Source organism: Lonchura striata, chromosome 12 (genome assembly GCF_050655825.1).
Source record: "Lonchura striata isolate lonStrDom1 chromosome 12, ASM5065582v1, whole genome shotgun sequence".
NCBI lineage: Eukaryota > Metazoa > Chordata > Aves > Passeriformes > Estrildidae > Lonchura > Lonchura striata.
In genome coordinates, this window is record NC_140714.1 from 81,237 (window position 1) to 152,207 (window position 70,971).

At 46.5% G+C, this 70,971-nt stretch overlaps 1 long non-coding RNA gene across 2 annotated transcripts; it reads right to left on the minus strand.

Moving 5' to 3' along the window:
• Window positions 1-45,037: 45,037 nt before the first annotated feature.
• LOC144247004 (uncharacterized) lies at window positions 45,038-59,614 on the minus strand. Of its 2 annotated transcripts, none has more exons than XR_014958083.1 (7): window positions 59,532-59,614; window positions 57,128-57,192; window positions 50,657-56,623; window positions 49,773-49,936; window positions 47,989-48,159; window positions 46,741-47,043; window positions 45,038-46,307 (listed from the first exon to the last, which is right to left on the minus strand). It is a non-coding gene; the product is annotated as an uncharacterized LOC144247004 (long non-coding RNA). The 2 variants fall into 2 exon arrangements; XR_014958082.1 differs by having other exon boundaries at window positions 50,589-56,623.
• Window positions 59,615-70,971: the final 11,357 nt, after the last annotated feature.

Sequence of the window (70,971 nt, forward strand, 5' to 3'; positions counted from 1 at the left end):
GGGGACCTCTGGGAGTTTGTGGGGGGTCCCAGGAGGAATTTCAGGGGTCCTAAAGAGAAATTTGGAGGTCCCAGAAGGTGTTTTGGGGTGACGAATAGAATTTTGGGGGTCCCAGTGGGGTTTTGGGGGTCCTGAAGGGAATTTTGGGCGTCCCAGGGGGGGTTTTGGAGTCCTGGGGAGAATTTTGGGTATCTCAAGAGGTTTTTGGGAGGAATTTTGGGGTCCCAAAGAGAATTTTGTGGGTCCTGGGGAGGGTTTGGGTCCTGAAGTAGAATTTTGGGGGTCTCAGGGGGTTTTGGGGGGTCCCAGGAGGAATTTCAGGGACCCTGATAGGAATTTTGGGGGTCCCAGCGGGGGTTTTGGAGTCCCAAAGGGAATTTTGGGCGTCCCAGGGGGGGTTTTGGAGTCCTGGGGAGAATTTTGAGGGTCTCAGGGGGTTTTTGGGTGGAATTTTGTGGGTCCCGAGTGGAATTTTGTGGGTCCTGGGGAGGGTTTGGGGTTCTGAAGGGAATTTTGGGGGTTTCTGGGAGTTTTTGGGGGGTTCCAGTAGGAATTTTGGGGTCCTGAAGGGAAATTTGGGGGTCCCAGGGGGGGTTTTGGGGTCCCAAAGGGAATTTCTGCATTTCAATAGAGTTTATTTTTACATTTTTCACATTTATATTCACATTCGGATTTATAATGTATATTGATATATAATTGTATTTTCATAATTCCTTACATTTATTCCATTTATTATATTTTATTATATTTTATATTTTTATACATATCTTAATAGATTGCTTACATATTTCTATAGTTAGATTTAGAGTTCTAAAAGGTTTATATTGCTTAAAATAAAACCCTGCCTCTATCCAAGTAAAAATCTTAAAAAAAAAATCTTTATTTAAACTCCGTTTAAATTTATTTCTATTTTTCGCATTTATAGTCAAATTTACATTTTAAATGTAGATTGATGTATGGTGTTATTCATAGTCTATCTCTGCCTAATACTATTTTTATTTCTATTTTATATTTTTATATATATATGTATACACTGAATTTATATTTCCGTATTTAGAATGATATCAAAATAAAATGTATATTCATACTTTTTCCACTAAAGTCCTCCGTCTAACCAAATAAAAACAATAAAAAAGCCGTTTCTATAAACTATATAAATAATATTGTGGGTTCTTTGGTAATTTTGTTTTTTTGTTTGTTTGGGGTTTTTTTGCGAATTTTTGGGAAAATTTGGGGATTTCTGGGGAGGGGATTTTTCAGATTTTTTTTTTTTTTTTTTTTTTAACATTCGGGCAGGTTTAGGGGATTTTAGGGATTATTTGGGATTTTGAGGGTGTTTTTAGTCTGTCCTGAGAATTTTTTTTAATTTTGGGGGATTTTTAATTGAGATTTCAGGAATTTGGGATGGATTCTTTGGGAGATTCGGAAAATTCTTGGGAAGTAATTTTATTTTTATGGGATTTGGGGAGGTTTGGGGCGATTTTTGGTTGATTTTTAGGGCATTTTTTAGGGACTTTGGGGTGGATTTTTGGGAGGATTTTTTTTTAGTGGGATTTTTGGGACGAATTTTGGGGGATTTGGGGTGCGGAGGGGACTTGGGGGGACTTGGGACTTTTGGGGTCCCCTAAATAGCCGAAAAGGTGGTCCCCCGTAAATCTGCCTAGAAACCCCTGACGTCACGCGCACTGCGAGCTGTGATTTGTCAGTGTGCCTCGCCCTCGTCCAATGAGTGCTCTCCCCTTCTTCGTCCACGCGTAAGTGGCCATTTCCCCTCCGCGTGTCCCTCCAGGCCTGCGTGTCTCTTTTTGTCCCCTCATTTCCCCCTTTTTGTCCCCTCTTTGTCACCTCCGCGCGCATTTTTAGCCCCTTAAAACCAACCCCGGCGGCCTTTGAGGCGGATTCCCGTAACCAACATGGCGGCTGCGCCGTAACATCGCCACGGCGCATGCGCCACACACGCACCGAGGGTGGAAGCGTGTTCGGTGCCGTACAGTGAAACTGCGCATGCGTTACGTAAACGGAGGCGTCCCGGTATATAAGCGGCCGGGAAGCCCCGTAGCGCCCTTTCGCTGGGTCGGAGGAGAAGCGGCCGCCATGTGAGGCGATGGGGGGGGGCGCGGGAAAAGCGGGAATTTCCAGAGAAAAGAGGGAATTTCCTGGGAAAAACGAGCATTGTGAGGGGAGAAATGGGGTTTGGGAGGGGGAATGGGGATGGGGAAGGCAGCGGGGTGGGAATTTGGGCGGTGAAGGCCGGGAAAGGGGGGAAGTGGGGCTGGGAGCGCGGGGAGGGGGGGGCGATCACGGATTTGTAAAGTTTAATTTTAAATTAAAGGTCTGGGGTGCGGCTGCTGGGATTTGGGGAGGGAAAGGGGGATGTGGAAAAGGTGGAGGGGGAAATAGGATTTAGAGTGGGGAAAAGGAGGGAAAAAAGGGGAATAAGAGCCGGAAAAGAGGAAAAACGGGGGGAAAATAGGAAAAAAGCTCCATAATGGGGAAGAAATTACTCGGAGGAGGAAAAGATGTTTCCTTGGGTTTTTTCCCACTTTTCACCGCTTTTCCCCCCACATTTTTCCCTTTTCCCACATTTTTCCTCATTTCCCCCCCCATATTTTTCCTCTCTTTTTCATACATTTTCCCTCGCTTTTTTCCCACTTTTTCTTCCCCTTTCCCCCGTATTTTTCCCATTTTCCCCACTGTGAAAAATGCTTATTCTGTGATTGGTTTTTTGCAAATGTTATAATAAATATTGTATGTGTAATGTTAGAAAGTCATGCTGTCAATTTTTCTAAGTAGTGTGATAAATGTCATTTTAAGTCACACCCTAACCCCTAACCCCTAACCCTAACCCCTAACCCCAGTGGGGTTTTGGGGGTCCTGAAGGGAATTTTGGGCGTCCCAGGGGGGGTTTTGGAGTCCTGGGGAGAATTTTGGGTATCTCAAGAGGTTTTTGGGAGGAATTTTGGGGTCCCAAAGAGAATTTTGTGGGTCCTGGGGAGGGTTTGGGTCCTGAAGTAGAATTTTGGGGGTCTCAGGGGCTTTTGGGGGGTCCCAGGAGGAATTTCAGGGACCCTGATAGGAATTTTGGGGGTCCCAGCGGGGGTTTTTGGGTTCCCAAATGGAAGTTTGGGCGTTCCGGGAGGGGTTTTGGGGTCCCAAAGGGAATTTTGATGGTCTCAGGGGGGTTTTGGGAGGAATTTTGTGGGTCCCGACCAGAATTTTGAGGGTCCTGGGGGTGGGTTTGGGGTCCTGAAGGGAATTTTGAGGTCTCACGAAGTTTTTGGGGGGTCCCAGAAAGAATTTCGGGGACCCTGATGGGAATTTTGGGGCTCCTGGGGGGGGTTTTGGGGTCCCGAAGAGAATTTTGGGGGTCTCAGTGGGGTTTTGGGTCTCCCAGGAGGAATTTCAGGGACCCTGATGGGAATTTGGGGTGTCCCAGGGGGGCTTGTGGTGTCCTGGGGAGAATTTTAGGGGTCTCGGGGGTTTTTTGGGAGGAATTTTGGGGGTCCCGAGTGGAATTTTGTGTGTCCTGGGGAGAGTTTGGGGTTCTGACGGGAATTTTGGGGACCTCTGGGAGTTTGTGGGGGGTCCCAGGAGGAATTTCAGGGGTCCTAAAGAGAAATTTGGAGGTCCCAGAAGGTGTTTTGGGGTGACGAATAGAATTTTGGGGGTCCCAGTGGGGTTTTGGGGGTCCTGAAGGGAATTTTGGGCGTCCCAGGGGGGGTTTTGGAGTCCTGGGGAGAATTTTGGGTATCTCAAGAGGTTTTTGGGAGGAATTTTGGGGTCCCAAAGAGAATTTTGTGGGTCCTGGGGAGGGTTTGGGTCCTGAAGTAGAATTTTGGGGGTCTCAGGGGGTTTTGGGGGGTCCCAGGAGGAATTTCAGGGACCCTGATAGGAATTTTGGGGGTCCCAGCGGGGGTTTTGGAGTCCCAAAGGGAATTTTGGGCGTCCCAGGGGGGGTTTTGGAGTCCTGGGGAGAATTTTGAGGGTCTCAGGGGGTTTTTGGGTGGAATTTTGTGGGTCCCGAGTGGAATTTTGTGGGTCCTGGGGAGGGTTTGGGGTTCTGAAGGGAATTTTGGGGGTTTCTGGGAGTTTTTGGGGGGTTCCAGTAGGAATTTTGGGGTCCTGAAGGGAAATTTGGGGGTCCCAGGGGGGGTTTTGGGGTCCCAAAGGGAATTTCTGCATTTCAATAGAGTTTATTTTTACATTTTTCACATTTATATTCACATTCGGATTTATAATGTATATTGATATATAATTGTATTTTCATAATTCCTTACATTTATTCCATTTATTATATTTTATTATATTTTATATTTTTATACATATCTTAATAGATTGCTTACATATTTCTATAGTTAGATTTAGAGTTCTAAAAGGTTTATATTGCTTAAAATAAAACCCTGCCTCTATCCAAGTAAAAATCTTAAAAAAAAAATCTTTATTTAAACTCCGTTTAAATTTATTTCTATTTTTCGCATTTATAGTCAAATTTACATTTTAAATGTAGATTGATGTATGGTGTTATTCATAGTCTATCTCTGCCTAATACTATTTTTATTTCTATTTTATATTTTTATATATATATGTATACACTGAATTTATATTTCCGTATTTAGAATGATATCAAAATAAAATGTATATTCATACTTTTTCCACTAAAGTCCTCCGTCTAACCAAATAAAAACAATAAAAAAGCCGTTTCTATAAACTATATAAATAATATTGTGGGTTCTTTGGTAATTTTGTTTTTTTGTTTGTTTGGGGTTTTTTTGCGAATTTTTGGGAAAATTTGGGGATTTCTGGGGAGGGGATTTTTCAGATTTTTTTTTTTTTTTTTTTTTTAACATTCGGGCAGGTTTAGGGGATTTTAGGGATTATTTGGGATTTTGAGGGTGTTTTTAGTCTGTCCTGAGAATTTTTTTTAATTTTGGGGGATTTTTAATTGAGATTTCAGGAATTTGGGATGGATTCTTTGGGAGATTCGGAAAATTCTTGGGAAGTAATTTTATTTTTATGGGATTTGGGGAGGTTTGGGGCGATTTTTGGTTGATTTTTAGGGCATTTTTTAGGGACTTTGGGGTGGATTTTTGGGAGGATTTTTTTTTAGTGGGATTTTTGGGACGAATTTTGGGGGATTTGGGGGTTTTGGGGTCCCGAAGGGAATTTTGAGCGTCCCAGGGGGTTTTTGGGAGGAATTTTGGGAGTCCCGGGTATAATATTGTGGGTCCCAGGGGGGGTTTTGGGGTCGCAAAGGGAATTTTGGGAGTCCCGGGGGGGGGTTGGAGTCCTGGGGGGGGAATTTTCAGGGTCTCAGGGTTTTTTTGGGAGGAATTTTGGGGGTCCCGAGTAGAATTTTGTGGGTTCTGGGGAGGGTTTGGGGTTCTGAAGGGAATTTTGGGGGTCCCAGGGGGGGTTTTGGGGTCCCAATGGGAATTTTGGGAGGCACAAGGGAAGTTTTGGGGTCCTGAAAGGAAATTTTGGGCCTCCCAGGGGGTTTTTGGGAGGAATTTTGGGGGTCCCGGGTAGAATTTTAGGGATCCCACGGGGGTGGGTTGGGGTCCTGAAGGGAATTTTAGGGGTCTCAGGGGGTTTTTGGGGGTCCCAGGAAGAATTTCGGGGACCCTGATAGGTTTTTTTTGGGTCCCAGGGGGGTTTTGGAGTCCTGGGGATAATTTTGGGTGTCCCAGGGGGTTTTTGGGAGGAATTTTGGGGGTCCCGTGTAGAATTTTGGGAGTCCCAGGGGGGAGTTGGGTTTCTGAAGAGAATGTTGGGGGTCTCTGGGAGTTTTTGGAGGGTCCCATGAGGACTTTTGGGGTCCCTGATGGGAATTTTGGGGGTCCTAGGGGGAGTTTTGTAGTCCTGCAGAGGATTTTGGGGGTCTCAGGGGGTTTTTGGGAGGAATTTTGGGGGTCCCGGGTAGAATTTTGTGGATCTTAGGGGGGGTTTGGGGTCCTGAAGGGAATTTTGGGCATCCCAGGGGGTTTTTGGGGGTCCCAGGAGGAATTTCCGGGTCCTGAAGGGAATTCTGGGGCTCCCAGGGGGGTTTTGGGGTCCCAAATGGAATTTTAGGCATTCCAGGGAGAGGTTTGGAGTCCTGGGGAGAATTTTGAGGGTCTCCGGGGGGTTTTGGGGGGAATTTTGGAGGTCCCGAGTAGAATTTTTAGGGTCCTGGGGGAGGTTTTGGGGTCCTGAAAAGAATTTTGGGGGTCTCACGAAGTTTTTGGGGGTCCCAGAAATAATTTTGGTGACCCTGATGGGAATTTTGGGGGTCTCAGGGGGTTTTGGGGGGTCCCATGAGGAATTTTGGCGTCTTGAAGGGAATTTTGGGGTCTCAAAGAGTTTTGGGGGCTTCCCAGGAGGAATTTTGGGGACCCTGATGGGAATTTTGGGTGTCCCACGGGGGTTTTCGGGGTTCTGAAGGGAATTTCGAGGGTCCCAGGGGGGTGTTCTGGGTCCCGAAGGGAATTTTGTGGGTCCCAGGGGGGTTTTTGGGGTCCGTAAGGGAATTTTGGGGGTCCCGGGGCCGTCCCGGTGGTTTTGGGGTCGCGCTGGCTGCGGGGCTGCAGTACCGCCCTGTGTCCACAAGGTGGCAGCACTTGTCAAGTGAGTCCGCGACAAGATGGCGGTCCGTGGGGACCTTGATGGTGACAGGCGTTTTTTGCCGATGCCTGTCGGCTCCCACCAAAAACCCGCACGCTCGCGGCGCTCCTGACCCCACAGCCCGTGTTCACGGCATCGTAACCGCCGCGGAAAATCCCGTCGGGGGGCGCCGGCGGTGCGGGCAATTCAGGCGGTGTAAAAAACAGACACGGGTCCTCGAATTTCAACGTCCTCGTTTTCGCGCCCTCTCGAGAAGGTCAAGCGAGTCCGCGCCACGCCACTCCCAAGATGGCGGCCGCGGGCGGCGGGCTGCAGTGCCGCTCTCTGCCCACACGGCGGCAGCACTGCGCCGTCAGCAGCGAATGCCCCAAAGAACCCACAATATTATTTATATAGTTTATAGAAACGGCTTTGGGGATTTCTGGGGAGGGGATTTTTCAGATTTTTTTTTTTTTTTTTTTTTAACATTCGGGCAGGTTTAGGGGATTTTAGGGATTATTTGGGATTTTGGGGGTGTTTTTAGTCTGTCCTGAGAATTTTTTTTAATTTTGGGGGATTTTTAATTGAGATTTCAGGAATTTGGGATGGATTCTTTGGGAGATTCGGAAAATTCTTGGGAAGTAATTTTATTTTTATGGGATTTGGGGAGGTTTGGGGCGATTTTTGGTTGATTTTTAGGGCATTTTTTAGGGACTTTGGGGTGGATTTTTGGGAGGATTTTTTTTTAGTGGGATTTTTGGGACGAATTTTGGGGGATTTGGGGTGCGGAGGGGACTTGGGGGGACTTGGGACTTTTGGGGTCCCCTAAATAGCCGAAAAGGTGGTCCCCCGTAAATCTGCCTAGAAACCCCTGACGTCACGCGCACTGCGAGCTGTGATTTGTCAGTGTGCCTCGCCTTCGTCCAATGAGTGCTCTCCCCTTCTTCGTCCACGCGTAAGTGGCCATTTCCCCTCCGCGTGTCCCTCCAGGCCTGCGTGTCTCTTTTTGTCCCCTCATTTCCCCCTTTTTGTCCCCTCTTTGTCACCTCCGCGCGCATTTTTAGCCCCTTAAAACCAACCCCGGCGGCCTTTGAGGCGGATTCCCGTAACCAACATGGCGGCTGCGCCGTAACATCGCCACGGCGCATGCGCCACACACGCACCGAGGGTGGAAGCGTGTTCGGTGCCGTACAGTGAAACTGCGCATGCGTTACGTAAACGGAGGCGTCCCGGTATATAAGCGGCCGGGAAGCCCCGTAGCGCCCTTTCGCTGGGTCGGAGGAGAAGCGGCCGCCATGTGAGGCGATGGGGGGGGGCGCGGGAAAAGCGGGAATTTCCAGAGAAAAGAGGGAATTTCCTGGGAAAAACGAGCATTGTGAGGGGAGAAATGGGGTTTGGGAGGGGGAATGGGGATGGGGAAGGCAGCGGGGTGGGAATTTGGGCGGTGAAGGCCGGGAAAGGGGGGAAGTGGGGCTGGGAGCGCGGGGAGGGGGGGGCGATCACGGATTTGTAAAGTTTAATTTTAAATTAAAGGTCTGGGGTGCGGCTGCTGGGATTTGGGGAGGGAAAGGGGGATGTGGAAAAGGTGGAGGGGGAAATAGGATTTAGAGTGGGGAAAAGGAGGGAAAAAAGGGGAATAAGAGCCGGAAAAGAGGAAAAACGGGGGGAAAATAGGAAAAAAGCTCCATAATGGGGAAGAAATTACTCGGAGGAGGAAAAGATGTTTCCTTGGGTTTTTTCCCACTTTTCACCGCTTTTCCCCCCACATTTTTCCCTTTTCCCACATTTTTCCTCATTTCCCCCCCCATATTTTTCCTCTCTTTTTCATACATTTTCCCTCGCTTTTTTCCCACTTTTTCTTCCCCTTTCCCCCGTATTTTTCCCATTTTCCCCACTGTGAAAAATGCTTATTCTGTGATTGGTTTTTTGCAAATGTTATAATAAATATTGTATGTGTAATGTTAGAAAGTCATGCTGTCAATTTTTCTAAGTAGTGTGATAAATGTCATTTTAAGTCACACCCTAACCCCTAACCCCTAACCCTAACCCCTAACCCCAGTGGGGTTTTGGGGGTCCTGAAGGGAATTTTGGGCGTCCCAGGGGGGGTTTTGGAGTCCTGGGGAGAATTTTGGGTATCTCAAGAGGTTTTTGGGAGGAATTTTGGGGTCCCAAAGAGAATTTTGTGGGTCCTGGGGAGGGTTTGGGTCCTGAAGTAGAATTTTGGGGGTCTCAGGGGCTTTTGGGGGGTCCCAGGAGGAATTTCAGGGACCCTGATAGGAATTTTGGGGGTCCCAGCGGGGGTTTTTGGGTTCCCAAATGGAAGTTTGGGCGTTCCGGGAGGGGTTTTGGGGTCCCAAAGGGAATTTTGATGGTCTCAGGGGGGTTTTGGGAGGAATTTTGTGGGTCCCGACCAGAATTTTGAGGGTCCTGGGGGTGGGTTTGGGGTCCTGAAGGGAATTTTGAGGTCTCACAAAGTTTTTGGGGGGTCCCAGAAAGAATTTCGGGGACCCTGATGGGAATTTTGGGGCTCCTGGGGGGGGTTTTGGGGTCCCGAAGAGAATTTTGGGGGTCTCAGTGGGGTTTTGGGTCTCCCAGGAGGAATTTCAGGGACCCTGATGGGAATTTGGGGTGTCCCAGGGGGGCTTGTGGTGTCCTGGGGAGAATTTTAGGGGTCTCGGGGGTTTTTTGGGAGGAATTTTGGGGGTCCCGAGTGGAATTTTGTGTGTCCTGGGGAGAGTTTGGGGTTCTGACGGGAATTTTGGGGACCTCTGGGAGTTTGTGGGGGGTCCCAGGAGGAATTTCAGGGGTCCTAAAGAGAAATTTGGAGGTCCCAGAAGGTGTTTTGGGGTGACGAATAGAATTTTGGGGGTCCCAGTGGGGTTTTGGGGGTCCTGAAGGGAATTTTGGGCGTCCCAGGGGGGGTTTTGGAGTCCTGGGGAGAATTTTGGGTATCTCAAGAGGTTTTTGGGAGGAATTTTGGGGTCCCAAAGAGAATTTTGTGGGTCCTGGGGAGGGTTTGGGTCCTGAAGTAGAATTTTGGGGGTCTCAGGGGGTTTTGGGGGGTCCCAGGAGGAATTTCAGGGACCCTGATAGGAATTTTGGGGGTCCCAGCGGGGGTTTTGGAGTCCCAAAGGGAATTTTGGGCGTCCCAGGGGGGGTTTTGGAGTCCTGGGGAGAATTTTGAGGGTCTCAGGGGGTTTTTGGGTGGAATTTTGTGGGTCCCGAGTGGAATTTTGTGGGTCCTGGGGAGGGTTTGGGGTTCTGAAGGGAATTTTGGGGGTTTCTGGGAGTTTTTGGGGGGTTCCAGTAGGAATTTTGGGGTCCTGAAGGGAAATTTGGGGGTCCCAGGGGGGGTTTTGGGGTCCCAAAGGGAATTTCTGCATTTCAATAGAGTTTATTTTTACATTTTTCACATTTATATTCACATTCGGATTTATAATGTATATTGATATATAATTGTATTTTCATAATTCCTTACATTTATTCCATTTATTATATTTTATTATATTTTATATTTTTATACATATCTTAATAGATTGCTTACATATTTCTATAGTTAGATTTAGAGTTCTAAAAGGTTTATATTGCTTAAAATAAAACCCTGCCTCTATCCAAGTAAAAATCTTAAAAAAAAAATCTTTATTTAAACTCCGTTTAAATTTATTTCTATTTTTCGCATTTATAGTCAAATTTACATTTTAAATGTAGATTGATGTATGGTGTTATTCATAGTCTATCTCTGCCTAATACTATTTTTATTTCTATTTTATATTTTTATATATATATGTATACACTGAATTTATATTTCCGTATTTAGAATGATATCAAAATAAAATGTATATTCATACTTTTTCCACTAAAGTCCTCCGTCTAACCAAATAAAAACAATAAAAAAGCCGTTTCTATAAACTATATAAATAATATTGTGGGTTCTTTGGTAATTTTGTTTTTTTGTTTGTTTGGGGTTTTTTTGCGAATTTTTGGGAAAATTTGGGGATTTCTGGGGAGGGGATTTTTCAGATTTTTTTTTTTTTTTTTTTTTTTTTAACATTCGGGCAGGTTTAGGGGATTTTAGGGATTATTTGGGATTTTGAGGGTGTTTTTAGTCTGTCCTGAGAATTTTTTTTAATTTTGGGGGATTTTTAATTGAGATTTCAGGAATTTGGGATGGATTCTTTGGGAGATTCGGAAAATTCTTGGGAAGTAATTTTATTTTTATGGGATTTGGGGAGGTTTGGGGCGATTTTTGGTTGATTTTTAGGGCATTTTTTAGGGACTTTGGGGTGGATTTTTGGGAGGATTTTTTTTTAGTGGGATTTTTGGGACGAATTTTGGGGGATTTGGGGTGCGGAGGGGACTTGGGGGGACTTGGGACTTTTGGGGTCCCCTAAATAGCCGAAAAGGTGGTCCCCCGTAAATCTGCCTAGAAACCCCTGACGTCACGCGCACTGCGAGCTGTGATTTGTCAGTGTGCCTCGCCTTCGTCCAATGAGTGCTCTCCCCTTCTTCGTCCACGCGTAAGTGGCCATTTCCCCTCCGCGTGTCCCTCCAGGCCTGCGTGTCTCTTTTTGTCCCCTCATTTCCCCCTTTTTGTCCCCTCTTTGTCACCTCCGCGCGCATTTTTAGCCCCTTAAAACCAACCCCGGCGGCCTTTGAGGCGGATTCCCGTAACCAACATGGCGGCTGCGCCGTAACATCGCCACGGCGCATGCGCCACACACGCACCGAGGGTGGAAGCGTGTTCGGTGCCGTACAGTGAAACTGCGCATGCGTTACGTAAACGGAGGCGTCCCGGTATATAAGCGGCCGGGAAGCCCCGTAGCGCCCTTTCGCTGGGTCGGAGGAGAAGCGGCCGCCATGTGAGGCGATGGGGGGGGGCGCGGGAAAAGCGGGAATTTCCAGAGAAAAGAGGGAATTTCCTGGGAAAAACGAGCATTGTGAGGGGAGAAATGGGGTTTGGGAGGGGGAATGGGGATGGGGAAGGCAGCGGGGTGGGAATTTGGGCGGTGAAGGCCGGGAAAGGGGGGAAGTGGGGCTGGGAGCGCGGGGAGGGGGGGGCGATCACGGATTTGTAAAGTTTAATTTTAAATTAAAGGTCTGGGGTGCGGCTGCTGGGATTTGGGGAGGGAAAGGGGGATGTGGAAAAGGTGGAGGGGGAAATAGGATTTAGAGTGGGGAAAAGGAGGGAAAAAAGGGGAATAAGAGCCGGAAAAGAGGAAAAACGGGGGGAAAATAGGAAAAAAGCTCCATAATGGGGAAGAAATTACTCGGAGGAGGAAAAGATGTTTCCTTGGGTTTTTTCCCACTTTTCACCGCTTTTCCCCCCACATTTTTCCCTTTTCCCACATTTTTCCTCATTTCCCCCCCCATATTTTTCCTCTCTTTTTCATACATTTTCCCTCGCTTTTTTCCCACTTTTTCTTCCCCTTTCCCCCGTATTTTTCCCATTTTCCCCACTGTGAAAAATGCTTATTCTGTGATTGGTTTTTTGCAAATGTTATAATAAATATTGTATGTGTAATGTTAGAAAGTCATGCTGTCAATTTTTCTAAGTAGTGTGATAAATGTCATTTTAAGTCACACCCTAACCCCTAACCCTAACCCCTAACCCCAGTGGGGTTTTGGGGGTCCTGAAGGGAATTTTGGGCGTCCCAGGGGGGGTTTTGGAGTCCTGGGGAGAATTTTGGGTATCTCAAGAGGTTTTTGGGAGGAATTTTGGGGTCCCAAAGAGAATTTTGTGGGTCCTGGGGAGGGTTTGGGTCCTGAAGTAGAATTTTGGGGGTCTCAGGGGCTTTTGGGGGGTCCCAGGAGGAATTTCAGGGACCCTGATAGGAATTTTGGGGGTCCCAGCGGGGGTTTTTGGGTTCCCAAATGGAAGTTTGGGCGTTCCGGGAGGGGTTTTGGGGTCCCAAAGGGAATTTTGATGGTCTCAGGGGGGTTTTGGGAGGAATTTTGTGGGTCCCGACCAGAATTTTGAGGGTCCTGGGGGTGGGTTTGGGGTCCTGAAGGGAATTTTGAGGTCTCACGAAGTTTTTGGGGGGTCCCAGAAAGAATTTCGGGGACCCTGATGGGAATTTTGGGGCTCCTGGGGGGGGTTTTGGGGTCCCGAAGAGAATTTTGGGGGTCTCAGTGGGGTTTTGGGTCTCCCAGGAGGAATTTCAGGGACCCTGATGGGAATTTGGGGTGTCCCAGGGGGGCTTGTGGTGTCCTGGGGAGAATTTTAGGGGTCTCGGGGGTTTTTTGGGAGGAATTTTGGGGGTCCCGAGTGGAATTTTGTGTGTCCTGGGGAGAGTTTGGGGTTCTGACGGGAATTTTGGGGACCTCTGGGAGTTTGTGGGGGGTCCCAGGAGGAATTTCAGGGGTCCTAAAGAGAAATTTGGAGGTCCCAGAAGGTGTTTTGGGGTGACGAATAGAATTTTGGGGGTCCCAGTGGGGTTTTGGGGGTCCTGAAGGGAATTTTGGGCGTCCCAGGGGGGGTTTTGGAGTCCTGGGGAGAATTTTGGGTATCTCAAGAGGTTTTTGGGAGGAATTTTGGGGTCCCAAAGAGAATTTTGTGGGTCCTGGGGAGGGTTTGGGTCCTGAAGTAGAATTTTGGGGGTCTCAGGGGGTTTTGGGGGGTCCCAGGAGGAATTTCAGGGACCCTGATAGGAATTTTGGGGGTCCCAGCGGGGGTTTTGGAGTCCCAAAGGGAATTTTGGGCGTCCCAGGGGGGGTTTTGGAGTCCTGGGGAGAATTTTGAGGGTCTCAGGGGGTTTTTGGGTGGAATTTTGTGGGTCCCGAGTGGAATTTTGTGGGTCCTGGGGAGGGTTTGGGGTTCTGAAGGGAATTTTGGGGGTTTCTGGGAGTTTTTGGGGGGTTCCAGTAGGAATTTTGGGGTCCTGAAGGGAAATTTGGGGGTCCCAGGGGGGGTTTTGGGGTCCCAAAGGGAATTTCTGCATTTCAATAGAGTTTATTTTTACATTTTTCACATTTATATTCACATTCGGATTTATAATGTATATTGATATATAATTGTATTTTCATAATTCCTTACATTTATTCCATTTATTATATTTTATTATATTTTATATTTTTATACATATCTTAATAGATTGCTTACATATTTCTATAGTTAGATTTAGAGTTCTAAAAGGTTTATATTGCTTAAAATAAAACCCTGCCTCTATCCAAGTAAAAATCTTAAAAAAAAATCTTTATTTAAACTCCGTTTAAATTTATTTCTATTTTTCGCATTTATAGTCAAATTTACATTTTAAATGTAGATTGATGTATGGTGTTATTCATAGTCTATCTCTGCCTAATACTATTTTTATTTCTATTTTATATTTTTATATATATATGTATACACTGAATTTATATTTCCGTATTTAGAATGATATCAAAATAAAATGTATATTCATACTTTTTCCACTAAAGTCCTCCGTCTAACCAAATAAAAACAATAAAAAAGCCGTTTCTATAAACTATATAAATAATATTGTGGGTTCTTTGGTAATTTTGTTTTTTTGTTTGTTTGGGGTTTTTTTGCGAATTTTTGGGAAAATTTGGGGATTTCTGGGGAGGGGATTTTTCAGATTTTTTTTTTTTTTTTTTTTTTAACATTCGGGCAGGTTTAGGGGATTTTAGGGATTATTTGGGATTTTGAGGGTGTTTTTAGTCTGTCCTGAGAATTTTTTTTAATTTTGGGGGATTTTTAATTGAGATTTCAGGAATTTGGGATGGATTCTTTGGGAGATTCGGAAAATTCTTGGGAAGTAATTTTATTTTTATGGGATTTGGGGAGGTTTGGGGCGATTTTTGGTTGATTTTTAGGGCATTTTTTAGGGACTTTGGGGTGGATTTTTGGGAGGATTTTTTTTTAGTGGGATTTTTGGGACGAATTTTGGGGGATTTGGGGGTTTTGGGGTCCCGAAGGGAATTTTGAGCGTCCCAGGGGGTTTTTGGGAGGAATTTTGGGAGTCCCGGGTATAATATTGTGGGTCCCAGGGGGGGTTTTGGGGTCGCAAAGGGAATTTTGGGAGTCCCGGGGGGGGGTTGGAGTCCTGGGGGGGGAATTTTCAGGGTCTCAGGGTTTTTTTGGGAGGAATTTTGGGGGTCCCGAGTAGAATTTTGTGGGTTCTGGGGAGGGTTTGGGGTTCTGAAGGGAATTTTGGGGGTCCCAGGGGGGGTTTTGGGGTCCCAATGGGAATTTTGGGAGGCACAAGGGAAGTTTTGGGGTCCTGAAAGGAAATTTTGGGCCTCCCAGGGGGTTTTTGGGAGGAATTTTGGGGGTCCCGGGTAGAATTTTAGGGATCCCACGGGGGTGGGTTGGGGTCCTGAAGGGAATTTTAGGGGTCTCAGGGGGTTTTTGGGGGTCCCAGGAAGAATTTCGGGGACCCTGATAGGTTTTTTTTGGGTCCCAGGGGGGTTTTGGAGTCCTGGGGATAATTTTGGGTGTCCCAGGGGGTTTTTGGGAGGAATTTTGGGGGTCCCGTGTAGAATTTTGGGAGTCCCAGGGGGGAGTTGGGTTTCTGAAGAGAATGTTGGGGGTCTCTGGGAGTTTTTGGAGGGTCCCATGAGGACTTTTGGGGTCCCTGATGGGAATTTTGGGGGTCCTAGGGGGAGTTTTGTAGTCCTGCAGAGGATTTTGGGGGTCTCAGGGGGTTTTTGGGAGGAATTTTGGGGGTCCCGGGTAGAATTTTGTGGATCTTAGGGGGGGTTTGGGGTCCTGAAGGGAATTTTGGGCATCCCAGGGGGTTTTTGGGGGTCCCAGGAGGAATTTCCGGGTCCTGAAGGGAATTCTGGGGCTCCCAGGGGGGTTTTGGGGTCCCAAATGGAATTTTAGGCATTCCAGGGAGAGGTTTGGAGTCCTGGGGAGAATTTTGAGGGTCTCCGGGGGGTTTTGGGGGGAATTTTGGAGGTCCCGAGTAGAATTTTTAGGGTCCTGGGGGAGGTTTTGGGGTCCTGAAAAGAATTTTGGGGGTCTCACGAAGTTTTTGGGGGTCCCAGAAATAATTTTGGTGACCCTGATGGGAATTTTGGGGGTCTCAGGGGGTTTTGGGGGGTCCCATGAGGAATTTTGGCGTCTTGAAGGGAATTTTGGGGTCTCAAAGAGTTTTTGGGGGCTTCCCAGGAGGAATTTTGGGGACCCTGATGGGAATTTTGGGTGTCCCACGGGGGTTTTCGGGGTTCTGAAGGGAATTTCGAGGGTCCCAGGGGGGTGTTCTGGGTCCCGAAGGGAATTTTGTGGGTCCCAGGGGGGTTTTTGGGGTCCGTAAGGGAATTTTGGGGGTCCCGGGGCCGTCCCGGTGGTTTTGGGGTCGCGCTGGCTGCGGGGCTGCAGTACCGCCCTGTGTCCACAAGGTGGCAGCACTTGTCAAGTGAGTCCGCGACAAGATGGCGGTCCGTGGGGACCTTGATGGTGACAGGCGTTTTTTGCCGATGCCTGTCGGCTCCCACCAAAAACCCGCACGCTCGCGGCGCTCCTGACCCCACAGCCCGTGTTCACGGCATCGTAACCGCCGCGGAAAATCCCGTCGGGGGGCGCCGGCGGTGCGGGCAATTCAGGCGGTGTAAAAAACAGACACGGGTCCTCGAATTTCAACGTCCTCGTTTTCGCGCCCTCTCGAGAAGGTCAAGCGAGTCCGCGCCACGCCACTCCCAAGATGGCGGCCGCGGGCGGCGGGCTGCAGTGCCGCTCTCTGCCCACACGGCGGCAGCACTGCGCCGTCAGCAGCGAATGCCCCAAAGAACCCACAATATTATTTATATAGTTTATAGAAACGGCTTTGGGGATTTCTGGGGAGGGGATTTTTCAGAATTTTTTTTTTTTTTTTTTTTTAACATTCGGGCAGGTTTAGGGGATTTTAGGGATTATTTGGGATTTTGGGGGTGTTTTTAGTCTGTCCTGAGAATTTTTTTTAATTTTGGGGGATTTTTAATTGAGATTTCAGGAATTTGGGATGGATTCTTTGGGAGATTCGGAAAATTCTTGGGAAGTAATTTTATTTTTATGGGATTTGGGGAGGTTTGGGGCGATTTTTGGTTGATTTTTAGGGCATTTTTTAGGGACTTTGGGGTGGATTTTTGGGAGGATTTTTTTTTAGTGGGATTTTTGGGACGAATTTTGGGGGATTTGGGGTGCGGAGGGGACTTGGGGGGACTTGGGACTTTTGGGGTCCCCTAAATAGCCGAAAAGGTGGTCCCCCGTAAATCTGCCTAGAAACCCCTGACGTCACGCGCACTGCGAGCTGTGATTTGTCAGTGTGCCTCGCCCTCGTCCAATGAGTGCTCTCCCCTTCTTCGTCCACGCGTAAGTGGCCATTTCCCCTCCGCGTGTCCCTCCAGGCCTGCGTGTCTCTTTTTGTCCCCTCATTTCCCCCTTTTTGTCCCCTCTTTGTCACCTCCGCGCGCATTTTTAGCCCCTTAAAACCAACCCCGGCGGCCTTTGAGGCGGATTCCCGTAACCAACATGGCGGCTGCGCCGTAACATCGCCACGGCGCATGCGCCACACACGCACCGAGGGTGGAAGCGTGTTCGGTGCCGTACAGTGAAACTGCGCATGCGTTACGTAAACGGAGGCGTCCCGGTATATAAGCGGCCGGGAAGCCCCGTAGCGCCCTTTCGCTGGGTCGGAGGAGAAGCGGCCGCCATGTGAGGCGATGGGGGGGGGCGCGGGAAAAGCGGGAATTTCCAGAGAAAAGAGGGAATTTCCTGGGAAAAACGAGCATTGTGAGGGGAGAAATGGGGTTTGGGAGGGGGAATGGGGATGGGGAAGGCAGCGGGGTGGGAATTTGGGCGGTGAAGGCCGGGAAAGGGGGGAAGTGGGGCTGGGAGCGCGGGGAGGGGGGGGCGATCACGGATTTGTAAAGTTTAATTTTAAATTAAAGGTCTGGGGTGCGGCTGCTGGGATTTGGGGAGGGAAAGGGGGATGTGGAAAAGGTGGAGGGGGAAATAGGATTTAGAGTGGGGAAAAGGAGGGAAAAAAGGGGAATAAGAGCCGGAAAAGAGGAAAAACGGGGGGAAAATAGGAAAAAAGCTCCATAATGGGGAAGAAATTACTCGGAGGAGGAAAAGATGTTTCCTTGGGTTTTTTCCCACTTTTCACCGCTTTTCCCCCCACATTTTTCCCTTTTCCCACATTTTTCCTCATTTCCCCCCCCATATTTTTCCTCTCTTTTTCATACATTTTCCCTCGCTTTTTTCCCACTTTTTCTTCCCCTTTCCCCCGTATTTTTCCCATTTTCCCCACTGTGAAAAATGCTTATTCTGTGATTGGTTTTTTGCAAATGTTATAATAAATATTGTATGTGTAATGTTAGAAAGTCATGCTGTCAATTTTTCTAAGTAGTGTGATAAATGTCATTTTAAGTCACACCCTAACCCCTAACCCCTAACCCTAACCCCTAACCCCAGTGGGGTTTTGGGGGTCCTGAAGGGAATTTTGGGCGTCCCAGGGGGGGTTTTGGAGTCCTGGGGAGAATTTTGGGTATCTCAAGAGGTTTTTGGGAGGAATTTTGGGGTCCCAAAGAGAATTTTGTGGGTCCTGGGGAGGGTTTGGGTCCTGAAGTAGAATTTTGGGGGTCTCAGGGGCTTTTGGGGGGTCCCAGGAGGAATTTCAGGGACCCTGATAGGAATTTTGGGGGTCCCAGCGGGGGTTTTTGGGTTCCCAAATGGAAGTTTGGGCGTTCCGGGAGGGGTTTTGGGGTCCCAAAGGGAATTTTGATGGTCTCAGGGGGGTTTTGGGAGGAATTTTGTGGGTCCCGACCAGAATTTTGAGGGTCCTGGGGGTGGGTTTGGGGTCCTGAAGGGAATTTTGAGGTCTCACGAAGTTTTTGGGGGGTCCCAGAAAGAATTTCGGGGACCCTGATGGGAATTTTGGGGCTCCTGGGGGGGGTTTTGGGGTCCCGAAGAGAATTTTGGGGGTCTCAGTGGGGTTTTGGGTCTCCCAGGAGGAATTTCAGGGACCCTGATGGGAATTTGGGGTGTCCCAGGGGGGCTTGTGGTGTCCTGGGGAGAATTTTAGGGGTCTCGGGGGTTTTTTGGGAGGAATTTTGGGGGTCCCGAGTGGAATTTTGTGTGTCCTGGGGAGAGTTTGGGGTTCTGACGGGAATTTTGGGGACCTCTGGGAGTTTGTGGGGGGTCCCAGGAGGAATTTCAGGGGTCCTAAAGAGAAATTTGGAGGTCCCAGAAGGTGTTTTGGGGTGACGAATAGAATTTTGGGGGTCCCAGTGGGGTTTTGGGGGTCCTGAAGGGAATTTTGGGCGTCCCAGGGGGGGTTTTGGAGTCCTGGGGAGAATTTTGGGTATCTCAAGAGGTTTTTGGGAGGAATTTTGGGGTCCCAAAGAGAATTTTGTGGGTCCTGGGGAGGGTTTGGGTCCTGAAGTAGAATTTTGGGGGTCTCAGGGGGTTTTGGGGGGTCCCAGGAGGAATTTCAGGGACCCTGATAGGAATTTTGGGGGTCCCAGCGGGGGTTTTGGAGTCCCAAAGGGAATTTTGGGCGTCCCAGGGGGGGTTTTGGAGTCCTGGGGAGAATTTTGAGGGTCTCAGGGGGTTTTTGGGTGGAATTTTGTGGGTCCCGAGTGGAATTTTGTGGGTCCTGGGGAGGGTTTGGGGTTCTGAAGGGAATTTTGGGGGTTTCTGGGAGTTTTTGGGGGGTTCCAGTAGGAATTTTGGGGTCCTGAAGGGAAATTTGGGGGTCCCAGGGGGGGTTTTGGGGTCCCAAAGGGAATTTCTGCATTTCAATAGAGTTTATTTTTACATTTTTCACATTTATATTCACATTCGGATTTATAATGTATATTGATATATAATTGTATTTTCATAATTCCTTACATTTATTCCATTTATTATATTTTATTATATTTTATATTTTTATACATATCTTAATAGATTGCTTACATATTTCTATAGTTAGATTTAGAGTTCTAAAAGGTTTATATTGCTTAAAATAAAACCCTGCCTCTATCCAAGTAAAAATCTTAAAAAAAAAATCTTTATTTAAACTCCGTTTAAATTTATTTCTATTTTTCGCATTTATAGTCAAATTTACATTTTAAATGTAGATTGATGTATGGTGTTATTCATAGTCTATCTCTGCCTAATACTATTTTTATTTCTATTTTATATTTTTATATATATATGTATACACTGAATTTATATTTCCGTATTTAGAATGATATCAAAATAAAATGTATATTCATACTTTTTCCACTAAAGTCCTCCGTCTAACCAAATAAAAACAATAAAAAAGCCGTTTCTATAAACTATATAAATAATATTGTGGGTTCTTTGGTAATTTTGTTTTTTTGTTTGTTTGGGGTTTTTTTGCGAATTTTTGGGAAAATTTGGGGATTTCTGGGGAGGGGATTTTTCAGATTTTTTTTTTTTTTTTTTTTTTTAACATTCGGGCAGGTTTAGGGGATTTTAGGGATTATTTGGGATTTTGAGGGTGTTTTTAGTCTGTCCTGAGAATTTTTTTTAATTTTGGGGGATTTTTAATTGAGATTTCAGGAATTTGGGATGGATTCTTTGGGAGATTCGGAAAATTCTTGGGAAGTAATTTTATTTTTATGGGATTTGGGGAGGTTTGGGGCGATTTTTGGTTGATTTTTAGGGCATTTTTTAGGGACTTTGGGGTGGATTTTTGGGAGGATTTTTTTTTAGTGGGATTTTTGGGACGAATTTTGGGGGATTTGGGGTGCGGAGGGGACTTGGGGGGACTTGGGACTTTTGGGGTCCCCTAAATAGCCGAAAAGGTGGTCCCCCGTAAATCTGCCTAGAAACCCCTGACGTCACGCGCACTGCGAGCTGTGATTTGTCAGTGTGCCTCGCCCTCGTCCAATGAGTGCTCTCCCCTTCTTCGTCCACGCGTAAGTGGCCATTTCCCCTCCGCGTGTCCCTCCAGGCCTGCGTGTCTCTTTTTGTCCCCTCATTTCCCCCTTTTTGTCCCCTCTTTGTCACCTCCGCGCGCATTTTTAGCCCCTTAAAACCAACCCCGGCGGCCTTTGAGGCGGATTCCCGTAACCAACATGGCGGCTGCGCCGTAACATCGCCACGGCGCATGCGCCACACACGCACCGAGGGTGGAAGCGTGTTCGGTGCCGTACAGTGAAACTGCGCATGCGTTACGTAAACGGAGGCGTCCCGGTATATAAGCGGCCGGGAAGCCCCGTAGCGCCCTTTCGCTGGGTCGGAGGAGAAGCGGCCGCCATGTGAGGCGATGGGGGGGGGCGCGGGAAAAGCGGGAATTTCCAGAGAAAAGAGGGAATTTCCTGGGAAAAACGAGCATTGTGAGGGGAGAAATGGGGTTTGGGAGGGGGAATGGGGATGGGGAAGGCAGCGGGGTGGGAATTTGGGCGGTGAAGGCCGGGAAAGGGGGGAAGTGGGGCTGGGAGCGCGGGGAGGGGGGGGCGATCACGGATTTGTAAAGTTTAATTTTAAATTAAAGGTCTGGGGTGCGGCTGCTGGGATTTGGGGAGGGAAAGGGGGATGTGGAAAAGGTGGAGGGGGAAATAGGATTTAGAGTGGGGAAAAGGAGGGAAAAAAGGGGAATAAGAGCCGGAAAAGAGGAAAAACGGGGGGAAAATAGGAAAAAAGCTCCATAATGGGGAAGAAATTACTCGGAGGAGGAAAAGATGTTTCCTTGGGTTTTTTCCCACTTTTCACCGCTTTTCCCCCCACATTTTTCCCTTTTCCCACATTTTTCCTCATTTCCCCCCCCATATTTTTCCTCTCTTTTTCATACATTTTCCCTCGCTTTTTTCCCACTTTTTCTTCCCCTTTCCCCCGTATTTTTCCCATTTTCCCCACTGTGAAAAATGCTTATTCTGTGATTGGTTTTTTGCAAATGTTATAATAAATATTGTATGTGTAATGTTAGAAAGTCATGCTGTCAATTTTTCTAAGTAGTGTGATAAATGTCATTTTAAGTCACACCCTAACCCCTAACCCCTAACCCTAACCCCTAACCCCAGTGGGGTTTTGGGGGTCCTGAAGGGAATTTTGGGCGTCCCAGGGGGGGTTTTGGAGTCCTGGGGAGAATTTTGGGTATCTCAAGAGGTTTTTGGGAGGAATTTTGGGGTCCCAAAGAGAATTTTGTGGGTCCTGGGGAGGGTTTGGGTCCTGAAGTAGAATTTTGGGGGTCTCAGGGGCTTTTGGGGGGTCCCAGGAGGAATTTCAGGGACCCTGATAGGAATTTTGGGGGTCCCAGCGGGGGTTTTTGGGTTCCCAAATGGAAGTTTGGGCGTTCCGGGAGGGGTTTTGGGGTCCCAAAGGGAATTTTGATGGTCTCAGGGGGGTTTTGGGAGGAATTTTGTGGGTCCCGACCAGAATTTTGAGGGTCCTGGGGGTGGGTTTGGGGTCCTGAAGGGAATTTTGAGGTCTCACGAAGTTTTTGGGGGGTCCCAGAAAGAATTTCGGGGACCCTGATGGGAATTTTGGGGCTCCTGGGGGGGGTTTTGGGGTCCCGAAGAGAATTTTGGGGGTCTCAGTGGGGTTTTGGGTCTCCCAGGAGGAATTTCAGGGACCCTGATGGGAATTTGGGGTGTCCCAGGGGGGCTTGTGGTGTCCTGGGGAGAATTTTAGGGGTCTCGGGGGTTTTTTGGGAGGAATTTTGGGGGTCCCGAGTGGAATTTTGTGTGTCCTGGGGAGAGTTTGGGGTTCTGACGGGAATTTTGGGGACCTCTGGGAGTTTGTGGGGGGTCCCAGGAGGAATTTCAGGGGTCCTAAAGAGAAATTTGGAGGTCCCAGAAGGTGTTTTGGGGTGACGAATAGAATTTTGGGGGTCCCAGTGGGGTTTTGGGGGTCCTGAAGGGAATTTTGGGCGTCCCAGGGGGGGTTTTGGAGTCCTGGGGAGAATTTTGGGTATCTCAAGAGGTTTTTGGGAGGAATTTTGGGGTCCCAAAGAGAATTTTGTGGGTCCTGGGGAGGGTTTGGGTCCTGAAGTAGAATTTTGGGGGTCTCAGGGGGTTTTGGGGGGTCCCAGGAGGAATTTCAGGGACCCTGATAGGAATTTTGGGGGTCCCAGCGGGGGTTTTGGAGTCCCAAAGGGAATTTTGGGCGTCCCAGGGGGGGTTTTGGAGTCCTGGGGAGAATTTTGAGGGTCTCAGGGGGTTTTTGGGTGGAATTTTGTGGGTCCCGAGTGGAATTTTGTGGGTCCTGGGGAGGGTTTGGGGTTCTGAAGGGAATTTTGGGGGTTTCTGGGAGTTTTTGGGGGGTTCCAGTAGGAATTTTGGGGTCCTGAAGGGAAATTTGGGGGTCCCAGGGGGGGTTTTGGGGTCCCAAAGGGAATTTCTGCATTTCAATAGAGTTTATTTTTACATTTTTCACATTTATATTCACATTCGGATTTATAATGTATATTGATATATAATTGTATTTTCATAATTCCTTACATTTATTCCATTTATTATATTTTATTATATTTTATATTTTTATACATATCTTAATAGATTGCTTACATATTTCTATAGTTAGATTTAGAGTTCTAAAAGGTTTATATTGCTTAAAATAAAACCCTGCCTCTATCCAAGTAAAAATCTTAAAAAAAAAATCTTTATTTAAACTCCGTTTAAATTTATTTCTATTTTTCGCATTTATAGTCAAATTTACATTTTAAATGTAGATTGATGTATGGTGTTATTCATAGTCTATCTCTGCCTAATACTATTTTTATTTCTATTTTATATTTTTATATATATATGTATACACTGAATTTATATTTCCGTATTTAGAATGATATCAAAATAAAATGTATATTCATACTTTTTCCACTAAAGTCCTCCGTCTAACCAAATAAAAACAATAAAAAAGCCGTTTCTATAAACTATATAAATAATATTGTGGGTTCTTTGGTAATTTTGTTTTTTTGTTTGTTTGGGGTTTTTTTGCGAATTTTTGGGAAAATTTGGGGATTTCTGGGGAGGGGATTTTTCAGATTTTTTTTTTTTTTTTTTTTTTTAACATTCGGGCAGGTTTAGGGGATTTTAGGGATTATTTGGGATTTTGAGGGTGTTTTTAGTCTGTCCTGAGAATTTTTTTTAATTTTGGGGGATTTTTAATTGAGATTTCAGGAATTTGGGATGGATTCTTTGGGAGATTCGGAAAATTCTTGGGAAGTAATTTTATTTTTATGGGATTTGGGGAGGTTTGGGGCGATTTTTGGTTGATTTTTAGGGCATTTTTTAGGGACTTTGGGGTGGATTTTTGGGAGGATTTTTTTTTAGTGGGATTTTTGGGACGAATTTTGGGGGATTTGGGGTGCGGAGGGGACTTGGGGGGACTTGGGACTTTTGGGGTCCCCTAAATAGCCGAAAAGGTGGTCCCCCGTAAATCTGCCTAGAAACCCCTGACGTCACGCGCACTGCGAGCTGTGATTTGTCAGTGTGCCTCGCCCTCGTCCAATGAGTGCTCTCCCCTTCTTCGTCCACGCGTAAGTGGCCATTTCCCCTCCGCGTGTCCCTCCAGGCCTGCGTGTCTCTTTTTGTCCCCTCATTTCCCCCTTTTTGTCCCCTCTTTGTCACCTCCGCGCGCATTTTTAGCCCCTTAAAACCAACCCCGGCGGCCTTTGAGGCGGATTCCCGTAACCAACATGGCGGCTGCGCCGTAACATCGCCACGGCGCATGCGCCACACACGCACCGAGGGTGGAAGCGTGTTCGGTGCCGTACAGTGAAACTGCGCATGCGTTACGTAAACGGAGGCGTCCCGGTATATAAGCGGCCGGGAAGCCCCGTAGCGCCCTTTCGCTGGGTCGGAGGAGAAGCGGCCGCCATGTGAGGCGATGGGGGGGGGCGCGGGAAAAGCGGGAATTTCCAGAGAAAAGAGGGAATTTCCTGGGAAAAACGAGCATTGTGAGGGGAGAAATGGGGTTTGGGAGGGGGAATGGGGATGGGGAAGGCAGCGGGGTGGGAATTTGGGCGGTGAAGGCCGGGAAAGGGGGGAAGTGGGGCTGGGAGCGCGGGGAGGGGGGGGCGATCACGGATTTGTAAAGTTTAATTTTAAATTAAAGGTCTGGGGTGCGGCTGCTGGGATTTGGGGAGGGAAAGGGGGATGTGGAAAAGGTGGAGGGGGAAATAGGATTTAGAGTGGGGAAAAGGAGGGAAAAAAGGGGAATAAGAGCCGGAAAAGAGGAAAAACGGGGGGAAAATAGGAAAAAAGCTCCATAATGGGGAAGAAATTACTCGGAGGAGGAAAAGATGTTTCCTTGGGTTTTTTCCCACTTTTCACCGCTTTTCCCCCCACATTTTTCCCTTTTCCCACATTTTTCCTCATTTCCCCCCCCATATTTTTCCTCTCTTTTTCATACATTTTCCCTCGCTTTTTTCCCACTTTTTCTTCCCCTTTCCCCCGTATTTTTCCCATTTTCCCCACTGTGAAAAATGCTTATTCTGTGATTGGTTTTTTGCAAATGTTATAATAAATATTGTATGTGTAATGTTAGAAAGTCATGCTGTCAATTTTTCTAAGTAGTGTGATAAATGTCATTTTAAGTCACACCCTAACCCCTAACCCCTAACCCTAACCCCTAACCCCAGTGGGGTTTTGGGGGTCCTGAAGGGAATTTTGGGCGTCCCAGGGGGGGTTTTGGAGTCCTGGGGAGAATTTTGGGTATCTCAAGAGGTTTTTGGGAGGAATTTTGGGGTCCCAAAGAGAATTTTGTGGGTCCTGGGGAGGGTTTGGGTCCTGAAGTAGAATTTTGGGGGTCTCAGGGGCTTTTGGGGGGTCCCAGGAGGAATTTCAGGGACCCTGATAGGAATTTTGGGGGTCCCAGCGGGGGTTTTTGGGTTCCCAAATGGAAGTTTGGGCGTTCCGGGAGGGGTTTTGGGGTCCCAAAGGGAATTTTGATGGTCTCAGGGGGGTTTTGGGAGGAATTTTGTGGGTCCCGACCAGAATTTTGAGGGTCCTGGGGGTGGGTTTGGGGTCCTGAAGGGAATTTTGAGGTCTCACGAAGTTTTTGGGGGGTCCCAGAAAGAATTTCGGGGACCCTGATGGGAATTTTGGGGCTCCTGGGGGGGGTTTTGGGGTCCCGAAGAGAATTTTGGGGGTCTCAGTGGGGTTTTGGGTCTCCCAGGAGGAATTTCAGGGACCCTGATGGGAATTTGGGGTGTCCCAGGGGGGCTTGTGGTGTCCTGGGGAGAATTTTAGGGGTCTCGGGGGTTTTTTGGGAGGAATTTTGGGGGTCCCGAGTGGAATTTTGTGTGTCCTGGGGAGAGTTTGGGGTTCTGACGGGAATTTTGGGGACCTCTGGGAGTTTGTGGGGGGTCCCAGGAGGAATTTCAGGGGTCCTAAAGAGAAATTTGGAGGTCCCAGAAGGTGTTTTGGGGTGACGAATAGAATTTTGGGGGTCCCAGTGGGGTTTTGGGGGTCCTGAAGGGAATTTTGGGCGTCCCAGGGGGGGTTTTGGAGTCCTGGGGAGAATTTTGGGTATCTCAAGAGGTTTTTGGGAGGAATTTTGGGGTCCCAAAGAGAATTTTGTGGGTCCTGGGGAGGGTTTGGGTCCTGAAGTAGAATTTTGGGGGTCTCAGGGGGTTTTGGGGGGTCCCAGGAGGAATTTCAGGGACCCTGATAGGAATTTTGGGGGTCCCAGCGGGGGTTTTGGAGTCCCAAAGGGAATTTTGGGCGTCCCAGGGGGGGTTTTGGAGTCCTGGGGAGAATTTTGAGGGTCTCAGGGGGTTTTTGGGTGGAATTTTGTGGGTCCCGAGTGGAATTTTGTGGGTCCTGGGGAGGGTTTGGGGTTCTGAAGGGAATTTTGGGGGTTTCTGGGAGTTTTTGGGGGGTTCCAGTAGGAATTTTGGGGTCCTGAAGGGAAATTTGGGGGTCCCAGGGGGGGTTTTGGGGTCCCAAAGGGAATTTCTGCATTTCAATAGAGTTTATTTTTACATTTTTCACATTTATATTCACATTCGGATTTATAATGTATATTGATATATAATTGTATTTTCATAATTCCTTACATTTATTCCATTTATTATATTTTATTATATTTTATATTTTTATACATATCTTAATAGATTGCTTACATATTTCTATAGTTAGATTTAGAGTTCTAAAAGGTTTATATTGCTTAAAATAAAACCCTGCCTCTATCCAAGTAAAAATCTTAAAAAAAAAATCTTTATTTAAACTCCGTTTAAATTTATTTCTATTTTTCGCATTTATAGTCAAATTTACATTTTAAATGTAGATTGATGTATGGTGTTATTCATAGTCTATCTCTGCCTAATACTATTTTTATTTCTATTTTATATTTTTATATATATATGTATACACTGAATTTATATTTCCGTATTTAGAATGATATCAAAATAAAATGTATATTCATACTTTTTCCACTAAAGTCCTCCGTCTAACCAAATAAAAACAATAAAAAAGCCGTTTCTATAAACTATATAAATAATATTGTGGGTTCTTTGGTAATTTTGTTTTTTTGTTTGTTTGGGGTTTTTTTGCGAATTTTTGGGAAAATTTGGGGATTTCTGGGGAGGGGATTTTTCAGATTTTTTTTTTTTTTTTTTTTTAACATTCGGGCAGGTTTAGGGGATTTTAGGGATTATTTGGGATTTTGAGGGTGTTTTTAGTCTGTCCTGAGAATTTTTTTTAATTTTGGGGGATTTTTAATTGAGATTTCAGGAATTTGGGATGGATTCTTTGGGAGATTCGGAAAATTCTTGGGAAGTAATTTTATTTTTATGGGATTTGGGGAGGTTTGGGGCGATTTTTGGTTGATTTTTAGGGCATTTTTTAGGGACTTTGGGGTGGATTTTTGGGAGGATTTTTTTTTAGTGGGATTTTTGGGACGAATTTTGGGGGATTTGGGGGTTTTGGGGTCCCGAAGGGAATTTTGAGCGTCCCAGGGGGTTTTTGGGAGGAATTTTGGGAGTCCCGGGTATAATATTGTGGGTCCCAGGGGGGGTTTTGGGGTCGCAAAGGGAATTTTGGGAGTCCCGGGGGGGGGTTGGAGTCCTGGGGGGGGAATTTTCAGGGTCTCAGGGTTTTTTTGGGAGGAATTTTGGGGGTCCCGAGTAGAATTTTGTGGGTTCTGGGGAGGGTTTGGGGTTCTGAAGGGAATTTTGGGGGTCCCAGGGGGGGTTTTGGGGTCCCAATGGGAATTTTGGGAGGCACAAGGGAAGTTTTGGGGTCCTGAAAGGAAATTTTGGGCCTCCCAGGGGGTTTTTGGGAGGAATTTTGGGGGTCCCGGGTAGAATTTTAGGGATCCCACGGGGGTGGGTTGGGGTCCTGAAGGGAATTTTAGGGGTCTCAGGGGGTTTTTGGGGGTCCCAGGAAGAATTTCGGGGACCCTGATAGGTTTTTTTTGGGTCCCAGGGGGGTTTTGGAGTCCTGGGGATAATTTTGGGTGTCCCAGGGGGTTTTTGGGAGGAATTTTGGGGGTCCCGTGTAGAATTTTGGGAGTCCCAGGGGGGAGTTGGGTTTCTGAAGAGAATGTTGGGGGTCTCTGGGAGTTTTTGGAGGGTCCCATGAGGACTTTTGGGGTCCCTGATGGGAATTTTGGGGGTCCTAGGGGGAGTTTTGTAGTCCTGCAGAGGATTTTGGGGGTCTCAGGGGGTTTTTGGGAGGAATTTTGGGGGTCCCGGGTAGAATTTTGTGGATCTTAGGGGGGGTTTGGGGTCCTGAAGGGAATTTTGGGCATCCCAGGGGGTTTTTGGGGGTCCCAGGAGGAATTTCCGGGTCCTGAAGGGAATTCTGGGGCTCCCAGGGGGGTTTTGGGGTCCCAAATGGAATTTTAGGCATTCCAGGGAGAGGTTTGGAGTCCTGGGGAGAATTTTGAGGGTCTCCGGGGGGTTTTGGGGGGAATTTTGGAGGTCCCGAGTAGAATTTTTAGGGTCCTGGGGGAGGTTTTGGGGTCCTGAAAAGAATTTTGGGGGTCTCACGAAGTTTTTGGGGGTCCCAGAAATAATTTTGGTGACCCTGATGGGAATTTTGGGGGTCTCAGGGGGTTTTGGGGGGTCCCATGAGGAATTTTGGCGTCTTGAAGGGAATTTTGGGGTCTCAAAGAGTTTTGGGGGCTTCCCAGGAGGAATTTTGGGGACCCTGATGGGAATTTTGGGTGTCCCACGGGGGTTTTCGGGGTTCTGAAGGGAATTTCGAGGGTCCCAGGGGGGTGTTCTGGGTCCCGAAGGGAATTTTGTGGGTCCCAGGGGGGTTTTTGGGGTCCGTAAGGGAATTTTGGGGGTCCCGGGGCCGTCCCGGTGGTTTTGGGGTCGCGCTGGCTGCGGGGCTGCAGTACCGCCCTGTGTCCACAAGGTGGCAGCACTTGTCAAGTGAGTCCGCGACAAGATGGCGGTCCGTGGGGACCTTGATGGTGACAGGCGTTTTTTGCCGATGCCTGTCGGCTCCCACCAAAAACCCGCACGCTCGCGGCGCTCCTGACCCCACAGCCCGTGTTCACGGCATCGTAACCGCCGCGGAAAATCCCGTCGGGGGGCGCCGGCGGTGCGGGCAATTCAGGCGGTGTAAAAAACAGACACGGGTCCTCGAATTTCAACGTCCTCGTTTTCGCGCCCTCTCGAGAAGGTCAAGCGAGTCCGCGCCACGCCACTCCCAAGATGGCGGCCGCGGGCGGCGGGCTGCAGTGCCGCTCTCTGCCCACACGGCGGCAGCACTGCGCCGTCAGCAGCGAATGCCCCAAAGAACCCACAATATTATTTATATAGTTTATAGAAACGGCTTTGGGGATTTCTGGGGAGGGGATTTTTCAGATTTTTTTTTTTTTTTTTTTTTAACATTCGGGCAGGTTTAGGGGATTTTAGGGATTATTTGGGATTTTGGGGGTGTTTTTAGTCTGTCCTGAGAATTTTTTTTAATTTTGGGGGATTTTTAATTGAGATTTCAGGAATTTGGGATGGATTCTTTGGGAGATTCGGAAAATTCTTGGGAAGTAATTTTATTTTTATGGGATTTGGGGAGGTTTGGGGCGATTTTTGGTTGATTTTTAGGGCATTTTTTAGGGACTTTGGGGTGGATTTTTGGGAGGATTTTTTTTTAGTGGGATTTTTGGGACGAATTTTGGGGGATTTGGGGTGCGGAGGGGACTTGGGGGGACTTGGGACTTTTGGGGTCCCCTAAATAGCCGAAAAGGTGGTCCCCCGTAAATCTGCCTAGAAACCCCTGACGTCACGCGCACTGCGAGCTGTGATTTGTCAGTGTGCCTCGCCTTCGTCCAATGAGTGCTCTCCCCTTCTTCGTCCACGCGTAAGTGGCCATTTCCCCTCCGCGTGTCCCTCCAGGCCTGCGTGTCTCTTTTTGTCCCCTCATTTCCCCCTTTTTGTCCCCTCTTTGTCACCTCCGCGCGCATTTTTAGCCCCTTAAAACCAACCCCGGCGGCCTTTGAGGCGGATTCCCGTAACCAACATGGCGGCTGCGCCGTAACATCGCCACGGCGCATGCGCCACACACGCACCGAGGGTGGAAGCGTGTTCGGTGCCGTACAGTGAAACTGCGCATGCGTTACGTAAACGGAGGCGTCCCGGTATATAAGCGGCCGGGAAGCCCCGTAGCGCCCTTTCGCTGGGTCGGAGGAGAAGCGGCCGCCATGTGAGGCGATGGGGGGGGGCGCGGGAAAAGCGGGAATTTCCAGAGAAAAGAGGGAATTTCCTGGGAAAAACGAGCATTGTGAGGGGAGAAATGGGGTTTGGGAGGGGGAATGGGGATGGGGAAGGCAGCGGGGTGGGAATTTGGGCGGTGAAGGCCGGGAAAGGGGGGAAGTGGGGCTGGGAGCGCGGGGAGGGGGGGGCGATCACGGATTTGTAAAGTTTAATTTTAAATTAAAGGTCTGGGGTGCGGCTGCTGGGATTTGGGGAGGGAAAGGGGGATGTGGAAAAGGTGGAGGGGGAAATAGGATTTAGAGTGGGGAAAAGGAGGGAAAAAAGGGGAATAAGAGCCGGAAAAGAGGAAAAACGGGGGGAAAATAGGAAAAAAGCTCCATAATGGGGAAGAAATTACTCGGAGGAGGAAAAGATGTTTCCTTGGGTTTTTTCCCACTTTTCACCGCTTTTCCCCCCACATTTTTCCCTTTTCCCACATTTTTCCTCATTTCCCCCCCCATATTTTTCCTCTCTTTTTCATACATTTTCCCTCGCTTTTTTCCCACTTTTTCTTCCCCTTTCCCCCGTATTTTTCCCATTTTCCCCACTGTGAAAAATGCTTATTCTGTGATTGGTTTTTTGCAAATGTTATAATAAATATTGTATGTGTAATGTTAGAAAGTCATGCTGTCAATTTTTCTAAGTAGTGTGATAAATGTCATTTTAAGTCACACCCTAACCCCTAACCCCTAACCCTAACCCCTAACCCCAGTGGGGTTTTGGGGGTCCTGAAGGGAATTTTGGGCGTCCCAGGGGGGGTTTTGGAGTCCTGGGGAGAATTTTGGGTATCTCAAGAGGTTTTTGGGAGGAATTTTGGGGTCCCAAAGAGAATTTTGTGGGTCCTGGGGAGGGTTTGGGTCCTGAAGTAGAATTTTGGGGGTCTCAGGGGCTTTTGGGGGGTCCCAGGAGGAATTTCAGGGACCCTGATAGGAATTTTGGGGGTCCCAGCGGGGGTTTTTGGGTTCCCAAATGGAAGTTTGGGCGTTCCGGGAGGGGTTTTGGGGTCCCAAAGGGAATTTTGATGGTCTCAGGGGGGTTTTGGGAGGAATTTTGTGGGTCCCGACCAGAATTTTGAGGGTCCTGGGGGTGGGTTTGGGGTCCTGAAGGGAATTTTGAGGTCTCACAAAGTTTTTGGGGGGTCCCAGAAAGAATTTCGGGGACCCTGATGGGAATTTTGGGGCTCCTGGGGGGGGTTTTGGGGTCCCGAAGAGAATTTTGGGGGTCTCAGTGGGGTTTTGGGTCTCCCAGGAGGAATTTCAGGGACCCTGATGGGAATTTGGGGTGTCCCAGGGGGGCTTGTGGTGTCCTGGGGAGAATTTTAGGGGTCTCGGGGGTTTTTTGGGAGGAATTTTGGGGGTCCCGAGTGGAATTTTGTGTGTCCTGGGGAGAGTTTGGGGTTCTGACGGGAATTTTGGGGACCTCTGGGAGTTTGTGGGGGGTCCCAGGAGGAATTTCAGGGGTCCTAAAGAGAAATTTAGAGGTCCCAGAAGGTGTTTTGGGGTGACGAATAGAATTTTGGGGGTCCCAGTGGGGTTTTGGGGGTCCTGAAGGGAATTTTGGGCGTCCCAGGGGGGGTTTTGGAGTCCTGGGGAGAATTTTGGGTATCTCAAGAGGTTTTTGGGAGGAATTTTGGGGTCCCAAAGAGAATTTTGTGGGTCCTGGGGAGGGTTTGGGTCCTGAAGTAGAATTTTGGGGGTCTCAGGGGCTTTTGGGGGGTCCCAGGAGGAATTTCAGGGACCCTGATAGGAATTTTGGGGGTCCCAGCGGGGGTTTTGGAGTCCCAAAGGGAATTTTGGGCGTCCCAGGGGGGGTTTTGGAGTCCTGGGGAGAATTTTGAGGGTCTCAGGGGGTTTTTGGGTGGAATTTTGTGGGTCCCGAGTGGAATTTTGTGGGTCCTGGGGAGGGTTTGGGGTTCTGAAGGGAATTTTGGGGGTTTCTGGGAGTTTTTGGGGGGTTCCAGTAGGAATTTTGGGGTCCTGAAGGGAAATTTGGGGGTCCCAGGGGGGGTTTTGGGGTCCCAAAGGGAATTTCTGCATTTCAATAGAGTTTATTTTTACATTTTTCACATTTATATTCACATTCGGATTTATAATGTATATTGATATATAATTGTATTTTCATAATTCCTTACATTTATTCCATTTATTATATTTTATTATATTTTATATTTTTATACATATCTTAATAGATTGCTTACATATTTCTATAGTTAGATTTAGAGTTCTAAAAGGTTTATATTGCTTAAAATAAAACCCTGCCTCTATCCAAGTAAAAATCTTAAAAAAAAAATCTTTATTTAAACTCCGTTTAAATTTATTTCTATTTTTCGCATTTATAGTCAAATTTACATTTTAAATGTAGATTGATGTATGGTGTTATTCATAGTCTATCTCTGCCTAATACTATTTTTATTTCTATTTTATATTTTTATATATATATGTATACACTGAATTTATATTTCCGTATTTAGAATGATATCAAAATAAAATGTATATTCATACTTTTTCCACTAAAGTCCTCCGTCTAACCAAATAAAAACAATAAAAAAGCCGTTTCTATAAACTATATAAATAATATTGTGGGTTCTTTGGTAATTTTGTTTTTTTGTTTGTTTGGGGTTTTTTTGCGAATTTTTGGGAAAATTTGGGGATTTCTGGGGAGGGGATTTTTCAGATTTTTTTTTTTTTTTTTTTTTTTAACATTCGGGCAGGTTTAGGGGATTTTAGGGATTATTTGGGATTTTGAGGGTGTTTTTAGTCTGTCCTGAGAATTTTTTTTAATTTTGGGGGATTTTTAATTGAGATTTCAGGAATTTGGGATGGATTCTTTGGGAGATTCGGAAAATTCTTGGGAAGTAATTTTATTTTTATGGGATTTGGGGAGGTTTGGGGCGATTTTTGGTTGATTTTTAGGGCATTTTTTAGGGACTTTGGGGTGGATTTTTGGGAGGATTTTTTTTTAGTGGGATTTTTGGGACGAATTTTGGGGGATTTGGGGTGCGGAGGGGACTTGGGGGGACTTGGGACTTTTGGGGTCCCCTAAATAGCCGAAAAGGTGGTCCCCCGTAAATCTGCCTAGAAACCCCTGACGTCACGCGCACTGCGAGCTGTGATTTGTCAGTGTGCCTCGCCCTCGTCCAATGAGTGCTCTCCCCTTCTTCGTCCACGCGTAAGTGGCCATTTCCCCTCCGCGTGTCCCTCCAGGCCTGCGTGTCTCTTTTTGTCCCCTCATTTCCCCCTTTTTGTCCCCTCTTTGTCACCTCCGCGCGCATTTTTAGCCCCTTAAAACCAACCCCGGCGGCCTTTGAGGCGGATTCCCGTAACCAACATGGCGGCTGCGCCGTAACATCGCCACGGCGCATGCGCCACACACGCACCGAGGGTGGAAGCGTGTTCGGTGCCGTACAGTGAAACTGCGCATGCGTTACGTAAACGGAGGCGTCCCGGTATATAAGCGGCCGGGAAGCCCCGTAGCGCCCTTTCGCTGGGTCGGAGGAGAAGCGGCCGCCATGTGAGGCGATGGGGGGGGGCGCGGGAAAAGCGGGAATTTCCAGAGAAAAGAGGGAATTTCCTGGGAAAAACGAGCATTGTGAGGGGAGAAATGGGGTTTGGGAGGGGGAATGGGGATGGGGAAGGCAGCGGGGTGGGAATTTGGGCGGTGAAGGCCGGGAAAGGGGGGAAGTGGGGCTGGGAGCGCGGGGAGGGGGGGGCGATCACGGATTTGTAAAGTTTAATTTTAAATTAAAGGTCTGGGGTGCGGCTGCTGGGATTTGGGGAGGGAAAGGGGGATGTGGAAAAGGTGGAGGGGGAAATAGGATTTAGAGTGGGGAAAAGGAGGGAAAAAAGGGGAATAAGAGCCGGAAAAGAGGAAAAACGGGGGGAAAATAGGAAAAAAGCTCCATAATGGGGAAGAAATTACTCGGAGGAGGAAAAGATGTTTCCTTGGGTTTTTTCCCACTTTTCACCGCTTTTCCCCCCACATTTTTCCCTTTTCCCACATTTTTCCTCATTTCCCCCCCCATATTTTTCCTCTCTTTTTCATACATTTTCCCTCGCTTTTTTCCCACTTTTTCTTCCCCTTTCCCCCGTATTTTTCCCATTTTCCCCACTGTGAAAAATGCTTATTCTGTGATTGGTTTTTTGCAAATGTTATAATAAATATTGTATGTGTAATGTTAGAAAGTCATGCTGTCAATTTTTCTAAGTAGTGTGATAAATGTCATTTTAAGTCACACCCTAACCCCTAACCCCTAACCCTAACCCCTAACCCCAGTGGGGTTTTGGGGGTCCTGAAGGGAATTTTGGGCGTCCCAGGGGGGGTTTTGGAGTCCTGGGGAGAATTTTGGGTATCTCAAGAGGTTTTTGGGAGGAATTTTGGGGTCCCAAAGAGAATTTTGTGGGTCCTGGGGAGGGTTTGGGTCCTGAAGTAGAATTTTGGGGGTCTCAGGGGCTTTTGGGGGGTCCCAGGAGGAATTTCAGGGACCCTGATAGGAATTTTGGGGGTCCCAGCGGGGGTTTTTGGGTTCCCAAATGGAAGTTTGGGCGTTCCGGGAGGGGTTTTGGGGTCCCAAAGGGAATTTTGATGGTCTCAGGGGGGTTTTGGGAGGAATTTTGTGGGTCCCGACCAGAATTTTGAGGGTCCTGGGGGTGGGTTTGGGGTCCTGAAGGGAATTTTGAGGTCTCACAAAGTTTTTGGGGGGTCCCAGAAAGAATTTCGGGGACCCTGATGGGAATTTTGGGGCTCCTGGGGGGGGTTTTGGGGTCCCGAAGAGAATTTTGGGGGTCTCAGTGGGGTTTTGGGTCTCCCAGGAGGAATTTCAGGGACCCTGATGGGAATTTGGGGTGTCCCAGGGGGGCTTGTGGTGTCCTGGGGAGAATTTTAGGGGTCTCGGGGGTTTTTTGGGAGGAATTTTGGGGGTCCCGAGTGGAATTTTGTGTGTCCTGGGGAGAGTTTGGGGTTCTGACGGGAATTTTGGGGACCTCTGGGAGTTTGTGGGGGGTCCCAGGAGGAATTTCAGGGGTCCTAAAGAGAAATTTGGAGGTCCCAGAAGGTGTTTTGGGGTGACGAATAGAATTTTGGGGGTCCCAGTGGGGTTTTGGGGGTCCTGAAGGGAATTTTGGGCGTCCCAGGGGGGGTTTTGGAGTCCTGGGGAGAATTTTGGGTATCTCAAGAGGTTTTTGGGAGGAATTTTGGGGTCCCAAAGAGAATTTTGTGGGTCCTGGGGAGGGTTTGGGTCCTGAAGTAGAATTTTGGGGGTCTCAGGGGGTTTTGGGGGGTCCCAGGAGGAATTTCAGGGACCCTGATAGGAATTTTGGGGGTCCCAGCGGGGGTTTTGGAGTCCCAAAGGGAATTTTGGGCGTCCCAGGGGGGGTTTTGGAGTCCTGGGGAGAATTTTGAGGGTCTCAGGGGGTTTTTGGGTGGAATTTTGTGGGTCCCGAGTGGAATTTTGTGGGTCCTGGGGAGGGTTTGGGGTTCTGAAGGGAATTTTGGGGGTTTCTGGGAGTTTTTGGGGGGTTCCAGTAGGAATTTTGGGGTCCTGAAGGGAAATTTGGGGGTCCCAGGGGGGGTTTTGGGGTCCCAAAGGGAATTTCTGCATTTCAATAGAGTTTATTTTTACATTTTTCACATTTATATTCACATTCGGATTTATAATGTATATTGATATATAATTGTATTTTCATAATTCCTTACATTTATTCCATTTATTATATTTTATTATATTTTATATTTTTATACATATCTTAATAGATTGCTTACATATTTCTATAGTTAGATTTAGAGTTCTAAAAGGTTTATATTGCTTAAAATAAAACCCTGCCTCTATCCAAGTAAAAATCTTAAAAAAAAATCTTTATTTAAACTCCGTTTAAATTTATTTCTATTTTTCGCATTTATAGTCAAATTTACATTTTAAATGTAGATTGATGTATGGTGTTATTCATAGTCTATCTCTGCCTAATACTATTTTTATTTCTATTTTATATTTTTATATATATATGTATACACTGAATTTATATTTCCGTATTTAGAATGATATCAAAATAAAATGTATATTCATACTTTTTCCACTAAAGTCCTCCGTCTAACCAAATAAAAACAATAAAAAAGCCGTTTCTATAAACTATATAAATAATATTGTGGGTTCTTTGGTAATTTTGTTTTTTTGTTTGTTTGGGGTTTTTTTGCGAATTTTTGGGAAAATTTGGGGATTTCTGGGGAGGGGATTTTTCAGATTTTTTTTTTTTTTTTTTTTTTTTTAACATTCGGGCAGGTTTAGGGGATTTTAGGGATTATTTGGGATTTTGAGGGTGTTTTTAGTCTGTCCTGAGAATTTTTTTTAATTTTGGGGGATTTTTAATTGAGATTTCAGGAATTTGGGATGGATTCTTTGGGAGATTCGGAAAATTCTTGGGAAGTAATTTTATTTTTATGGGATTTGGGGAGGTTTGGGGCGATTTTTGGTTGATTTTTAGGGCATTTTTTAGGGACTTTGGGGTGGATTTTTGGGAGGATTTTTTTTTAGTGGGATTTTTGGGACGAATTTTGGGGGATTTGGGGGTTTTGGGGTCCCGAAGGGAATTTTGAGCGTCCCAGGGGGTTTTTGGGAGGAATTTTGGGAGTCCCGGGTATAATATTGTGGGTCCCAGGGGGGGTTTTGGGGTCGCAAAGGGAATTTTGGGAGTCCCGGGGGGGGGTTGGAGTCCTGGGGGGGGAATTTTCAGGGTCTCAGGGTTTTTTTGGGAGGAATTTTGGGGGTCCCGAGTAGAATTTTGTGGGTTCTGGGGAGGGTTTGGGGTTCTGAAGGGAATTTTGGGGGTCCCAGGGGGGGTTTTGGGGTCCCAATGGGAATTTTGGGAGGCACAAGGGAAGTTTTGGGGTCCTGAAAGGAAATTTTGGGCCTCCCAGGGGTTTTTGGGAGGAATTTTGGGGGTCCCGGGTAGAATTTTAGGGATCCCACGGGTGTGGGTTGGGGTCCTGAAGGGAATTTTAGGGGTCTCAGGGGGTTTTTGGGGGTCCCAGGAAGAATTTCGGGGACCCTGATAGGTTTTTTTTGGGTCCCAGGGGGGTTTTGGAGTCCTGGGGATAATTTTGGGTGTCCCAGGGGGTTTTTGGGAGGAATTTTGGGGGTCCCGTGTAGAATTTTGGGAGTCCCAGGGGGGAGTTGGGTTTCTGAAGAGAATGTTGGGGGTCTCTGGGAGTTTTTGGAGGGTCCCATGAGGACTTTTGGGGTCCCTGATGGGAATTTTGGGGGTCCTAGGGGGAGTTTTGTAGTCCTGCAGAGGATTTTGGGGGTCTCAGGGGGTTTTTGGGAGGAATTTTGGGGGTCCCGGGTAGAATTTTGTGGATCTTAGGGGGGGTTTGGGGTCCTGAAGGGAATTTTGGGCATCCCAGGGGGTTTTTGGGGGTCCCAGGAGGAATTTCCGGGTCCTGAAGGGAATTCTGGGGCTCCCAGGGGGGTTTTGGGGTCCCAAATGGAATTTTAGGCATTCCAGGGAGAGGTTTGGAGTCCTGGGGAGAATTTTGAGGGTCTCCGGGGGGTTTTGGGGGGAATTTTGGAGGTCCCGAGTAGAATTTTTAGGGTCCTGGGGGAGGTTTTGGGGTCCTGAAAAGAATTTTGGGGGTCTCACGAAGTTTTTGGGGGTCCCAGAAATAATTTTGGTGACCCTGATGGGAATTTTGGGGGTCTCAGGGGGTTTTGGGGGGTCCCATGAGGAATTTTGGCGTCTTGAAGGGAATTTTGGGGTCTCAAAGAGTTTTGGGGGCTTCCCAGGAGGAATTTTGGGGACCCTGATGGGAATTTTGGGTGTCCCACGGGGGTTTTCGGGGTTCTGAAGGGAATTTCGAGGGTCCCAGGGGGGTGTTCTGGGTCCCGAAGGGAATTTTGTGGGTCCCAGGGGGGTTTTTGGGGTCCGTAAGGGAATTTTGGGGGTCCCGGGGCCGTCCCGGTGGTTTTGGGGTCGCGCTGGCTGCGGGGCTGCAGTACCGCCCTGTGTCCACAAGGTGGCAGCACTTGTCAAGTGAGTCCGCGACAAGATGGCGGTCCGTGGGGACCTTGATGGTGACAGGCGTTTTTTGCCGATGCCTGTCGGCTCCCACCAAAAACCCGCACGCTCGCGGCGCTCCTGACCCCACAGCCCGTGTTCACGGCATCGTAACCGCCGCGGAAAATCCCGTCGGGGGGCGCCGGCGGTGCGGGCAATTCAGGCGGTGTAAAAAACAGACACGGGTCCTCGAATTTCAACGTCCTCGTTTTCGCGCCCTCTCGAGAAGGTCAAGCGAGTCCGCGCCACGCCACTCCCAAGATGGCGGCCGCGGGCGGCGGGCTGCAGTGCCGCTCTCTGCCCACACGGCGGCAGCACTGCGCCGTCAGCAGCGAATGCCCCAAAGAACCCACAATATTATTTATATAGTTTATAGAAACGGCTTTGGGGATTTCTGGGGAGGGGATTTTTCAGATTTTTTTTTTTTTTTTTTTTAACATTCGGGCAGGTTTAGGGGATTTTAGGGATTATTTGGGATTTTGGGGGTGTTTTTAGTCTGTCCTGAGAATTTTTTTTAATTTTGGGGGATTTTTAATTGAGATTTCAGGAATTTGGGATGGATTCTTTGGGAGATTCGGAAAATTCTTGGGAAGTAATTTTATTTTTATGGGATTTGGGGAGGTTTGGGGCGATTTTTGGTTGATTTTTAGGGCATTTTTTAGGGACTTTGGGGTGGATTTTTGGGAGGATTTTTTTTTAGTGGGATTTTTGGGACGAATTTTGGGGGATTTGGGGTGCGGAGGGGACTTGGGGGGACTTGGGACTTTTGGGGTCCCCTAAATAGCCGAAAAGGTGGTCCCCCGTAAATCTGCCTAGAAACCCCTGACGTCACGCGCACTGCGAGCTGTGATTTGTCAGTGTGCCTCGCCCTCGTCCAATGAGTGCTCTCCCCTTCTTCGTCCACGCGTAAGTGGCCATTTCCCCTCCGCGTGTCCCTCCAGGCCTGCGTGTCTCTTTTTGTCCCCTCATTTCCCCCTTTTTGTCCCCTCTTTGTCACCTCCGCGCGCATTTTTAGCCCCTTAAAACCAACCCCGGCGGCCTTTGAGGCGGATTCCCGTAACCAACATGGCGGCTGCGCCGTAACATCGCCACGGCGCATGCGCCACACACACGCACCGAGGGTGGAAGCGTGTTCGGTGCCGTACAGTGAAACTGCGCATGCGTTACGTAAACGGAGGCGTCCCGGTATATAAGCGGCCGGGAAGCCCCGTAGCGCCCTTTCGCTGGGTCGGAGGAGAAGCGGCCGCCATGTGAGGCGATGGGGGGGGGCGCGGGAAAAGCGGGAATTTCCAGAGAAAAGAGGGAATTTCCTGGGAAAAACGAGCATTGTGAGGGGAGAAATGGGGTTTGGGAGGGGGAATGGGGATGGGGAAGGCAGCGGGGTGGGAATTTGGGCGGTGAAGGCCGGGAAAGGGGGGAAGTGGGGCTGGGAGCGCGGGGAGGGGGGGGCGATCACGGATTTATAAAGTTTAATTTTAAATTAAAGGTCTGGGGTGCGGCTGCTGGGATTTGGGGAGGGAAAGGGGGATGTGGAAAAGGTGGAGGGGGAAATAGGATTTAGAGTGGGGAAAAGGAGGGAAAAAAGGGGAATAAGAGCCGGAAAAGAGGAAAAACGGGGGGAAAATAGGAAAAAAGCTCCATAATGGGGAAGAAATTACTCGGAGGAGGAAAAGATGTTTCCTTGGGTTTTTTCCCATTTTTCACCGCTTTTCCCCCCACATTTTTCCCTTTTCCCACATTTTTCCTCATTTCCCCCCCCATATTTTTCCTCTCTTTTTCATACATTTTCCTTCGCTTTTTTCCCACTTTTTCTTCCCCTTTCCCCCGTATTTTTCCCATTTTCCCCACTGTGAAAAATGCTTATTCTGTGATTGGTTTTTTGCAAATGTTATAATAAATATTGTATGTGTAATGTTAGAAAGTCATGCTGTCAATTTTTCTAAGTAGTGTGATAAATGTCATTTTAAGTCACACCCTAACCCCTAACCCTAACCCCTAACCCCAGTGGGGTTTTGGGGGTCCTGAAGGGAATTTTGGGCGTCCCAGGGGGGGTTTTGGAGTCCTGGGGAGAATTTTGGGTATCTCAAGAGGTTTTTGGGAGGAATTTTGGGGTCCCAAAGAGAATTTTGTGGGTCCTGGGGAGGGTTTGGGTCCTGAAGTAGAATTTTGGGGGTCTCAGGGGCTTTTGGGGGGTCCCAGGAGGAATTTCAGGGACCCTGATAGGAATTTTGGGGGTCCCAGCGGGGGTTTTTGGGTTCCCAAATGGAAGTTTGGGCGTTCCGGGAGGGGTTTTGGGGTCCCAAAGGGAATTTTGATGGTCTCAGGGGGGTTTTGGGAGGAATTTTGTGGGTCCCGACCAGAATTTTGAGGGTCCTGGGGGTGGGTTTGGGGTCCTGAAGGGAATTTTGAGGTCTCACGAAGTTTTTGGGGGGTCCCAGAAAGAATTTCGGGGACCCTGATGGGAATTTTGGGGCTCCTGGGGGGGGGGGGGGGTTGGGGTCCCGAAGAGAATTTTGGGGGTCTCAGTGGGGTTTTGGGTCTCCCAGGAGGAATTTCAGGGACCCTGATGGGAATTTGGGGTGTCCCAGGGGGGCTTGTGGTGTCCTGGGGAGAATTTTAGGGGTCTCAGGGGTTTTTTGGGAGGAATTTTGGGGGTCCCGAGTGGAATTTTGTGTGTCCTGGGGAGGGTTTGGGGTTCTGACGGGAATTTTGGGGACCTCTGGGAGTTTGTGGGGGGTCCCAGGAGGAATTTCAGGGGTCCTAAAGAGAAATTTGGAGGTCCCAGAAGGTGTTTTGGGGTGACGAATAGAATTTTGGGGGTCCCAGTGGGGTTTTGGGGGTCCTGAAGGGAATTTTGGGCGTCCCAGGGGGGGTTTTGGAGTCCTGGGGAGAATTTTGGGTATCTCAAGAGGTTTTTGGGAGGAATTTTGGGGTCCCAAAGAGAATTTTGTGGGTCCTGGGGAGGGTTTGGGTCCTGAAGTAGAATTTTGGGGGTCTCAGGGGGTTTTGGGGGGTCCCAGGAGGAATTTCAGGGACCCTGATAGGAATTTTGGGGGTCCCAGCGGGGGTTTTGGAGTCCCAAAGGGAATTTTGGCCAACCCAGGGGGAGTTTTGGAGTCCTGGGGAGAATTTTGAGGGTCTCAGGGGGTTTTTGGGTGGAATTTTGGGGGTCCCGAGTGGAATTTTGTGGGTCCTGGGGAGGGTTTGGGGTTCTGAAGGGAATTTTGGGGGTTTCTGGGAGTTTTTGGGGGGTTCCAGTAGGAATTTTGGGGTCCTGAAGGGAAATTTGGGGGTCCCAGGGGGGGTTTTGGGGTCCCAAAGGGAATTTTGGAAGTCCCAGGGGGGATTTTGCGGTCCTGGAGAGGTTTTTGGGTGTCCCAGGTGGCCCTGTGATGTCCTGGAGAGAATTTTGGGGGTCTCAGGGGGTCTTGGGGAGGAATTTTGGGCGTCCCAAGTAGAATTTTGGGGGTCCTGGGGGGGTTTTGGGTTCCTGAAAACAATTCTGGGGGTCTCAGGTGGCTTTTGGGGGTCTCAGGAGGAATTTCAGGGGTCCTAAAGGGAAATTTGCAGGTCCTGGGGGGTGTTTTGGGGTCTGAAAGGGAATTTTGGGCATCCCAGGGGGGGTTTTAGAGTCCTGGGGAGAATTTTGGGAGTCTCAGGGGGTTTTTAGGAGGAATTTTGGGGGTCCCGAGTAGAATTTTGGGGGTCCTGGGTGGGGATTTTGAGTTCCTGAAGAGAATTCTGGGGGGTGTCACAAAGTTTTTGGGGGTCCTAGGAGGAATTTTGGGGACCCTGATGGGAATTTTGCGGGTCTCAGGGTGGGTTTGGGGTCCCAAAGGGAATTTTGGGTGTCCCAGGGGGGGTTTTGGAGTCCTGGGGAGAATTTTGGGGGTCTCAGGTAGTTTTGGGAGAAATTCTGGGGGTCCCGAATAGAATTTTGGGGGTTCTGGGGGGGGTTTTGGGGTCCTGAAAAGAATTCTGGGGATCTCAGGGGGCTTTTGGGGGTCCCAGGAGCAATTTTGGGGACCCTGATGAGAATTTTGGGGGTCCCAGGGTGGTTTTTGGGGTCCCAAAGGGAATTTTGGGCATCCCAGGGGGGTTTTGGAGTACTTGGGAGAATTTTGGGAGTCTCAGGGGGTTTTTAGGAGGAATTTTGGGGGTCCCGAGTAGAATTTTGGGGGTCCTGGGTGGGGTTTTGGGTTCCTGAATAGAATTCTGGGGGTTTCAGGGGGCTTTTGGGCGTCCCAGGAGGAATTTCATGGGTCCTAAAGAGAAATTTGGAGGTCCTGGGGGGTGTTTTGGGGTCCCAATGGGAATTTTGGGCATCCTAGGTGGGGTTTTGGACTCCTGGAGACAATTTTGGGGGTCTCAGGGGGTTTTAGGGAGGAATTTTGGGGGTCCCGAGTAGAATTTTGGGGGTCCTGGGGTAGGTTTTGAGGTCCTGAAAAGAATTCTGGGGGTTTCAGGGGGCTTCTGGGGGTCCCAGGAGGAATTTTGGGGACCCTGATGAGAATTTTGGGGTCCCAGGGTAGTTTTTGGGGTCCCAAAGGGAATTTTGGGTATCCCAGGGGAGGTTTCTGAATCCTGGGGAGAATTTTGGGGACCTCAGATTTTTGGGAGAAATTTTGGGGGTCCCAAATAGAATTTTGGGTGTCTTTTGGGGGTTTTGGTGTCCTGAAGGGAATTTTGGGGGTCTCAGGAGGTTTTTGGGGATCCCGGGGGGGTTCTGTGGTTGTATATGGAATTTTGGGGGTCCCAGGGGGATTTTTGGGGCTCCTGAAGGGAATTTTTGGATTCCCAGGGCTGTTTTTCGGGGATCCCGCTGGGTTTCTTTGGTGGTACCGGGGCTGTTTTTGGGGGATTCCGCTGGGTTGTTTTGGGGGTCCCGGGGGTGGTTTTGGGGTCCCCCTCTCACCAGTCCATGGACGCTTCCACTCCCCGGTTCCCGGTCAGCGCCAGCGCCTTCGCCCTGCGGGACCGGGGGACTTCTGGTTATTTTTGCGGGGTTCCCGGGAGGGTCCTGTTACAAGTTGAGGCGAATAATTTGATTCAGCCTTTTAAGATCAATTAATAATTTTATTAATTACAGCAAGCGATAGCAAGCAAAACAGCGCTGGGTTCAGCTGGGAGCCTGGCTCCGCCAAAAGCTGACAACCTTTCCTTCTCTTCAGTCCCTTTTTATCTTGCATGAGTGGGGGTGGTGAGTCTCGTTCCACCGTGGTTATCAGTCCCAAAAACAATGGATTTCACAAGTGGGGTGGTGTGTCTTCTTCCACTTCGGTTTATCAGTTTTCAGCAACAATGGGTTTCCACTGCGGTTATCAGTTCCAGCCAGTCCTGCAAAATCTTTCACAATCTTTGTTTGTGGTTACCAGCCAAGCCTGCAAATTCCACGTCCCGACTTCCCCCCCTTTTATCCTAATTTCATACTTTTGATGAACAAACAAGTCAATGCAGTTTCTCACAGTCCTGAGGCGTCCCGGGAGTCCCGGGGTCTCCGGGGCCTTTCCGTGTCTATCCCCGCCCCCCCCCTCCAATAATCCCATTCCCGGTCCCGGTGCCGTTACCGGGTCCACTCCGGATGCTCCCGCCCGCCCTCCCCCGTTGTCCCCGGCCCTCCCCCGGTGTCCCAACGGTGCCAGCGCCTCCAGGGCGAGCCCGGGCCCGGTCCCACCGCCCTCCGCCATCACGGCGGCGCCGGGCTCGCGACGCGTGGAGGACGACGGCCGGCGCGAGACAGAAATGCAGAAAGCGTTCCGGTACGGACGGCGGCCTCCGAGGGATAAAAAGCCTCAACTGCGTTCTCGGACGGACGGCGTCTAGAGAGGGAGAGAAATCCTAAAATGCGTTGTGGTACGGACGGCGACCGTACAGGGACGGAAAGTATCAAATGCGTTGTGGTACGGACGGCGGCCGTATATGGACAAAATACTAAATTGCGTTGTGGTACGGACGGCGGCCGAATATGGACAAAAATCCTCAAATGCGTTCTCGTACGGACGGCGGCCGTAGAGGGACAGAAAGTATCAAATGCGTTATGGTACGGACGGTGGCCGTATAGGGACAGAAAGTATCAAATCCGTTATGGTACGGACGGCGGCCGTACAGGGACAAAAATCCTAAAATGCGTTCTCGTACGGACGGCGGCCGTCTAGGCACAGAAAGTATCAAATGCGTTATGGTACGGACGGCGGCCGTACAGGGACAGAAAGTATCAAATGCGTTGTGGTACGGACGGCGGCCGTATAGGAACAAAAAGCCTAAACTGCGTTCTCGTACGGGAGGCGGCCGTACAGGGACAAAAAGTATCAAATTCGTTATGGTACGGACGGCGGCCGTACAGGGGCAGAAAGTATCAAAATAGTTATGGTACGGACGGCGTCTGGAGAAGGACAGAAAGACACAAAGCGTTTTGTTACGGACGTCGGCCGGAGAGGGACAGGAAGCCGCTCGCGCCGCCGCCATCCCCGGCGCCGCGGAGCCGCCTCCAGCCCTCCCCTCACTCACAGACACCGCCCCGCTCGCCGCTCGCTCCCTCCCCTCGCCCCTCCCGCCCCGTCTCGGCGGGTTTTGCAGGGCGCTGGCTGGGGGGCTGCAGTACCCCTTTCTGTCCACAAGGCGGCAGCACTGCCGCACGCCACCGCCGGGGGCCGCCGCTCGCCTCGGGGCCGCGGGCGGGGCCGGCGGCAAAAAAGAACGGGCGCCGTCCCCTGCGGAACGTCCTCGGTAGCAAATGCCCCGAAACATCTCGCGCGGAAAAGAACGCCAACAAAAAAAAAAAAACCCTGCCTCTAACCCAACAAGAACCAAAAGAAAAAACCTTTTCTTTTAAACTGCATTTCAATGTATTTTATTTTTGTATTTTTCATATTTATATTCACATTCGGATTTATAATTCGGATTTAAAGGCCGGCAGGGGAGGGAAGAGGGACGGGGCACAGAGGAGGGAGAGAGGGGGAATGGAACGGAGTAGCGGGGCAGGGACAGGATAGGAAGGAGCCGGGTTTGGGGGGGACACGGAAACGGGGGAAAGAGAGGTAACTGAACACGGGCAGGAGGATGGAGCGGTAGAGAGAGGGACAGGAGGGGATCCTCCCGGCGCCCCGGCTCCGCCCCGGCTCAGCCCCGCCCTGCCCGGGATGCTGCGCTCGGCAGGGCTCGTCTCCGTTCGGCTGGACTCGGATCCTCGGCCAGCTTCGGCTACTTTCGGCCACGCTCGGCTATTTCCGGCCGCATTCGCCTCCATTCGCCTCTTCGGCAAAGCTCGGCTCGCCTCGGCTGAACTCGGCAAAGCTCGGCTCCGCTCGCCTCCTCGGGCCCTTTCGGCTGCTTTCGGCCACGCTCGGCTATTCCCGCCCGTACCCGCCTCCATTCGCCCATTCCCACACCTCGGCTCCCTCCGCCCGGCCTCGGCTCCCTCCGGCTCACACATTTCCTCAGGGCACCTCATTCCACTGCGCACAAATTGCAGCCCCTAAAAGGCTTGCGGCTCTTTCAACACACACACACTTGCTCCTTTAGGACAAGAATAGTTACATCTAAAAGCAATTCCCTCATTTTGCATCTCCTTTTTATTTAACGCCCCTCAAAACCCCATACATACCACAAGGAATGTGCAGTTCTGGTTCCCCCACCCCCCGTATGCTATTTGTACAAAGGACCTGGGGCAGCACACACTCGGGATTCAACCGAATAAAGCCCGGCTTCAATAATCAGAACTGACATTTCTTTACAAATTAGGTGCAGTTTTGTACAGTGCTGCGTACCCTCGGAGCCGAGTTGAGGAAAAAGAGCTACAGCACTGGAACCTAAGTTTTAGCAGCCAAGTCATTTGTAACTTGTGCCACAAAGTAAAACAAGCATAACTACAGTATTATCTGCTGAAGTTCTCCACTGTGGATTTCGGGTACAGCAGCACGTGCTTTACTCCCAACAAAAGCTGCTCAGGTGGGGGGAGCCGGGAAGCCAAGTCTCTCCACTTTGTCTGAACACCATCTTCCAGGAAGGTACTGCTTCCTCTCTCCCAGGCTCCCTTCAGCAAAGTGGCAAATACAGAATCCGGTGCCACAGGAGGCTCTTGGCTTACCTCCTTGTGGTTTTCAAACTGTTTAAAGCCAAACAAAAAGCATAAGAGAAAAACAGTGATGAGTATGAAACAAAAATCTCTTCAGCCACCTTTGTTTTGAGATGAGCTCTGAACTGAAGCTCTGGGAGCACAGGCGTGCAGTCCTGCTAGAACAGAGCTGCCCAGCAGTGTCCCCAGGGGCATCTGGAGTGTTCACACTGCTGAGCTGAGAAAAACTCACCAAACCCAGCCCAGGGACCTGTGATCCTACACCCACCTGGGGGAACTCCAGGTGCTGTAAACAGAGGCCACAGCGCACACCAGGCTCTGCTGTGCCCGGTGAGGAGTCTCTGTATGAGCCCTGAGCCCTGGCATCGCCTCCCAAACACCACAGAGACCTCTTGTGCCATCAGAGAAAAGCCCTGGAGCAAACGTGTGTCCCCAGCACGATCAACAAGAGATGCAGAATTACCTCCTCAATAAAAACGCTGTTTCTGATGGAAATGTAACCTCTGTCGACTATGAGGATTTTACAGGAATACTGGCTCAAGAATTCAGTGACTTCAGGGATTCCATACCACAGGTTCCTGGGACTGCTTGGGCATCCAGAGTCTATAGTATCGGTTAAACTGGTAGAGCTGAGGATACTTAGCAGCTTTCAGGGACTCGGGATCTTTGTCACAGAGCTGGAACGTCACGCAGGGAGCAAGGGGTTCTCTCGGAGAGTGCAGGAGGCCAGTGTAAACAGCACCAAGGTCCTCCACGACGTCTGCTCCTAGAAAAGCCAAATAAATTAAACTATTGACATGAGCACGGACACTGGGGCAACCTTCCTTACTTTGGGCCTTGCCAGCAGCCCACAGAGCCTCATGCAGAAAAGAACTGAACGAGATCAAAAAGTGTTCCTAGTGACCTAGACACATGCTCCTGGCCGCTGAGGTACCTGAAAAACCCTCCAGACATCATCAGCTCTTGCTGAAGCAAATAATCCACCTTCACTGTGTTGTGCCAAAAACACGCCCGGCCCTTAACAGGGAGAGACCCTGCCAGGCACCACCTCAGAGAAGACCCCGGCTGTACTGGGGGGCACACCCAGCCAACGTGTACAAATTAAACAGAATTTTCTGTCAGAACTGGGACTTTCAGCACCCCCCAGGTGCTACTCGACTGCCACATATACACAGAGGGCTTCGTGAGGTGCTCTGGGGTTGGCCAGTCCTGCTCCAAGCCCTGCTGATGCCCCTGTGATTTTAACGCTGTCCTCAAGGAGGTGGTAGAACCTCACAGTATTTGCCCCTGGAGCTTAATTTCTGAAGTTTTCTTTGGGAAACGCATCCATTTCCTACTTAAGAATGCAGTCCCCTCTCCCTGATCTCGGGAAGAGCTGCCTACAGGTATGGGAACTACCTCTCCTCTCCTCTGCCCTTAAAACGCTGTGTTACTGAGGCCAACTACTTCCAGACCAAGACTGTCCATGCAGGCACAGTGTCCCTTCTCTTTAGGGTCAGGGAAAAAGGGCAGAAGTACCTACAGAGCTTCAATGCCCCTCTTGAGCACAAAACACCGTGAATCTGCACCTCCTTCTGCTTGCAGGGAAGATAATAAAGTGCCTCAAGGTAAAAAATGATAAATGGTAAAAAATTATTGCAAGAGGGTAGAAATGATGCCACTTTCACTCCACTGCTAGAAATTACACATAAAACATAAAAAAAACCTGTACCTGTTCCATTTTCAGACTGAAGCAACGGTATATTCCTGGCTCCTAATGCAGCAGGGACAACAGCACTGAAAGGAAATGTTTGGATAATCACATCTTCATTTAAAAAGAACCCGATTTCTTCATCTAAGCCATCACTGCCTTCCATCAGAACAGCCAGCATATCCACGACATCTAATAAGTGAAGGAAAAAATGTAAGCAGAGGATCCAGACTAACTGGGAAAACAACAGAGGTAGAATGCAACATTCCAGGAACACAAGGTATCTTTTTAATTCCCCAAAAAAACACAAAACAAACAAAACAAACAAAAAACTCCACCAGAATGGAAACATTTTATACGGCTGCCGTGAGGACTTTCTTGGGTTGTTACTGATGTTTGGAGGCGTGTAAGAGCAGTTAACACTTGTGTTTGTGATGCTTTTGCTTGCTTTTGTAACTTTTCCTTTAGTACTTTAATAGTTTTAACTAAAAATGTTTGTTGCTTTGTTGGTAACTAGTTATCTTTCTTAGTGTATTTTTTATAGTTTAATTAGTTTTTAATGTATTTAATATACTTCTTGTAGAAGTATTACATTTTTGTAAAGCATAATGCTTTAATAATGATTTACGTATAAACTTAGGCACTCTAGTTTTTTTTATTGCTGTTGTTGCTTTATTAATAAATGCTTTAAAAGTTGGTTTGGTTTTTTTTGCTTAATTTTTATATATGCTGGTAAACTTCTTGGGTCTTTTACTTGATCTATAGCTCGTTGAGTTAGTTGCATTGCCTTTTGACATTTTTTAGGTTTTAGCATAGCTTGTGCCTTAGTGAGAAAATATGGTCTTAAGCTTATCAATTTATCTATAGTTACTTTGTGAAGAGGATCTTTAGGCTGCTTTTGCATAGCTACAGCTTTATTAGCTTCTGCTTGCTAGTGTGCACTAAATAAAAGTTTCTGATGCGGTGACAAAATAAGTTTAGCAAGACTTTTATAATTTTTTGGTAGCAATATATTAGTACTCTAAATATAATTTAATATTTGCTTAGTTGGTTTATTAGTTACTCTAAATTGACTCACTGTAGCTTGCAACTGTGACAACAATTTTTAATCTAACGGTGTAATTTGAGCTGTTAACCTTTTGCTCGCTTGCTGCTGAAAAATTATAGGATAAGCTAGTTCTGCTGCTAGTTCTAAAGTTTGCTTATTTTCTTTGTTTAGTTTTTCTTTTGTTAGAATTGCCTAAACTTCTTTTTGCTCTCTGGCCAGAGCCTTTGTTAGGTCAGACTTTGCCTTAGGGGTTGATTTACTGACAGACAAACTGTGACAAACCAGTGATCTCTGTTTGGGGGGGCTGGAGGAGCCGTGGGCTCACAACGCGACTCTGTTTCCATGTCCTCAGGCACGGGTCGCAATGGAGGTAACTCCACTGTAGACACAGCAGGTGGCATGGAAATACTAGGTAATTAATTTTTTCTGCTATAACTTTCATTCTTCTCTAGTGTAGAAGTTGCTTGTGCAGCAGCTTTTTTTTCTGCCTGATGTTGTAATAACTCATTGTGAACTACCTTTTACAACTTTTTTAGCTTTTTGGCTGTCTTATCATCATCCAAAATGTCTTACTATAGTTTATCTTTAAACTTACGCTACTTAGACAACTTATGTACTGTATGAGGATTTATAAAGAACCCCTTAGCATACCTATATGTTAATAACCTTGGCAGATCTTTATGTAAATCAATGTTTTTAATCTGCCTTTTCTGCAAGAATGCAGTAAATAAATCATATGCTGCTTGCCTCTCCATACCTCTATTGTCAGCGCTGTTGCAGCCCTCCGAGGTCGTCGGCAGCACGTATCGGCCAGGCTTGCCTCTGCAGTCACCTGGGGCACGGTGCACTCTATTTCAATTCAGGACCTGAACTCTTTTTCCTCACTCCAACGTGGCGCCCATCACATCGAGATCACCATTTCTGTGGAAAAATGACGGGAGACAAGCCTATTTTATAATGTTAATAAGTTTCAGTTTATTCTAAGCACGCATGTACAGTTATACCCGTTATAATGAAGCTCATGCATATTGCAAAACTTAGGCTCCTCATTGGTGTCTCTAGAACAGGTCAAGCCCGCCTTTGGGGCTTTTTACGCTTGCTTTGTTTTCCCTTACACTTATCTCTTTGCTGACCGTTCTGCTGCTGGGAACCAGCTCACCCAAGGACGTGTGATATTGTTGCTACATCCGGTATTGCTGCACTCTGCAGTTTTCAGCTACTGCTTCACTAACTGCACGTAGTCATGGCCTCTGTCCCGAAGCCACTCATCCACAAAACTCTCCACACACCGATCCGAATTTTTTGGCTCTATTCCCATTTTTTTTTTTTTTTGCCTTTTCCCCATTTTTTGCCTTTCCCGCATTTTTGGGCTCCTAAACCGTTTCTTTGTGCGATTTTCCCACATTTTCAGATCTTTTTCCCACTTTTCGGCTCTTTCGCCGACTTTGGTCACTTCCCCCCCATTTCCGAGCTCCCCGAACCCATTTTCGCCCTTCCCCAATTTTTGGTCTCTTTTCCCATTTTTGGCCACTTTCCCGCCATTTCCGCGTTCTCCCATCCCGTTTCCGGGCACCTTTTCCCGCTTTTTGGCCTGTTTTTCCCGTTTTTTCCCTTTTTTCCCCCATTTTTCGGGGCTCTCGCCTGGCACATTTCCCGCATCCGATCCCTCATGGCGGCCGCGCACGCGCAGGAGCGACCACAGAGACGGTCCATAGAGATGAATGGGAGGTCCTCCAGGAGCATAGAGACGAGCCGAAAGTTCTATAATACCATAGAGACGAAACGGAAGTCCTCCAAAAACCATAGAGATGAGCCGGAAGTTCCATAATACCATAGAGACGAAACGGAAGTCCTCCAAAAACCATAGAGATGAGCCGGAAGTTCCATAATACCATAGAGATGAACCGGAAGTCCTCCAAAAACCATAGAGAAGAGCCGGAAGTTCCACAATACCATAGAGACGAACCGGTAGTCCTCCAGAAACCATAGAGATGAGCCGGAAGTTCCATAATACCATAGAGACGAACCGGAGGTTTTCCAGAAACCATAGAGATGAGCCGGAAGTTCTGTACAACCATAGAGATGAACCAGAAATTCGCCAGAAACGAGAGAGATTAACCATTGTGGTACGGACGGCGGCCGGCGCGGGACAGAAATTCGCAACGCGTCGTGGCATGGACGACGGCCGGCGCGGGACAGAAAGCCGCCGTCGGCGCCGGCATCCTTCGCCGGCATCCTTCGCCTCCAGCCCTCCCCTCACTCACAGACACCGCCCCGCTCGCCGCTCGCTGCCGCCCCTCGCCCCTCCCGCCCCGTCTCGGTGGTTTTGGGGCCGCTCTGGCCCCTCCCGCCCCGTCTCGGTGGTTTTGCCGGGCGCTGGCTGGGGGGCTGCAGTGCCGCTCTCTGTCCACAAGGCGGCAGCACTGCCGCACACCACCGCCGGGAGCCGCCGCTCGCCTCGGGGCCGCGGGCGGGGCAGGCGGCAAAAAGAACGGGCCCCGTCCCCTCTGGAACGTCCTCGGTAGCAAATTTCCCGAAACATCCCGCGCGGAAAAGAACGCCAACAAAAAGCCCTACCTCTAACCCCATAAGAACCAAAAGAAAAAACCTTTTATTTTAAACTGCATTTCAATGTGTTTTATTTTTATATTTTTCATATTTATATTCACATTCGGATTTATAATCCAGATTTAAAGGCCGGCAGGGGAGGGAAGAGGGACGGGGCACAGAGGAGGGAGAGAGGGGGAATGGAACGGAGCAGCGGGGCAGGGACAGGACAGGAAGGAGCCGGGTTTGGGGGGGACACGGAAACGGGGGAAAGAGAGGCAACTGAGGGGAATACGGGCAGGAGCATGGAGCGGGAGAGAGAGGGACAGGAGGGGGATCCCTCCCAGCGCCCCGGCTCCGCCCCGGCGCCCCGCTCTGCCCGGGCGGCTGCCCTCGGCAGAGCTCGGCTCCGTTCGGCTGGACTCGGATCCTCGGCCAGCTTCGGCTACTTTCGGCTAAACTCGGCTGGCTTCGCCTCTTCGGCGCAGCCGGGCTCGGCTCGGCTGAACTCGGAGCCGCTCGCTCCGTTCCGCTCAGCTCGGCTCCCTGCGTGCGGCGCCGCCTCACCTTCAGCGCGTACGGCTCCGTGCTCTTCTGCTGCCGAGCCCCGCGGAAACGCCCCACGCAACATTAGACAAAGCAGATTCCATATTAAACCCTTTTTTTCCTATAAGGAGATAACTTCTCTACCTCCTTCGTCTTTTCATTTTTCTTAATTGATTTCAAAATCAGAGTTAGAAAATCCTACTGAAGTACAAGACTTAGTAAATAGGCAATAAAGTAGTCCTAGAAATTTCATAAGCTAAAGTTATACTTATGGTTCCACAAGAAATAAATCACATGAGATTCCCACTCACTCTGTCAAACCTTATTTAAAAAAGACTAAAATGACCTCAAGATAAATAGTTCCACAACCAAAACAAAACATTTAAGTAACACTAACTAAAACCACTCATCAAATACACTAAGTTCATTGGTCACCAATTCTAAAAATCCATTTTCTACGTGCCTAACCCTATACTTTACAAAGTAACCTTATACTTTACAAACTTTAAATTGTAAATCAAAAAATTTACACGGAACATAAACTCTTAAAACTTGTACAATCTTACCCCAAATTACAGTTAAACCACAAAAATTAAAATTACTAAAATCACTACAAACAAATACTTGTATTATATTTACTCACCAAAAAATTAATTGGTTTTGCATTTGATGGTGAATTTTATTCACTGAATATTCAGGGCTTGTCAGCATTTGTATTATAAATCCTCGTTTTCCATGACTTTACAAACAAACTATAAAAATGTGTTCCAGACCAGAAGTTTGGCCATGTGTGTATAGTTCAGTAGTGGAAAGCTGTATCATGCTAACAGTCACTTTGGCTGGCACTCACACTCCCACCAAGATGATCTTACCAGGAGCTCCTCTGCTTTTCACTGCACCAGCCATGACAACATATGTTCACAAAAAATAAATCTTTTCCACAATGAACTGCGGGTGCAAGGGAACAAGTGCTGCACAACTTAAATACAAATAAAGCACAAATAAATACTTTCTAAGGTTTGGATTCTGTTTCAATGCACCAGAAACAAATGAATCTGCTTTGGCTCTGAAAACACCAAACACAGCTGCCAGCATGAAACACCTCGCTCTTCCTACCAGCCCTGTCCCTCACACCCTGCTTTTTCATGTCCTGCGCTACCACACTACAGACTGCTTGGAGTAAGATTCACCCCCAAGAACCATCACACCGATACCCTTGAACATTTTGACTTCAATGTGAATATTGTAGGAACTTCCTGAATGCTATTCCCTAGTACAGCAATAAGACAAAGTCCTTACCCACCCATGTCTTCATAAAGTAGAGTACAAGGGTTAAACGAGCCTCGTGGTTTGAGGGGCATTATCTGCCCAAAAAGCCCAACTCTGCATTCAGATGAAATGAACATCACAAACAGAACAATGAACAACAGATGCACGGGACACCATCAGCTTGGACCTGTATTTAATTCAGCAATGGAAAAATTTGGGCCCAAGGGTCTCATGAGAGAGTGCTAAATATATTGAACACTGTTCTAGAAGGTACCCACATCATTACTTAAAGGTCTGGCTCAATTAAGGAGCAATACCAATAAAGCCCACAGACAAAAAAGCATGGTTGTTTTCTTCTTTTAAAAAACTCAGCTATCTAAATTATGGTTTGGTAATTCAGGTGAGTTAAGCCTGCCAGTTTCAGTTGAAAAAGGATCAACTAAGCCTACACACCAAGATATAAACAGCAGTTAAGTGTATTAAAGAGGTGGGATACACAGTATCATTCTCCAACTGAATGTCGGCCACAGAAGCTTCTCTCTGCTCCAGGAGCTGCAAGGAATTTGGGTAGTTGAATGACATCAGAAAATCGCTGTAAAATTCAAAGGCAGAAAGAGAAGATCTACCACTAAAAGGCAGAAAAATGGGAAAGGTTTGAGAAAACATCTCGGTGGCCCAAATAATAATTATTTCCAATTCCCCAGTAAGAATGGGAACCTGCAGCAATTAGGGCCACACAGTCCACAGCAAGAGCTCAGCTCAGCACACATCCAGAGAGGCATTGTCCAGCATCTAAAATAAAATTTTAAAAAAGAGAAAGAGTTGATTTATTTTGTTTTAAAGTTACTTTAAGTTCTTGAAACCAAACCAACCTTTGCTCTTGATTTTGGCTCACTGACACACACACACACAGGAAGCCAGTGGTCACAGAGGCCCTGCTTGCAGAATTCCTAATCCAAACCCTCGCCTTTCCTGGCCGGCGCTAAGGGAAATCTGACAGAGGAATAATAAAGAGCCTTTGCTGAGAGCAGACATCACCCCGTCACCCAGCGGCGAGGGGCAGGGCGCTGGCTCGGGGGGCTGCAGTACCACTCTTTGCCCACAAGGCGGCAGCACTGCCGCCCAGCTCAGCCCGGGGCTGCGACGCGCTTTAGGGACAGGCAGAGAAGGAACGCAAAAGTTGCCAGAGCGCCCTATTCCCTTCAGCGCCGGCAGTTTTTCTTATGGTTTCAGGCACTTGATTGTTTCTTTCCTATATCAAATAATTATGGCATTATTTTCAAATAATGTCATATCATGTCCAAGTTTCTTATATTCCTGTACATAATACAGGAGATAGAGAGGGTTTATTAGAAAATGAATTTATAAATAAATTTAGATTGTCAATATATATAACAAAGAAAAACTTGATAGGTTTTGGTATTCTATACTCATCCCTCCCTGTGAATCTTCTGGCAGCTTTGGGTCCTTCTGGGGGAGGGCACCCAGCACGACTCCCCCTCATTCTCCACTCACCTGCTCCTCCACTGCAGCATGGCTCTCCCACTGATGTTGGGGCTCCCCAAATGAGATCTGAGCCCCCAGGCCTCCACCCCATCTCCCAGCCTTTTTTCCTCACCCCCAAAGCAGGCACAAAACGAGTCCCTGAACAGCAGTGCACTGCATTATTAAAGCAATTTCCACGTGTACATGTCCCCAGAAAGGGACTCTGCTGCAACAAGAAAGGGCAGCACCCCCCAGGCAGCCTGAAGATCCTCCCCAGCTCCACTGTCACAGGCCACTGGGCCACCCCACGACACGGAGGCAGCAGTTGGCTCATCCCTTCCCTACAACGCTGCTGCTGATGCCCCCGCAGAACGCTGCAGGCATTTGTGCTCACAGACCCTTCTAGCTGTGGGATGGGAGCACCAGGGACAGATGATGAGAGGCAGGATGGAGTGGGAGCAGAGAGGATACAGGGAGGAAAGGAAGGGTGCAGAACAAAATTGAAAAAAAAAAAAAAAACAAACAAACAAAATCAACAAAAAACTGGGATGGGGAAAAAAAAAAAAGTAAAACTCTCTGAATTAGACTGGATGGCCCAAAGGGTTATTTTCCTTGTTTCACAGTACTGCCTACATGTAAGGAAGCTGCCTTTCCTTGCTATGACACCTAATACCAGCAAGGAAACTGGAAAAAATTAGGAAACTACAGCATTTACCAGAAGCATTTCTAATATATTTAGGAAACACTTTCAGAAGATCACAGACAGCATATAACAAAAAATCCCAATCTGCAAGGCTTGAACTGACCAGCCTCAGAGATTGTAAAGCTCATTTCAAGAACCTGACTTTTCACATTATTACTATTTCATCACCAGTCTTGATCTCAGACCATAAGTCTGGAGTAACAGTAAATCATAGAATCGTAGAATGGCTTAAGTTGGAAGGGGCCTGCTATGGCAGTGACATCTTTCACTAGATCAGGTTGCTAATGGTCCATTCATCAGACCCGTATCCCTCCAATATAGCAGTTACAATGCTGGGAGGCCCAAGCCAGTGGAGTTAGAGAAGCCCAGGTAGATGACGTTCATAGCTTTTCCACTGTTCACTAATGCAGCTACTCCACTGTACTCTAATGCAGCTTCTAGATCAGTCATATACAATTTGCCATTGGTGAAGTCATGTTGGCTGTCTTTAACTGCCTCTCTGTACCCCAAATGTTTTGACTTGTCTTCCAGGGGGATCTGCTCCATGTTCTTAGCATGCAAGAAGGTGAGGCTGACTGGAGAGCAGTTCCCATAGTCCTTGTTTTTAGCCTTTTTAAAAATGCATGTAATATTTTCCTTTTTTCAGTCACTGGGGATTTTAGCTGTCTGCCATGAGACTTTTCAAATATCATTGAGAATGGCCTGGCAACTACATCAGCCAACTCCCTCAGGACCACGGAATGCTACTGATTGCGTCCCATGAACTTCTGGTACATCCAGGCTCCTCGCATGGTCCCAAACCTGATCTTCATTTTCAATGGCTGTTACGAACTCCCCCAGTCCCAGTCTTGAGGGGCAGGGGCTTGTGAGATGTAGGAAGAGAGATTACCAACAGAGATGAAAAAATCTGCAGACCATCTCAGCCTTCTCCATGACAGTTGCCTGTAGTTTTCCTGTCTTCCTTATCAGGAGAGCATGGGGAGTGTGATGCGTGCATTTTCTTTCCTTTCTTTTGTCTTGGTTTTCCTGACCTCCTCTCTGCTCCAGGCAGCACATCCCTATAATGAAAGAAAAGCATACATTGAAGTGTGAGATTCAAGTAATTTGGAATTCAGCCATCCATGGGTTCTAGATTTACTGGCTATTTAAGTGCACATATTCCAGAATTTTGCTTATTTCACATTCACAAGAGGCATGTTGCAAGAATGGCATGCGTATTCAAGAAAGGTCCAATACAGCTGCCCTGACCTATAAAAACTGGCACACAGCAACTGCACGGTTATAGTGCTAACATTCATAGTAAGAAGTAATGCCAAAGCCAATGCAGGACATAAATCTGAAATTTGATATTAAAGAGACATCCTCCAGTTGTAAACTGAAGTATAGTATTCTTGCTAATAAGGGATTATACAGACCTGCAGCTGCACAGTCTTCTACAGTACACAAAGAAATTAGATAAGTAGGAGATACCAGATTTGGAATGTAGAAGTAGATTTGCATTTGAAACTTCAAAAACTTGAAACAAATACCCATGATGTACCAAGCATCTAATGTATTCTTACCTTTACTGGCTACTAAGACTTTTGTGTGGACAGGCTTATCTTCTTTACTTGGCAGCTGACAGACGCTGTGTGAGGAAGCAAGGAAAATTAAAATTACATTAACAAGACCTGTTTTATGGCTTTTGAAATGTACATTTCCAAACACACGTAGTTCCATCATCAGTCGTATTCTGGAGAGGCCAATAACAAATGCCACATATCAAACAGTCACGAAAATGTAAACCTAAGCCTCATAACTGTATAAAGCCAATGTAAATTAGAAGTCCTGTGTTACAGATTTCCCATGCTCTTCATTTCATTCAAAAGCTGGAAGCTTTTGGAATGCCACTTATAACGTGAGCTGTATCAGCTGATTTTCTGGCATTATTTCCTAAGCACCGCATCAACTTAAGAGGTATGAATGAATGAGCCATGTGTGAAGGATTACCTGTATAATGCATCTCACTCATACACCTGCATATAGAGCACTGAAGGATTAAAAAGGATGGTGTTCTGAAACTCTCAGGCTCCCCAACCCTCTTTCCTTAACCCCTTCCTCAGAGTCTGGATGAAATCAAGTGGTTGTGTGGTTGTGTCGACCATGACCATTCATACTCCAGAGGCAGATGCTGGAGTGCAAGGACCAAGGCAGTAACCACAGTCTCCTACTGAACCGCATTCAGCCTTTCAGCGCTTACACACTGCAAATCCACTTTTGACAGCTCAGGACTTGAGTCAGGGAAGGCACTTAACAATCAGCATTCATTCAAAGGCGTAGTCCTTCTATCTATAATCATTATTAATTCAGCCGCTACTATTAGTACTAGAGGCCTATAGTTTTACAACAGAACAATTATAAACTGCCACAGCTGCTAAAAACATTAATATGTGGCATAGAATATAAGTGAAAAAAATCCTGCAATGCACACCTCTGCTCTAACACCTGGTGTCAGGGCTAAAGTAAGTGACAAGGTCAAACTACAGCTTCCTCCTTTTATTTTCAGAGAGGCAATTTTGGGGGGTTTTGCTGTGAGCTAGAGGGAAAGTCAGCCTAAGTATCCACCTTCTCAAGCTGATGGTGCAGGGATTGTCCTTCTCAGCCAATCCACAAGTTTTCACCCCTGGAGGTAGAAAACTGAAAAATGTGGAGCTGTCATTCATATATTCCATTGCCCTCATCCCATTCACATGATACTGGACTCATACCTTCTGTTTCGATGATATGTTCTAAGGCATGTTTCTTTTTCCCTGACTTCAAACCCATCACTTGGCCTCAGTATCACCATATATATTTAGTTTCATTTACCCCATTTTCGTTTTTTGCTTCTTTTACTGTTCTAAACTTTCTTCTTATCTTGTATTTCCCATTGCCACTGATCACCTTCAGGATCCTTAGGGCATCGTGCCCATGAGGGTCATGGGCAGTCCAAACAAAACATGCCACAGATGTAAACTGGTGCATGAGTTATTGCTACTATTCATATTACTTTTAAATGCCAAAGGAGCTTGTAGTTATTGCTACATCATATTACTATTCATAAAGCTGCTAACATCAGTGGTTATTTTTCAGACCATTACTCAGAATATGGCCCTATAATTTTCTTGAACTTAATTTTAATAGTCTGTTTCATTATTTTTTTTTATTTCTCCTGAGTGCTGTGGGTGGCAAAATGCAAGCTGTCTTTGTTTAATTCCCTGCTTACTCCTGAAGACTTGAATTACTTTACTTACCAAATCTCCTACTTTTCTATCTCCTGGTCTATCAGCGACCCACACCTACAGCGAATTTCCTCTGATAGATAATTTTTTACACTTACAGCTCCTGTATTTCTTTCAGTGGAGAGTATTAAACCCATTCAAAAATGATGCACGCGATGATAAGCAGAGACCTTTTTTTTTTTTTTTTTAGAGCACTTCATATCATCTATTTGTACTATTTACCAAGGTCCCCAGGCTCTCTAATGCGAGAGACGGAAGCTTGGTTGTATTAGTTTGCTGATAGGATTTAAGGGGGGAAATGAGATGGCAGAAAGCATCTCATGGTAGCACAAAGCTCTGACCCCAGCCCATTCAGTAAACACAGCCCACGGCACTGCGCGCGTCACTGGCGGCCAGGGCCTGCCCCTCGCCCGGGAGGAGCCGCAGCCGCGGCGGCAGCGTGCGAGCAGCCATGCGCCCGGGGCAGGCGTTCTGCCCGCGGGCCACAACCCTGCTCCAGCCCCAAGGCTCCCCACCGAGCGCAGACACGGCCACGAAGGGGGCGAGCGGCCGGGGCAGAACCACGGCGGGGAGCGGAACGCGGAGCGACCCCCGCCCGGCGCAGTGCCAGGCCCCTCCTCGCCCCCTCCTCTGCCCCGGGGGGGACGCCGGCACGGCGGGCAGGAAACATCCCGAGGCCCGTGGCCACCCGCGGGGATGCGCTTACTTGGTCGGGGTCCTAGGGTGCTGCCGCCAGCCGCGAGAAGAGCGGCAGCACGGGGCGGAAGCGGACACGGCTCCGACGGAAGCACCGCAGCGACCGGCGGGGCCCCGCTGCCCGCCCCGCCCTTACGGCTGGGCCGCGCCCGGCGGCGGCGCCGGGCGGGTGCTGCCCGGCACGGAGCGATGCGCGGCGGCTGCGCTCGCCGGAGAGGCAGCAGCGTGCGCCCGCCGGTCGGCAAGACGCAGGGTTGGGGTGGCCAAAAAGTGTTATCGCTGGACATGGGCGCACAAAAGAGTGCTCCGTTCTCTGTTCCCGGCCTCCTTCGCCGCTGCTTCTGATCTCCAGCTGGGAAGAATGTGTAGCAATGAGAGCGCCAGATACCGAGAACAAATATATTTGAGAGCCCTGAACAAAACAGGAAAAGGAAGACGTTTAGTCTAAGCCGAGATTCCAGCTGTAAAAAATACTTCACTTTCCAGCTTTCAGTTTTGGTGGGTTGCCTGTTTGCCTGAGAGTCAAAAAAAAAAATAACCCAAAAAACAAAACCCAAAAACCCTCCCCAACACCCAAACACACTTTAAAATGCCAGCTAATCACTGAAAGTGTTACAGCAGCAGAGGAAAAAGGAAAATAAGCAGCCTGTAATTTTTATCTGCTCCTTTGTAACTTATCTGCTTAAAATAAATCACCCAAATAATGGTTTTAATTCCACATTAGTGCATACAGCCGTTTACTGAGTGTATGGCTGGTGGTTAGGTTTTATGAACATTTAGTATTTCAAGGAAGGAAGTGCTGAGCACAGATGTTTGCAAATAGCGATAATAGGATAATAAAGTACTGCAAAGTAAAGAGAAACTCTTGATGTCACAGACCTACTCATTTATGCAGAAAAAATATCTTAATGCATTCAGTAAAAAGTTATCAGGAATTCCTGGCTGGTGCTGCAGTGGGCAGAGATACAGCAGGCTATGCCTGAACACTTAAAGCCTGTTCTGTGATTGTTTGAGCTGGTCTGGTGGAGGTATTTCTCATATCTAATTCTTCTAGTTTTCTTTAGTTGACAGATGTAGCTGAAGTCCAATGATAAAGAAGTACTTTTTGGAGATGATAGAGGCTGGAAGGTGCTGAAATAGTTTTATTCTTTCTTGCAGGGCAAGGCAAAACTATTAACCTCATCATCACAACTCACAGGAATTGAAAGCTGGGGAATAACAAGAGGGTGTTGAAGAAGTGAGATTATTGGCTCCAGTAGGAGCACAGGACCTGAGCCCCTTAAGATTGGATAATGAAAATAAAATTGCTGTGGGTCTGTGCCTAATTCCTGCTTCTCAGTGTATGCTTGCTCTAGAGGATCAAAACTAGACAACCTGTTTCTGAGACAGATCTGAATTTCACAGCACATGCTGATCCTAACTAACATCATGCTGCCTGCAGGCTTTCCACATTCTCCTTGCCAGGAAAATATCACACCTACTTTTAAGACATCAATACAAATCAAGAACACTTGTTTGATCCTCTGCTCATCCAGACATAATTTTGGAGATTCAGTGTGGACCTGCTGGGACAAGCAGGGATTCCAAGCAGCCTCTCTGGTGTGAAGCATGCCATTTCTCGCAGTCACCCTCCTGTGTATTAGCTATTTCCTACCAGATGAGAGGTGTGCAAATTTTTCTGGCATTGACTATTTTATGGCACAAAGTATTTCAGGCCAACTGGCCTTTTTCAACAGGAATTCCTTTTAACCAAAGTGTCCTAAGTAGCTGTTCTTGTAAATAGAGGACTGAGATATCAGGCCATAGTAACAAAAAGTCTCATCCCAGTCTATTAAAATCTTGAATGGAGATTGATATACACCTCAGGCAGCAACATGCAGGGGCTGGAACAGTAGTATTATCTCCCTTTTAAAATGATTAAGCTCTGGAATGGAGAGGGGTTTTATTTCAGAGTTTCTTATCATCATCTTGCCCACATGAGCAGCTAAATAAGTGTCTTACCACTTCCTTTCCAGGGATAAGATAATTCATATATGGGTAACTATTTTCTATGCATCTTGTAAATACATTTGGGAGGAGCCTAAATTTTCTCTTCAGTTGATACCACTCTTAAAGAGAATTGGTCCAGAAAGAAAGGTTTGAAAAATGTCTCAATTTCTACAATTTCATTTATTTTTCTTCCTTTTGCCTGAGAAGTTTTAAAGCCAAATGCCTGATTACAGTTTTCCAATTGGGAATGTAATACAGCATTGGCGGACTCACTGCCAGTCATAGCTATCAACACAGCTTGAATGTCTCATACTGGATGCTCAGAGATAAGTCTTCACTCATAGAATTATTTGGTTTAATATTTTTAAAAAGTGGTTGGGAAATTTGCCATCGGCCTAAAACACTGCTCCAATTTTATCTGTTTTTTTAAATTTTAATTGGTATATAATACTCTAAGGCAGATGGCATATTCACGTGAAGCAGAATGTAACAAAGGAAAGAATCAAAAGCAGTCCTCTTGGCACTTTGTTTTCCTACTAAATCCTTATCATAGTTCTCCTTCTGACACATTCCTCATTGTTTAGCTTACAAATTCATTATTTCCACTGTAATCTTGCTGGCTTTTGGCACAGGTATAGAAAAGCTGAGCAGTAAATAACTGAACTAGGAATCTTGAGAACTGATGTCAATAATTCCATGGCCATTTCAAAATTCTTTGTGCTGAACCTAAATGTGAGATCTCCATTCTTTTGTTAGCTCCCCTGAGAGAGATAGGATTGTTAATATTCATCTTCCTCTGATACGATTTCGGTTCAGAGGCTCCATGGGAACCAGCCAGATTAGAATAATATAATCATAGTAAATTGCTTGTGGCAAAAATTGTATATAAGGCCGCTCTAATACATACATTCAGTCTCTGGATAGCAACAAAAACATCATAACTGAATTAGACTTTTAACAAGATTTTGACAATTGATGAAGCAAATGCAACCTTTAAAACAAAAAGTTTCCTCCCCCTCGCGTTATCATGTCTGAGCTGTCAACAGACACACATGAGAAATCTGGTCCATCTCCTTCATGAATTAGTCTCTCTGTTTATGTATTGCCTTCCTCAGTGTTCCCATTTGCTGCGAAGCTAGCCAACCTACTTAATTTTGTTCCAGCATTATTAAAATTACTATTACCATTGCAAATGTTTCTAAGGGAGATGATATTAATAACAGTCTCTCCCATCAGATCCTGTCAGTTCCTGGGGTGATTAATATTCCTGTCGGCAAGAAGCATCATAACATTTAGAGAGGGCATATTGCTTGACTCATAGGCTATTATTCTTCATGGTCTGTGTTGAGTGCATTGTGATCTGCTATTATTGCTTTACTGGTTGCACATCTTGAGATACCTCATAAAGCAATTAGGAATAAGATGAAATTCAGATAGATTCAGATCTAAGAAATGAGACAACCTTACAGGAAGACCTTCACCTCTGTTTTGTCTGCTTTATTCACCTTGTCACATCCCCACTGACTGTTGCTGTCATCCTTTTCCTACCTAGGATGCAGATGGCAGCTGCATTTCTCTGTGCATGGCCAGTGAACATCTTTGCAAGTATGATCACAGGCAGTCTGCTGGCTCCAGAGCACCATGGGCTCCTAACAATTTTTTTCTATTTAAATACCACATTGTGTCTGTGGGGACCTGCTACTCTATTTTGAGATGAGTAATTTCAACTCCTTGTCAAGAACTGTCTAGGAAGAATAGAGATCAGATTTTATTTTCATGGAAATAGCCATAATCTGGATTTTCCCAGGAAGCCTTGTGATCCACTTCCATAATACAGACTTGAGTGGAGCAATTTTTATTTTGAACACAAGGTGTTAACAGAGTCTGTTCCTGAATGCTCCATGAAAGGTGCACTTTAATTTATGCAGATTATATATAGCATGTGGGTTCAACAGCAAGTTGCCATGGCAAACCCAAGGGCAAATCTTGCTTCCACAAAGTCTGATCTGTGCCATAAACACTGTCTGATCTGATTTTCTTGTCTGGTCTAAATAAAGCAAATGCCCGGGAGGATTTGTCTTCGCAATATCAAAATCAACTTTATGGCTTTGGGGCATAGGTTGCAGATTATTTACATCACCTGATTCTTGAGTGTTTTCCCTCAAAAATCTTCATGGAAGCAGCTGCACCTGAATGGTGATCTTTACTTAATTTTTTTCAAGATAATAAATTAGGCAAAAAGTCAAACTTAATGCGAACTACTAGATTTACTCAGGTCTGACAAATTAGTTTAAAGATAAATCTAAGAGGAAGACCTCTCTGAAAAACAAGGAAAAAACCCCAAACTTTCAATGCCTTTTAAATAAACCAAAAAACCTAAAAAAAACCCAAAAATGTTTTCTCTCAGTGTTCCCCCAGACAAATATTTTCAACTCCTTATTTTGAAGGAGAACTTTCCTTTTAAAATTTGTCCTGATGGTAGAACTAAAGGCTTTAGAAGAAATAACGACAGACATTAAATTGCATAGAATAAAACATTAAGTTTTCCATTCAAGTTTAAAAAAAGCACTTTGGATGGATTTTGAGATGACCTTTTCTGAGCTGGACTTGCCCAAAATAGTCAGTGTTAGTTTAGCTAACACTGGGTAAAATCAATCTTCCACATATCCTCTTCATAGGTTTTTAGACAGAACACTAAACTGAAAAATAAGTTTAACCAACTACACCAATGATCTTGCAAAGCAGTAAAGCTCTCAAATACATTAATGGTATGAATTTATTTAGCACAATCACACTAAGATTAGTATTTCACCAAAACCAGTGTGGAAAAAAAGAGAAATCCGTTCTTCATTTATTGAAGACAGCCAAAGTGACTGCATTATACAACTTTCCACCACTGAACTAGAAGCGCAAGGTCAAACAAACAAAAAGCAAGGAACAAACTAGCAGGGTGGGGAGGAGGAAGAGGGGAAGCAAGAGGCAGTCATGAAGTGAGGAGTGAGATGTCCAACAGTACTTTTCTGCTTTTACAATCTGTTTAGATTTTATTTAAGATATCTGCTCTTGGGGCAGGAAAAATATATTTTTCCATGGTACGCATAACAAATAATAACAGCAAATTTCCAAGAAAGGACACACTGCGTCTTTATACACGTTCATACTTTGTTCTCACAGAGATCCTAGTTGTGGGTTTAAAAATGACAGAAGTAAATTATTGTCCTGCTAATTAAATCCACACAGGGACCTGTGCTATACAGATTACATTTTAATTGGTTATTTTATCACCTTTTGCACTGTATCTGAAAAGCAGGTTTCATGCTAGATTAGCACAGATTGAGAAGATTAGTGTCTACGTATGTGTGGGCAGTGTATGTGATAAAAGGATGTAGGTGGGTATGTCTGCACAAAATTTTCCCTGGAACTGAATTTTTTGCAATTCACTTTCCTAAATTCTCATTGCTGTCCATCAAAGAAAATTATTAACTTATTAATCTCTATCTGGTCTACAAGGAAACTAGAGGTTGCTGAAAACAATTCAGGAATTTACCCCTGCTATAGATAAAAAATGGAATATGCAAATCATCAGGAAAGTCAGCTGAGCAAGGGAGTTTTATGGGTAGATCATGTAAATCAGGTGACTTGCAAGTAGGAGAAAACCATGCAGTGAAAAAGTATTCAGAGACTAGAGACAGAAATAGGAGTGCTGAATCAATGATGTGAAGCAGAAGATAATGAATGAATTTGAAGAAAATAGGAGATAAGCAAGACTACCAGCTTGGTTTCATGTGGGCCACAATGGGAAAACATGACTATTACTAAATCTGAAAATGAAGAGGGTACAGTAACAAACAGAGAAGGTACTAGGTACTTTTTTCTGTCTGAAAAAAAGGGACAGTTAAATAAAAATCCTAGACATGTAAATCATTCTGCAAAACCAAGTCACCATTCCCTTGTAGCATTCAGAAATAGTCTAAATTTTGTTTTAAGTTATAATTTGTGTTTGATGGAGTTATTGCCAAAGAGATTAGCAAATCCTTTCAGTTCAGAGACATTTAAATTTAGCAGCAGGAAAAAGAAGTTTGTTGAGTGTGGAATCCACCCCTGCTGCTCCAAAACAATCAGAAACAGGAAAAAGTAATCAAAAGGGAGTTTTAATGAGTTACAGAGCTATTGTTTACTGGCGAGGGCTGAAAGCCTGAAGCCCAAGACTGGAGGACCTCTGTGACCCTGTACTGCCTCTCGATGGCAAAATATTTGCTTGAAATTACGTCAAAACAACACAATGTATGTGTCTGAAGGCCAAGGGGGTGGGGGGAGCACTGAGAAAAATAGTGGAAATTCCCTGAGTCTCTGAACATATTGAAGGCTTTCCCTGAAAAACAATAAACAGCAGCTGTAGTCGTACATTCAAGCAATGTACCACAGGCAGTGTCTCTTTTGGCTCTACCAAACCAAAGGCTTGCCCTGTCAGACAGCCCCAGAAACAGCTGCACGCAGCTGTTTGCTCCACAGCTGCTGAGCAGGAGTGGGCTGTGGGGCTGATGGTCCCAGGCACAAGCCTGAAGGGCCAGGTGCCTGCTGGGCGTGAACTGCCAGAGTGTGTGCCAGGCCCAGAACCCTCTGTGGCAGCCAGGGTAAAGCAATACTGCCGTGGTCTCCTGAGCCTGCCAAAGTCAAAACTTCACAGGGGAATCTGGAAGCTGTTCTGGAGAGGGGCTGAAAATGGGAAGCTAATTTTTCCAAGGAAATAATTATATAAAAGTGCTGGGGTTTTGAGGGAGGACACTTCTGTTGCTTTCCCAGAATTCTCCCTCAGGTAAAAAAGCATGAAATTAAGTTAGTACACAAAGGCGACAGTTATGTTACTGTCGTGCTCACCAGCAGTTACTTATTCAGTAGTATGGGTCTGAGAGTAGCACCTACCTGGTCAGGGAAAGACTGTGTTCCTTTTTACATGTCCCTATCGACTTACTGGGTGGGAAAATCTCTGCCAAAATGTTTGTCTCTTGCATTTAATGAAAATCATGCACCACGGAATTGGTATAGACCCCTCCAGCCCTCCCAAAATCATCCAAGTAAGAGAAAAACAACCAGAATGAAAATAAGCAAAAAGATGCAATGTTTCCCGTGGAAAATGGACACATTAAAATGAACACCACATCTCAAGAAATAGCAATGAGCTCTGTGAGCTCTGCTCAGACAGACATCAGTGATAGCAGAGGTGCAGCATGTAGTTCTGAGTTATGTAAAATAACAGATGATCTGCTCAGCCACAAACTGCATAATCCAAAGAATTTGTCTACCTGTCCATCACAGCAATACTCCCAACAGAACAAACTGAGCAGGGTATAAGCCAGATCCTTGGCACAAGTACAATATCTGTGACGATCATGAGCTAACTGGCCCATCTAGGTGTTCCTCTCCTGTATTTTACAAACTGCCTTAATTCCATTCAGTGGCATTGTGCACAGTTATGTGGCATCCCAAGAGCAGCTTGGAAGAAACACATTTTGCAATGTGGAGCTAGACAGGAAGCAACTCACAGCAGCTTCCAGGTTAACAGTCCCCATGAAAATTTTGGTTCTTCCAACACCCTATTAAAAGAAGGCTTTCCCTCTGTAAAGTACACACTGTCCAGCATGATGTCACTAACAACACTTAAATTTTGTCATTTTTGGCACAAACAATCAACCAAAGAAGACAGATGACAGTTACTTCCTCTACAGGTAACAGGTAATGATAATTAAGACAGTACTCAACGTTTAATACAGATGGAAAGTGCTGTTGACAAACTGTCAAACCAGACTGAATATTTTTATTTCACCAACACCTAGTACACTATCAACATGTTTGTTAAGCCACCAGATTTTATTTCACTTTCACCTTTGTTAAAATTCAAAATAGCCATGTTTTATCTGCACAAGATCCCATGCGGTTGTACGGCTTTCCAGGGAATGTAAAATAATAGCTTTGTCTAGAGTTTTGTCATTTTCTATTAACTCATATCACTTCACCAAGAAGCTGAAGTATTTTAATTAGATATAATATGCAAATTCAAGTAAGAATTTAAAAGCAGAAAACCCCCATAAAGAGACTTTTAAAGTGGCTTCTAAAATGCAGATTCTTCATTTTTTTGCAAGGCAAATTAAAGATTTTTAGTCCCTTAACATCCACAGCACCTACAGCTGCCACTACAGCTGTACAACAGCATTTCTGCAGCTCAGGATGGAACAAAATTGAAGCCTTCCGGCCCACTAACTGCATCTGAAAATTTCTTACGCACTCAATAATATATGCTTCTACATTTACATACTGGTTTTCTAGAACGTGTTGTCATGAGCAGTACTTAAGACCCAATAAGGTCTTACACTGATATAATTAGCATGTCTAAGTATAGCTGCATTTGTTATATCTATGTCATATATATTAATAAAAAGCTCACCTTGATGTCGTACATGTGTTTAATAAGAACCAAGGTGGTTGTTGTAAGACACTCTGTTACAATCATAATCTACAATGATTGAAATATAAGTGAGCCAAAACTGCACAGTTTTTCAGCTTTTACCAAGCTGGAAACTTTAGGTCCATTTTTAAATTCAGAATCAGATAATGGATTTGCACAAATCTACCAGTACATGTAAGAACATCGTGTTTTCATACATACAACAGATGCTTAATTAAAATAATTCTGAATATTTTTTGTCACTTATTGTTCAAATTCACAAGCCCTCACAAGCACTTGTTCCTCTGTCAATCTGAAAAGTGCCAGCAGGTCTCAAAATGTTACTTACAATTTAAATGCAAGACATCAGCTTGACTTTTGGAGCAGGCAGGGGGGGCAGAAATATATATATATATTTTAATATATATAATATGTAATATATAATATATATTATTATATATTATTATATATTATTATATTATATTATATTATATTATATTATATTATATTATATTATATTATATTATATTATATTATATTATATTATATTATATAGCAACAAAATAAAATTTACTTTCTTGATAAAGAAAAAGATGTTTTGCTATGTCTTATATCTGTTAACAAAACTGGATATGAGAAAAAAAAGACATATAGTAATAGGGACAACTACCCCCACCTTCCTCACTGCTCACTCTCTCTCCTGCAATTGTGTAAAGCAAGGAAGTAAAAAGCTGGTAGAGAGAGAAAAACATGTTTTTCCTTGAAAGTCCATCTGCAGAAATATTTATCAGCTGTTGGCAAAATGCATACAAAATCATATTCTCTTTTTTAAAGCCAGGAGCAAATAGGTTCTTTTTTCACTTAAAAAATGGAGGGCATTTGAAGTCCCTGCTGTTGGAAAATGAAAAACATGTTTTTAATTTGCTAATTTTGTGGAGATTTTTACTGCTCCCTAAAAATTGATTAGGTCTTTCGCCACTCAGATCTGCAGTATTATCCAGTGTATTTTTGCCCCTTGGTCAGTCAAAACCTTCCTTTTTCATGAATGGGTGTCACCAAAGCTAACCATAGAGGAGATAATTTAAAAACCCACTCATTTATCCAGGTGCTGTAAGTAAAGGCTAGATAATCAGCCAAGCATGGATACATAGGCAGAGAGATGCTGTGTGAGCACCATTCACAGTAGCTGCAGCAAGAGGAGCCCTGGCAGACTGCCCCCAGAAAGGTCCTGGTTTTGGAGGGTGAAGGATGCACAATGAGGGGTGGGGGGGAGGTCTCTGTAGAATACACCAGATGCACAGTCCAGTCAAAGCCAACCTTTCCCTTGTTTAATATAAGAAGTCTGGCAGGTCTCAGCATCTAGGATGGTCTTGTGAAATAGGAGCAAAACCCTTTCACAGTTCACATTGACCTCTAGAACCAGACCTCTTTCTTCCCAGCCTCTCTGGCTCCCTTCTCAGCTTACAGAAGAGAAACTTCCTCTCAAAGGAAACATACTTTTTTTCAGAGTCCTTCCATACAAGAGGATCTGCAAAAGCGGGTTTAAACTCATCTCCCACTAAGAGGTGCTCAAGGAAGGGAAGAAAATGCTAAAACAATTTTTTTTTCTTAATTTCCCTACATTATTTTCTCATATGTTCCCACTATGCTGAAACCACAGAACTTCACAAGACTTTGAAGAAGCCTTCATTATGACAGGAAGGACACTTAGAAAATATGTAGAGCTGTAAAAAATGCCCCAGAACTAGCATGACTTGAATTCTAATTTAATGAAAAGGTATGCAGAGCAAAACAAGAAATAGTTTTTAAACAATTAAAACTCTGTATATCTATCTGTTTTAATGATAGGAAATAATCAGCTATAATGACCCCTGTACAAAATGGTTTTATCACTGTTGTCTTAACTAAGGAACACAAAATCCCTGGAAAGTGTATGCTACTGCCACAGCTAAGCAAAAATGGAGATGTCCTGGAGTGATGCAAACTCAGGTAAAATGTTTTCTAGCTTTCTGAAAAAAAAAAAAAAAAAAACCAACATCCAATATCTTGATTTTAGGAAAACAAAGTACTTTTATCCACATTGAGAGTATATAAGATAATGCCTCTGTAGCTTTGCGTGAACAATCTGAAAAATGGTGCAGGCTAAGAACCTGTGGAAGACTCCTGGTTACAGAAGAAAGGATAGTGACAGTGATGACATGAGGACAATGATTCTGTCCTCAAGAATCAAAACACTTAAGAAAATTAAATGGCTTTAAATATTGTCACCTGATTAAATTTTGTCCCTTTTCCTCTGGATCGGAAGTGGGCTCTAGGAGCTCTGACCCAGCTTTAAAGATTCATAAATGCTACCACCCAGCATATACACTTGTTGTGTGTCTTGTCACTTTAGTCCTCCACATTAAAATTCCTTCCACTGAACTTTGTTGCTCTCCTTTTGATGCTTGTCAGTGAACATCAAAGTCTGGGCTTTGCATATAGACAAGAGAGGAGGGATCAGTACAGGAGAAACTGCAGCATGAGTCCACTAAAGAGTGGACATCAGACACTAGGGAATTCAGAAAGTTTTTTTGTTTACAGCCCAGCTACAGGCAAGTTCTTTAAATCAGACTTCACACTATGTTCCACTTGAAAGGCAACCATGAATGACACAAATTTATGAGAAGTCAAGTTTCATTCATTCCAGGGCTCAATGCTTCTGAAAGAAAGTACTGCCACAAAATGGGCAAAGATATTCTTGCTCTGCTTTGACAGAATAGTTATACGCTTTCTTGTGGCTATGTACACATTCTTCTCCTGGTGATGTCTAAAAATGTTCCAAATATATAACCGGGGACTGGTTCATTCAGGAATAATGTTTATTTGGCAGGTCTGCCTAGAGGACATCAAAGAAGTGCTCCAAAGTAGGCTGCTCAGATACCTTCCACAGAGAAATTTCAGTGAAATGTAACCTAATGTCAAAATTAGGAATTAAAGGGATCTTTACACTCTGAAACAGCTGTAATTACTTAGAAATGCT